A 72,089-nucleotide genomic window follows, 5' to 3' on the forward strand; every position below is an offset into this window, starting at 1 on the left:
AAGGCAGAATACAGGCACAATGATTAAATAGAAACGGACAAGTTTATTACTGCCAATTACAACAAGAAAAGTTACTTACAATAGCACGTAGTATTCATTTACAATAACAATATGAATCAGCTGCTCTTTGGCGGCAACGACTCCGGCGAAGTTGAGTGGGCGCGTGGCACAATTTTAACTTTGTAACGAGGTTTATGAAATCCTCATTATCGCACCATGATAATAGGCCGTTACCTAGGGTAGTTACCACGTTTACCTGGTTTACCCGCTGAACTGTATTCAATTATTATTATTATTTAATAATCCCTCTCCATTTGAATTTTAAATGGAAGGGATGCGCATCACGTCGACGCATGAGCATCGACGTGAATCTATAAGAAGGCCTGCGCGCCTCTAATTACTCAGCTTTATCTAATTTCTCAACTTTACTACTACTATGTCTTTATAATAAATAAGTTTATTCTTTTAACCTTTTCTTTTTACTTTAACTTACCTGTCTACGACTAAGTATTCAGTAATATTTAAGTATGTTTTCTAATTACTCAAATAATCATTAACTTAAATGATTATTCTCGTGTATACCTGCTACACTTCCTAGCCTACATACCTTCCTGTAGAAGACGGTAACCCCGTAAGATGTATACCTGCTGCATCCTTTCCCTACGATACCTGCTCGTAGAAGCGTGTACCTGCCACGTCCTTTTCCCGCAATACCTGCTTGTGGAAGCGCGTACCTGCCGCGACATTTTCCTACAATACCTGCTTGTAGAGGTGCATACCTGCTGCACTCCTTTCCTACGATACCTGCTCGTAGAAGCGTGTACCTGCCACGATCTCATCCCACAATACCTGCTTGTGGAAGCGCGTACCTGCCGCGATTTACCCTGTAATACCTGCTTACAGAAGCGCGTACCTGCCGCGATTATCATCTACAATACCTGCTTGTAGCTATACCAGACAATTGTGATACAGAGCTCACAATTGTCCTAATTATTTATTGCTCTCAATCACCAACACCAGTGAATCAACACCTCACAGGTAAGTATAATAACATTATTATTATACTTCTATAATTTCTTATGCTTCTCACTAGTTTGGCTCATTTGCAACTACCTGTAGTCTATCTCTCTTTCTGGTATATTAATACCCTATAAAGGCCCCATGACTCCCGATCCTTTATATGCCTTTTGCATATATAAATTTATAGCCAACCGGTCGTCTGGTCCTTACGAACCGGGTAACACCAGAATCAGTTACCAAATTATTAGCTCACTAGCTAAAAGGGACACGGGCCCATTTAATTTAAATGGGTAACGGACGGTTGATTCATCCCTACTAGAGGGGTGGACCTCAACATCGTTTCAACTTACACTTAATATTATTATTTATAATAGTACGGAATATTTTATATAAACTTTAATAAAAGAGAGGATTACTCAATTAAATCTTAACTATACTTTTAATTACAAGAAATGAAATAGCAAGTAAATCGCTTATGAACTATTAATTAATTGTAGCAAGTAGTCGCTTATGAGATAATTGGGAATTGATTTAGCACGTGCGCGCGTTAGAATCCAAGATCGAAGTGATTAACCGATAATTTTAGGCGTAGGACTAGTCTCGGGACTCTGTCCCACTGCGCCCTTACGGACATGCGTCGACGTGATAATTAGTCATGTGACTACGGCACTATGACGTGTAGTTTCAGACGGCAACTAGACGGGGAAAAATGAGAACCGCAAGGCTGAGGACGAAGATGACAATTCACATTGTCTCAGTATTTATAGGATTGGTTCCTATTTGCTTATGAGAACTATTCCGATGAGCATGGTAATCATTACCATGATTCTATTACCATGCAATACGGGAACTATTACCATACAAATGGGAAATGTTCCCATACTTATGGGAACTCTTCCCGGGAAAGTATCGGTCTATATCCCATAATTCCAAGTAATTATTATCATAACGGTATAAGATGATATCTCATAAACGTACTAGAAACGGTTACCATGAACTTCTCTCCTTGTTCGCGAAAGAAAGTAAGTGAGGTTATTTTTTGGTCAGCAGTCGGTCAATATCCTTGGCCGAGACAAAATTACTAGGATGAGCCGATCCTGGGCAGCTACAATAGGATAATCCTTGTATTCTATTCTCGGCCGATATTCGGTTACTATCCTCGGCCGATGATCAATCGGCAGCCTCGCGCTGATGTTAACACCCGATGCCCAGCGAGTCTTGCTCCTATCCCAGCTGGAAATTGCAGTGATTTCGGTACTCGAAGGCTGCCGAATCGATAGGATACGAGAACCAAGGGCTTCTGTGCACTATTGTGATTGTTTTTTTATGGGCATAAACGTCAGGCACAATTTTTTATTCAATCGATACTATTTTTCATATTATGTATATCTATAGATATTGGCGTTCATTTGACACTGATCAACAAAAACACTTTTTTTCTGTGTAACAAGACAAACTTTGGCTGATTCTGTTAGGAATAAGGTCAAGTAGAGTAAAATTAGTAGTCTAAAATTTTAGACACGAATAATTTTATTGTAATATGATTTTATTAATTTTTTTTAAATCACAAATCATTTTAACAAAAACTAAATTATTTTCAATGTTCTTCAATATTAATATGAGTACATTTTTATGATTTTTTTCTGTATTTTGCGTCAGGAACGTCCCTCTAATCCCCAGCAATAATCTGCCAGCATAGTTGGACTCCATTCTCCCTGGTATCGTTTTTCTGTGGTAAAAATGTCTCGGTGGAATCTTTCCCCGTCTTCATCACTAACGGCACCCAAGTTTGGAGAAAAAAAGTCTAAATGTGAATGTAAAAAATGTATTTTTAAGGACATATTGCAGCCTAATACTCTATAATTCTCTAGAAGTTCCTTGACAATAGTCTTATTAACCCTCGTACATCCACCCACTTTGAGAATGCATCCACAATAGGGTGACCCCAAAAAAACCGACTATTTTCTATTTTCGAGCCTCTTATGAAAATTTGTTGGTTTACGATGTTTTAAGAAGCCTCTCTAAAAATCAGCTCGATAAAAAATTTTCAACAGGTCGCTCACGAATTTTGAAAATATCAAAAATGATCGAAATTCAGATTTTTTGTTTAAAATTTCTTCTTTCTCGTGGCAGCATGGTTTATATTTAAGCCCAGAATTTGAATATTAAAACCTCGCTCAAGAATTTTGAATGCTTCCGAGTGCTGTCTTTTGGACGGTTTCGAGCGACCCTTGAATATTAATAATAAAGCTTCTCGATTTTTTCAACATCAATGTACATCACAATGAATGAAAATATAACCCGAGAAATAGAAATAATAAGTTATTTAGATACTTTTTTATTTTTTAATTCCATTTTTAGGTTTTTTCGCTCATTCAAAACTTACCAAATTTTATTGTTTGAGACTGTCCTGTATAATTTTGGTTATGTAAAAGTTATATTGTAGTGAAATAACAATAATTAAGTTTTAAAAAATACAAAAACTAATTCAAAGTATTAATTACAAATTATCAGTTAATATTCAAAATTCTTGAGCACCGTTTAAATATTCAAATTTTTGGCTGAAGTTTTCAGCATAGTCATGATTTTACCAGTATAAACTATTGCTGCCACGAGAAAGAAAAAATTTAGAAATAAAAAATCCGAATTTCAATTATTTTTGATATTTTCAAAATTCATGAGCGACCTCTTGAAAATTATTTATCGAGCTGATTTTTGGAGAGGCTTCTTAAAACATTGTAAGCCACCAAATTTCATAAGGGACTCGAAAAAAAAATAGTCGGTTTTTTTGGGTCACCCTAATCCACAATAACCATAAAAATTTTACCCTCAATCGGACCGAAAAAATCAGCATGAATACGGTCATTAGGACCTTCAGGATACTTCCATACGTGTAGCATTGACCATGCTGGATCACTTGTGAATTCCTGACACCACTCACAAGCTTTACTCAGGTTCTCGATGTCTGTATCTATTTTCGGCCACCACACACATGATCTTGCTAACTCTTTCATTTTGACAATACCCAAATGGACTCCATGTATCTCAGACAACACTTCTTTCCGTAATGATTCTGGTATTACCACTCTATGGCCCCACATTAAACACCCTGATTCCACTGTCAATTCCCTCTCTCTATGCTTAAATATAAACCTCTGGACTCTACTTGCTGACATAATAGGTAATTCATTTTTTTCTCCAAAAAACAAAAATTAAAGGTTTATAGTCCGTTTCTAAAATAAATTTTTTACCAAATATGTACTGGTGAAACGCTTTTACCCCGAAAACTAAGGCTAACGCTTCTTTATCTAACTGAGAGTAATTATTTTCTGCTTTGGATAACGTGCGAGACGCAAATGCAATCGGCCTGCTTTGTTTATTATCACAAACTTGCAATAATACAGCTCCAATTCCCACTGGCGACGCATCACACATTATTTTTACTTGAAGCTTTGGATCATAGTGTGCCAAAATATCATGGGCCACTAATTTTTCTTTCACGAGCGTAAACGATCTCTTAGCTTCTTTAGACCACACCCACTTTCTATTATTCTTAAGCAATTCATATAAAGGTTTAACCACCGTCGAAAAATTATAAACAAATTTACTATAATAATTAATTAATCCCGAAAATGAACGCAATTCACTTACATTTGTTGGCTCTGGTATGTCGACAATCGCATTTATACGCTCTTTTCGAATTGACATCCCTTTATCACTCACCACATAGCCCCAAAATTCTACACTTTTTACTCCGAAAACACATTTATTAATTTTAGCGGTTAACCCACACGCTATTAATATTTCTAGAACTCTTTTTAATCTTAAATCATGTTCCTTCAATGTCCTCCCTAAAACAACTATATCGTCATAAAACACCACTACTCCTTCAATACTACCTAACAATTCTTCCATTTCTTTCATCGTAGCCGATGCTACCCCACACATAAACCTCTTTGGTACAAACAAACCTTTATGAGTATTAATTACTACGATTTTTCTTGATTTTTCTCCCAACTGCAGTTGTTAATAAGCTTGACGTAAATGCACTTTTGAATATACTTCGCCTTCTAGTTTAACAAACAAATCCTGCACCTGAGGAATTGGATGCTTTTTCACCTCCAATTGAGAATTTACTATAACTTTGTAGTCACCACAAATACGAATCTTTCCATCACTTTTCAAAATTAGAACAATTGGAGTAGCCCACTCCGAACTCTCAACCGCTTCCAACACTCCATCTGCTACTAAATTATCAATTTCTTCTCCTATTTTATCCTTTATTGCATACGGTAACGGCCTTGGCTGGCAATACACTGGTTTTGCCTTATCTTTCAACGTCAGTTCAAAAACCTTCCTTTCATACATCCCCAATTTATCACTTACAACATCCTTGAATTCTTTTACCAATTCTCCTATTGACGGATACTTTTTATTCATATAGTTGAAATTATGAGTTTTTGCCTTTCCTTCGAACAGTGATAAAGCATCAATCCAATCTATACCTAATATCGGATTGCTGATTCCTGGAAAAACAAAAAGTTCTAATTCACGTATGATGGTTCCCTTACTCACGTTCACTTTAATTACTCCTACTGGACACATCACATCCCCTTGGTATGACTTAAATCTTCTATCAGTTGGTATTATCTCTCCCAATTCCTTATTTTCTTCATAAAACTTCTGCGAAAAACTGATACCAACGATACTGTATCTACTTCAAATTTAATCATTTTTCCTTTTACACAAATATCCGTCGTAAACGACTCCGTACTAAGTATCAAATCCTCAACACAAAATAAATTCTCTAATTCCTTGTCTTTATCTTCAACATCATTCACATAATTATTTTGATCCCTCTGATCCTTTATAATTTTCTTATTCTTTCTCATACTTGTCATAGCCTTCTTATCCTCATTTTCCCAATTTTTCTTACGACATACCACTTCCAAATGTCCCACTGTGTTACACCCATTACATTTATAATTCTTAAATCTGTATGACTCTTAATATGATTATTCTTTCCACAACAATAACACTGTATATTATCCCTTATCGTTTTACTTCTACGATCTTGTATGTAATTAACATTGGTCAAATTTTTTTTAATTCCATTTATCTTCTTGACGTCTTTTGCCGCCGACTCCACTGCTGTTGCTATCTCAGCCGTTTTCTTAAATGTTGAATCTGCTTCACTCAATAACTTCTTTTTAATCGCATCACTCTTTAAACCCCACACAAACCGATCTCTTGACGTACTATCCAAATTATTACCAAAGTCACAATTTACGGCTAACCTCTTCAGGGACACCATCTACTCTTTGATACTTTCTTCCTCCAATTGTCTCTTCTCCTTAAAGTTGTACCTCTCTGTTATTATACTTGCTTTTGGTTCCAAATGCTCCTTCATGACCTCACTTAATTGCTCATACGTTTTATCTTTCACCTTTTCTGGGTCACATAAATTGCTTAACAAAGCATATGTTTCTGCTCCAATCATCGTCAAAAACAGAGGAACGATTTTATTTCGTTCAATGTCGTTCACCACGCAGAATAAATCAAATCTTTCTTTCCAATGAGACCAATTATCTTTACACGTAAATTCACTCAATGACCCTGCACTTCTCATTGAACCCTGTTGCTTTTGTTGTTCCTTGTCCTTACTTCTATTCAACTCTTCTGCTTCTCTTTCCCACCTGGCTACTTCCTCCTTTTGTTTTGCCAATTCTTGACTTTCTCGTGTAATTTGCTCACGTTGAATTTTTAACTGTTTCTCCTATTCTAACACTGCCAATTCTCTTTGCTTCAATTGTTCCGCCATCTTTTCTACTCGTTTTTTTTTTATTTTATTTTTCTAAATTTTTACCATTTACCTCGTCACCAATTGTTATAAACTATAATACAAGGAGGAAAAATGGCAATAATAATTAGAAAAGGGATAATTATTATCAATGTTATATAAACAACTTTATTCTCACAATCTTTTAATATTTAACTTTAGTTATTACTATTATTGGCGAATTACGAAAAAAAAAATATTTTTTTTTAGTTTTGTATTGATTTCTCGGAAACGACTTATACGATCAACTTCAAAATCTAATCAGGTCTATAACTTGATAAAACACGTCGATTGTAGCCCCAACCATCAAAATCTGCCAATTCGTTTGTGCGATATCGTGGGAGAAAGAAATTCTAAATAACAGTTTTCTGCAAATATCTTTAGAACAGCTGAACTAAACAATTCCAAAATCTGATCAGCTTTAGAATTTATTAAAACGCGTCGATTGCCACCTCCAACATCGAAATCGAGTCATTTGTCTAAGAGATATCGCGGGAGAAAGAAACAATGAAAAACAGTTTTTTGCGAATATCTTTGAAACAACTGAACTAAACAATTCCAAAATCTGATCAGTTTCAGAATTTATTGTGTCTAAGAAATGTCGTAGGAGAAAAAAATGCAAAAAAACGGTTTTTTCCAAATATCTTTGAAACGACTGAACCAATCGATTTTAAATTTAAATCAGCTCTAGATTTTAACAAAACGCCACGATCGCAACATTAAACGTTAGGATCGGTTGATTTGTTCAAAAGACATCGGCATCAAAATGTTGAAAACATCACATTTTACAATATTTTTTCTGGATAAATCATAATATAATGCACTAAAATATGTCTAAACTTACACTAACTCTTTGTCTTTATGGTATTTTTCGATCGTCATGTAATTTCATGCAACTCATTTTTTAGTTTGATTCATATTATTAACAAAAAATTTAAAAAACACAGTTTTTAATATTTTTCTCGAATATTTTATATATTATATTGCTCTGATCTGAGTCAAAACTTATTTAATTCTTTATTTTCATAACTGACATTGATTTCAACCTCAATTTATTTATTTTATTGAAAATAATCAGGACTAAAAATTTAAAAACCTCGTGCCCGGGATAAAATGATCAGACCTGACCATGCCTGTTCATGTATGATCAGGCCTGATCATACTTCTCCAGGTCTGTTCATGTCTGAAGCGTTGAATACTGTTACGGCGTAAAATGGCTGAAAAATATTTTACACGTCAAGTAATATTCATTTGGTTGAATAAAAAAGAGCTAGGTTTTCTTTGATCATCAAGACTACCAGTTGTTTCTCTCGCCAGAGCTCATAATGGGAGATTGATAAAAAAAAAGGGAATTAATATCTAATTAGGTCATGTAGATGATGCCACAATATGAGGCAATCGCCGGTACTCCGACCATTATTTCAGCAATAAAAAAAATATGAGCATCGGTTGGCCCTGCGGCCAGCCCCTAAACTTCCCGCTGTTTTCGAGCTCTTTGAGCTCGAAAATACCTTTGTTTCTCTATTCTTCTGAGCTTTTCAAGCTCAAAAGGGTTACGGTTTATGTTAAAGTTTAAAAATTTAGAATCCAAAATAACGAATGAATAAGCGTTTTTTATATATTTATTTACAATTATGTTCAATAATTAGCTCAAAAATAAGTATTTACGTGATACGTTGTATCTACATCGTGTAAGTATATCGTGATACCAGCGAACATGACGATTTTTGAACAATCACTTTCAATGACTTATATAAAGAAGAACATATTAGTTTTGAGTAATTATGTTTAGTAATAATGATGTTTTTCAATGGAAAAAGCAGACGTAGATTTTACATTTATTATTTCGTCAACAATATCTCTCATGTCTGTTAAGCCAGCATTGTCATTTGAGCAGAATCGCACAATTCTTATTTATTAATTTAGTGCTAATTTAGTGCCAATTTAATGCCGGTGTACGGAATTTAGTGCTATATTTGGATCTGAGAAAATTAGTACAATTCTAGCTTCTCTGCAAGCTAGCATTGTACCATGGAAAAGTACAAATTAACGCTGCATAGAAAATTGGCTCATAGCTGCGTAATTAGTGCTCATTAAGTGCTGTCGATCCAGCTTAAGATAATGCTTAAAAAAATTTTTTAAACATACTTAACATACCTAACAATGCTAGCTCGACGATAACCAAGCATAGAGTGGTCAGTATCGAAAGTTTTGAATCGCTGCGCACATTTTTGTCACAAAGAGAATTAAGTGCTCATTAAGTGCTGTCGATCCAGCTCAAGAGTATGCATTAAAAAAATTTTTAAACGTTTTTAAAGTGCATACGACGTTAGATTGACGATCACCGAGCATGGAGCGGGCGGAATCAAGAGATATAAATCGCTGCGCACATTTTTGTCGTAAAGAGAATTAAGTGCTCATAAGGTGCTGTCTATCCAGCTCGAGAGTATGCATTTGTTATATCCGGTTTGCCGTATGTTTAAAGGGGCCTCTTTGCCGCGCTCGCTGCAAAGTGCAGCGTTTACAATTTTAGGGATAGCAACTTCGGCCAACACTTTGTTGCACGTTGTCAACGATTCCTCCAATCAGGGAATTACACTTGACTGTATTCTAAATTCATCCAATTATATATTCTAAATTATTCCCTACAGAACCGCGAACCGAGGTGATAAAAACAACGAACACCAAGGTGTGGCAGCCTATGACGCTTGAGAAGTTAATGTATCTTCCTTGCTGGCCCGCGTGAGTTCTAAACCGTGTTACGTTTAGGCAACCCTCTTTTCTATTTTCTATTTCTTTTAAACCGATTAGTTCATATTCGTTAAATAAATATAAACAGTCAAGTTACTACAAAATCCCACGGGAAGATCGTCTCGATATTGCACTCGAGGAGGCGGGGCAAGTTGTTTGTTACCGAAAATTTCAATTCAAAATTGTCTTTCCAAAATTAAAATTTCTTTTCCAAAAATCACCACACGCACCGTGGGTGATTTTTATAATAATTGTTAAGTGATCAACAGCGATTCTCGTCCGAGTGAATTGCTGGAGTCGGGGATTCATACCGAACTCATATGAGCTAAAGACTCAACAAATTCAAAGTGTAAAACCTGTAAGTTTAAGTTCTAATAGTTAAGTGCAATCTTTAGAGATTTAAGTGAAAGAAAAGAACCTTAGTGTTAAGAACAATTTAACATCTGGTGAACTGAGTACGGCGAGCCCATAGGGAAATATTGCATAAACATTCATCATTGGGAAAAACCTGCATATTAGATTATTTCTAATATTAAGAACCGCATCCCTTCTTCTTAAACCAATGCATCTTTCGACCAGGGACCAACAGAAGCCGTACCCAGGAGTTTGCAGTTCAAAGGCTACAAAGACCAACTTACAAGTAAGCAGAAACAACGAAAGGTAGGTGAAGTTACCAAATTCTTTAATACATTGCAACCAAATTCTGCATCGAATACACAGAGAGGCCCCCACGGGGTTTATCGTTCGAGTTCTCACAATAAAAATGAAACCTAGAGCTAATCCTCTAGGAAAATCACCCTGTTTGCCCGGTGCCTCTCACTTGAGGTCCACGCGACCATGTCCAATAATTACTTATTATTAAATAATTAAATCCGGACATAAGACATTAAACAAATTTTTATACATATTTAACATACCTAACAATGCCAGCTCGACGATCACCAAGCATAGACTGGTCAGAATCAAAAGATTTGAATCGCTGCGCACATTTTTGTCGCAGAGAAAATTAAGTGCTCATTAAGTGCTGTCAATCCAGCTCACGAGCATGCATTACAAAAATTTTTAAACGTTTTTAATGTGCTTCCAATGCTAGATTGACGATCACCGAGCATGGAGCGGGCGGAATCAAGAGATTTAAATCGCTGTGCACATTGTTATCTTAAAGAGGATTAAGTGATCATTAAGTGCTGTCTATCCAGCTCGAGAGTATGCAGTAAAAAAATTTTTAAACGTTTTAAATGTAGATACAATGCTAGCTCGACGACCACCGAGCATGGAGTGGCCGGAATCAAGAGATTTAAATCGCTGCGCACATTTTTGTCGCAACAGAATCAAGTGCTGTCGATTCAGCTCAAGAGTATGCATTACAAAAATTGTCAATCATATTTGACATACCTAACAATGCTAGCTCGACGACATGGCATAGAGTGGTCAGTATCGAAAGTTTTGAATCGCTGCTGGTCGGTACAGCTGAATAGTCTTAATTAGAGAAAAAAATTTTATAGATTTACTATATCTTACAATGCTTGCTTGACGATTACTAAGCAGAAAACAGTTGGAATCGAGGGATTTGATTCACTGCCTACGTTTTGGTCAAAAATAGGATTAAGTTCTCATTTAGTGCTGTCGATACAGTTGAAGAGTGTACATTAAATAAGGTTTTAAAGACTTATTATACCTTACAATGCTAACTGGAGGACTACCAAGCACAAAGCAACTAGATTCGAGGGATTTGAGTCGCTGCGCAATTTGTCGCTGGAAGGGGAGTTAAGTGCTCATTACGTGCTGTCGATACAGCCGAAAAGTTTTCGTTGAATTATATTCTCATGTATTTAATATGCTTTTCAATTTTATTATAGTCACCAAGTGTTGCTGACTACAATGTTCCGCACTATTTTGTTCAAAAAGTGTTAAGTACTAATTACGTATTTCGTCGATCCAGCTAGAGGTTGATCACTAAATAAATTTTTTCCTTAAATCTTTTATACTCTTCAATGCTACCTTAATACTGAACCGTTAGATTACAGAGGTTTCAGTTATTAGGTACTCATATATCCCACTCAATATTTAATGCGTAACGTTATTGCTGACATAGCTGACGAACGTTTTAAAATAGTATATTGTCTAGTTAGAATATTAAGATAGCCTTTATGTGACAAAAACCTCATCATAATGCTTACCCAATCCTCATCCTTCTCTCGAGAAATCAATTGTTAATGCAATCCAGCAAGTTAATTCCTTTAACTCCATACTTGGATGATACAGGAATATTAAGGGTTGGTGGTCGACTTTAGCGATCTTCTTTGCCCTTAAATCAGTGTCATCCCATCCTTTTACCTGCACACCATCACATAACTCATCTTATTATACGCGATGAGCATACACGCCTCATGCACGCTGGTGCCCAAGCGACTTGATATTCCATTCGCCAAACTTATTGGCCGTTAGACGCACGAAACGCTATAAGAAAAATTATTCATAAGTGCTTGCCCTGTTTTCGTGCAAAACCTCGTTTAGCTGATCACGATCCCGGTCTCTTGCCTGAATATCGCGTCATAGCTGCGCGGCCTTTCCTTAAAGCCGGAGTAGATTATTGCGGTCCGTTAAATATAAAAGAAAGACGACTTCGTAACCGCAGAAAACTCAAGGTCTATGTGGCCATCTATATATGCATGTCAACCCAGGCTGTACACCTGAAACTGGTTTCCGATCTAACCACGGAAGCCTTTCTCGCAGCGCCAGTCTCAAGCGCCTGTTTTCTCGAAGGGGAAAGTCTCTTGAAATTTTTTCTGATAACGCAACGAATTTTGTAGGTGCTGACAGAGAATTACAATCATTATTCGAGTCAGCTGAGCACCAAACTCTCCTTAAGCAATATCTTGGTACTGAAGGGATTGCTTGGCATTTTATCCCTCCCAGATCTCCTCATTTTGGAGGGCTCTGGGAAGCCGCGGTCAAATCCTTTAAAAGACATTTAATTAGAACTGTTGGAGACCTTTTATTGACAAACGAGCAGTTAGAACCATATAGGACATTTCATGCCAAATCACCGAGGTTTCGGCCCGACCCCCTTCGATTTCGCTGAAAATTTTTTATCATTTTTTACCCTACCAAAGACATTTTCCTGAATTTTTTCAGATTTTTTTACCCAAACCAAAAAAAAGTTACGAATTTTTGAAAAAAAAAACGCTCTTTTTTCTTCAAATTGCTGTAACTTTGACACAAATTGACCTTTTGGCAATTTTTTTTTTGTAAAATTTTCTTTTTAATTGTAGTTTTCAGAAAAAAATACAAAAAATTTTTCGGAAGTCACGATATATAAAATATTTCAGTTTTTTCAATAAAACCGTAATTTTTTCGAAGTCGGAAACCATCGATTGTCAATTTTTTTGCCTCAAAAAAAACTTCAACCAAGACAGTATTCAACCCCGCCATTCCCATTTTGTGCCGACTTTCTTTTATATTTTTTCTTTTTGATTGAAATTAAAAAATTTCTAAATTTAGCTTATTTTTTATGACTTTGCGCTGAAGTTTCTTTGGATTGTTTTTAAAAGCTCAGAAGTTGAATAAAATTGGACAATAACAGCCGTAAAGTGTATTAGGGGCAAGAATTGATTTTTTCGGAAAAAAGTTCCCAATTTTTAAATACAGTGAAACCTAAACCTACAATTAACCTTCTCACTAAGACAATTCATAGATAAATTCAGAAAAATATCGATAGCCCGAACTGAGAATCGAACCTAGACCATGTCGGTATCGCGCCGAGTGCTCTACCAGTTGAGATATCCGGTACTATACTATATTCCGTTCAATTTGATCTAAAATTGTCTATAAGGCTATCGATATTTTTCTCAGTTTATCTATAAATTGTCTTATTGAGAAGGTTAATTGTAGGTTTAGGTTTCACTGTATTTAAAAATTGGGAATTTTCTTCCGAAAAAATCAATCCTTGCCTCTGATACACTTTACAGTTGTTTTGGTCCAATTTTATTCAACTTCTGAGCTTTTAAAAACAATCCAAAGAAACTTCAGCGCAAAGTCATAAAAAATAAGCTAAATTTAGAAATTTTTTAATTTCAATCAAAAATAAAAAAATATAAAAGAAAGTCGGCACAAAATGGGAATGGCGGGGTTGAATACTGTCTTGGTTGAAGTTTTTTTTGAGGCAAAAAAATTGACAATCGATGGTTTCCGACTTCGAAAAAATTACGGTTTTATTGGGTTCGGGTAAAAAGATCTGAAAAAATTCAGAAAAATGTCTTTGGTAGGGTAGAAAATGATAAAAAATTTTCAGCGAAATCGAAGGGGGTCGGGCCGAAACCTCGGTGATTTGGCATGGAATGCCCCATATATAATCGAAATAGAAGCGATATTAAACACTCGTCCTTTGTAACTATGTCCTCTGATCCTAATGACCGTTGACCCCTGACCGCTGGTCACTTCCTAACTGGTGGTCCATTGACTAGCTATCCGGGATCGACTTCTCCAGTACTCCATCCAATCGCCTGTCTGCCTGGCAGCAAGCACAAAAGTTGAAGCAGCATTTTTGGGAACGTTGGCATAAAGAGTATCTGAACAACGTAATCAGTTTACATCACCGATCTGGGAACAACATTCGACTGCAGGTGGGAATGTTGGTGATGATCCTCGAGGACAACCTACCACCCCTGGCCTGGTCCATAGGCAGAATCACTGCTGTTTATCCAGGAGAAGATGGCATAGTACGCGTGGTAACTCTGAAGACTAAGAATGGCGAGTACAAGCGTTGTACTAAAAAACTATGCCCTTTGCCTCTGGAGTAAAATGTCCACCCTATCTTATTGAACTAGGATCGTTCAAGGGCGGTGGCATGTTTAGTTGTCTGCATTTTTTAAATCAAAATTTAAATAATAAAATTTTTAATATTTAATTATCAAATAGTTCTATACAAAATAATTGTAATTTTAGTATGAATCATGTCTTGTAAAAATACTTAATTCTATTGTTTGCCTATTCTATATTTTTATGAAATAAGCCTGGTAGCTGCACATTTTTTCTTATTCATTTTTTTTAAGCTCGTAGTCTTATAATGTTTTCCCAATACTTTATTTTATAAATGTTTTTAAGATGACCCCTGGAACAATAACTTGGTTTTCCCAATCTTTTCAAAGTAAGCTACCATGTACACCTAAAATTTATTTTCAAACATTTCTTTACTGCTTTCATAGAAATATTTTTATATATTTGTCAAACATGCCATTGTCCATTAAGTTAAATATTTTTTGCCTAGTTTTAATCTTTTAAAAGTAAAAATTGTAATCCTTCATGTTTATGACTTTGCGACTTTTCTCAGGTACCTCTATCTCCCGGTCCCAAAATCTCACTCCTACGTCACGTCTAACTGAGTCCTGCCCTTCTTGGGAGGTCACTAGTCCCTACTTCCCTAATTATTCTCCAATTACTTTCCTCCATTTCCTTCAATTTAGTCTACTACTAAAATTTCCATCCCCTCCCGGCTTGTTTGTCCAACTAAGTAATTTTTTGCAGTCTATCTCATAAGTTAGTGTTAAGTACAATAATGTTGAAGCAACCACGCTTCAGTCTCTTGTTCATCTCTTTAAATAAATACTTGTCTTAGCATTCAATACAGCGTCTTGCTACAATTACTTAGTGCATGAACACTATACGTTATATATTATTATAGTTATAAATAATATATAATTTTTTTTCAATATCTCTCGTAACAAAATAGTTACGGGGCTAAACCTTAAAGGTCCTTCGAGCTGGATTAGTTAAAATTGATTAACTTTCCAGTGGCATCTTCTATTTTTTGTGTTATAATTACGTTGCAATTGCGCAACTTTATTAATATCGAGTCAGTGCGTGTTCAAGAAGATTTAAGTGCAATCAGAGTTTACAGTATCAAGCATCGACCGGTGAACCTATCTCCATCGTCTGTTCCTGTTCAACAACTGTTATCCAGTGGAAACGACGTCGGCTGTTCCTGTTCAACTTCTAGTATTTAGAGTCTGCAGTGCTTTTTCATCAAGTTTTGTAATCATCATCCAGTTGATAAAGTAAGTTAATTGACTTCCTATTTCCTTACACTTCTTAATTATATTATTCCATTCCTTGAATATTTTTGGTTATTGCCTTTATTTTGATTTTTCCGCGTTTTATTATCATTATTATATTAAATTCACTATCTCACTATGACGGAAGCTCTTATTAAATCATTGGCCAACAAACGGACTGATGCCAAGAGATCTTTAACTGCTTATTCTAATTTTTTGGCTAAATTTGGACCAGAAAGTGATGTCTCGGTTCTCGAAAAAAGGTTTCGCGAAATAGAGGAAGTGTGCAATAAATTCCTCGGGTTTCAAGAAGATCTTGAAGGCTTGCAGGATGAATCTGATGAGTTTTTTGCACATCGTATTGAATTTGATGAAATGTATTTTAATGAATATGGTATCGCTACTAAACTTTTGGTGCAGTATTCAAAAAATTTCGCCACGCCTGCAGCTCCTTCACAAGATTCGTCTCAAAATATCGCGCCACAGCAAGAAAATCTCAATGCTCACGATACGGAAGCAATACCAGTAACTTAACGCTTCCAATTAATAATGAGGTGCTCGACCCGCCTGCAGCGATCTCAACAAGCCAGGAGCAAGTTTTTCCTAGGCAACCCGACCCTGGTCAGCAAATTGGAGTTTCTCATGATTTGAGTCCTCGCAATCAACCGCAGTTAATGCCTCAAGCTGCGCAAAGCTTCTCGTATGATCCTTATGCTAATACTGCATCCGGATTGCCGACTATTTCGTTGCCAACTTTCAAGAGGACTTATGACACTTGGTTGGGTTTCCATGATTTGTTTAATTCTCTTGTTCATAAGGATTTAAATATCCCACCTGTTCGTAAGCTGTTTTATTCAAAAGGTTGTTTGAAAGGTGAAGCAGCTGAGATAATTGAGGCCATTGAGGCTTCTGATGAAAATTACGAAGTGGCTTGGGAACTTTTAAAAGGAAGATATGATGATCGTAATTACATACGGGATTGTCATATTATAGCCATTAGAGATATGCCTTCTTTATCTAAGGAATTATCAGTGCGATCTTTCCTGGATAGCTTACAGAAGCACTTACGTGCTCTCAAGGCTTTGAAGGAGCCCATAGCTTCATGGGACTCCATCTTAATCGTTATTCTTCGTGAAAAACTTAACTTTTCCGCCCGTGAACGGAGAGAGGATGTCAGTACTGGTGCAGGTCGCTCTACTATTAAAAATTTTATAGAGTTTCTTAAGCGACGCGCTCAATTAGAAGGTGTTAGAGCGCAGACTTCAGCTTCAAAACCTGTAAAAGAAAAGCAGAGTTCTCGTAGGGCAAATATCATTAAAAAACCACTCTGAGGCGGTATTGCAAAAAGTACAATTGGGTTGGACTGTTGCCGGTGAGCTCAATCAATTTCCTCAGGTTACAAGTGTATCTTGTCATATGGCTGTTCAGTCAGGCCCTCCAGACGTAAATTTAACTCGTTTTTGGGAGCTTGAGGAACTTTCCGCCGCCAAAAAGTATAATCTTATTGAAAGATATAGCTCATTCAGCAAGCTACAGAGAGTTGTTGCATACATAATGCGTTTGATTTACAACGCCATATCTAATAAGCAGCGCAAATTGGGTCCATTAAGCACCGATGAACTTTCGCAATCTCATAATTTAATTATTAAAATGGTCCAATTATCATCATTTAAAAAAGATATCGAATTAATAAGTAGAGGTGAACAGCTTCCTGCTACTAGTAAATTAATTCCATTGAACCCAATTTTGGATGACTGTGGTATCCTGCGTGTTGGATGCAGGATCGCACATGCTTCTATAGCCTCGGACCAGCGCCATCCTATTTTATTGCCGAGCCAGCATCATATTACAAGGATAATTATACGAGCAGAACACATAAGGCTTAAGCATGCGGGAATACAGTCGACCCTATATTCTGTACGCCAGGTATATTGGCCTTTGAACGGCCGGAGTACCACGAGGAGCGTAATTCACAAATCTGTGCCCTGTTATCGTGCTAAGCCACGTCTTTTAGATCATCGTATGGGAATTCTACCTGCTCAACGTAAGACCTCTTCGAGGCCCTTCCTTCGCGTTGGTGTGGACTATTGTGGTCCCTTTTATATTAAAGAGAAACGTCATCGAAACCGCGGTCTCATAAAGGTTTATGTAGCGGTATATATATGCATGTGCACAAAAGCTGTGCACTTAGAACTCGTCAGCGACCTCACAACGGAGGCTTTTATTGCAAGCTTGAAGCGCCTTTTTGCGAGAAGAGGAAAATCCGTAGGAATTCACTCCGACGTTGCCAATAATTTTGTTGGAGCTAAAAACGAGCTAACAGAGCTCTATAATATGTTCAATTCTGAAGCACATTGGAACGCTATATTCAATTTCTGTAATGAAGAGAAAATCTCTTGGCATTTTATTCCTCCCAGGTCTCCTCATTTTAGAGGGATTTGGGAGGCTGCAGTCAAATCATTTAAACATCACCTCGTCCGTACCGTAGGTGATGTCTTGCTTACTTTTCAGCAATTAGAGACATATATTATTGAAATAGAGGCAATACTTAATTCTCGACCCATATCTCCTATGTCCTCTGATCCCAACGATCTTCTCCCATTGTCTCCTACCCATTTCCTTATTGGTAGCCCATTGACTTCTTTTCCAGAGATTGACCTTTCGGAAACACCAGCTAATCGTTTGTCAGCCTGGCAGCATGCTCAGCAGCTTGAGCAGCACGTCTGGACACGCTGGCATAAGGAGTATCTGCAGCAACTTATCAAATTCAGCGGATCTCGTTCACAACCTCCTAATCTCAAGGTCGGATCATTAGTTCTCATTTTTGAGGAGAATTTGCCTCCTTCAAAATGGGCTCTAGGACGCATCGTCACCGTACATCCGGGCCAGGATGCAATTGTAAGAGTAGTAACACTCAAAACCAAAACCGGCGAATACCAGCGATGTGTCAAGAAGCTCTGCCCTCTTCCCATAGATGGAGAAGATGATGACTTCACCCCATTTGATTGAACCAGACCGTTTAAGGGGGGCGGCATGTTCAGTCGCGCAATTATAATTTTATATTTTTTAATTTAAATATTTTTTATTATATTTAAAAATAATTATTTTGTCTAGACTTTAGATTTTGAATTGATCTGTTTCTAATGCATTTTTTAAATGAACACTTAAATTTCATTTTTTACTTGAGTTTAAAGCTGCTTATTTGTTCATTGCAGTCTTAGGCTTAAAAATTATAGTAAGTTGTCGCCAAAAAACTGGATTTTCCCAGTCATCAAAGTATTATATTTTAGAAAACATTCAAATATTTATAGCAGAACAGATGGGTATTCCCGGTCATCCTCTTATAGTCATAAAGTGTACATTTAGACATTTTTGTAATCTCTTAGCAATATTCTGGGTTTATTTCCTTTGTTGTAGTCTGCAAATTATTATAAAATTCAGTAGACGTACTTATAAGTTTGGTAAACATTGCTATTAGGGTCCAGACATGCCGTTACCTCAATTATCCTCAGGTATGCTCTTGGACCCAATGACGTCAAACCTTGCACCTGGCCTCTCTCGCCGCCTACACCTTCCCAAAAACTGTCCCTTGTTAATTACTCCTCCTTCTGGTCACCTGACCTACTTGCCATTCGTTGACAACTTTTCCTACTTCCTATTTCCCCATTCCCACTACTAAATGTTGTAATGACCCACGCCCTGGGTCAAGTTATCTCAAAATATTGTAAACTATTGCAAGTTCAGTTACTCTTGGAAGTATCACAGCGCACAGTCGCATAAATAAAAATACTAGTTCATTTATATCTTGAATATATTTTTTGGTGCAAAACTTATCCCAAGTCTTGCACGTAACAACAATCACTTACAGTAAACCAACCGCGAGTCTAAACATTGGTCTTTCGAGCCGGATTAGTTAAAATTATTTAACTTTCTAGTGCCATTTTCTATTTTTTGTGTTATAATTACCAATGTTTTGCCCCGTAACTATTTTGATACGAGAGATATTGAAAAAGAATTATATATTATTTATAACTATAATAATATATAACGTATAGTGTTCATGCACTAAGTAATTGTAGCAAGACGCTGTATTGAATGCTAAGACAAGTATTTATTTAAAGAGATGAACAAGAGACTGAAGCGTGGTTGCTTCAACATTATTGTACTTAACACTAACTTATGAGATAGATTGCAAAAAATTACTTAGTTGGACAAACAAGCCGGGAGGGGATGGAAATTTTAGTAGTAGACTAAATTGAAGGAAATGGAGGAAAGTAATTGGAGAATAATTAGGGAAGTAGGGACTAGTGACCTCCCAAGAAGGGCAGGACTCAGTTAGACGTGACGTAGGAGTGAGATTTTAGGACCGGGAGATAGAGGTACCTGAGAAAAGTCGCAAAGTCATAAACATGAAGGATTACAATTTTTACTTTTAAAAGATTAAAACTAGGCAAAAAATATTTAACTTAATGGACAATGGCATGTTTGACAAATATATAAAAATATTTCTATGAAAGCAGTAAAGAAATGTTTGAAAATAAATTTTAGGTGTACATGGTAGCTTACTTTGAAAAGATTGGGAAAACCAAGTTATTGTTCCAGGGGTCATCTTAAAAACATTTATAAAATAAAGTATTGGGAAAACATTATAAGACTAAGAGCTTAAAAAAAATGAATAAGAAAAAATGTGCAGCTACCAGGCTTATTTCATAAAAATATAGAATAGGCAAACAATAGAATTAAGTATTTTTACAAGACATGATTCATACTAAAATTACAATCATTTTGTATAGAACTATTTGATAATCAAATATTAAAAATTTTATTATTTAAATTTTGATTTAAAAAATGCAGACAACTAACCATGCCGCCGTCCTTGAACGATCCTAGTTCAATGAGATAGGGTGGACATTTTACTCCAGAGGCAAAGGGCATAGTTTTTTAGTACAACGCTAGTACTCGCCATTCTTAGTCTTCAGAGTTACCACGCGTACTATGCCATCTTCTCCTAGATGAACAGCAGTGATTCTGCCTATGGACCAGGCCAGGGGTGGTAGGTTGTCCTCGAGGATCATCACCAACATTCCCACCTGCAGTTGAATGTTGTTTCCAGATCGGTGATGTGAACTGTTGAGGGGCAAGGTTTACAGTGCTAGTATGTTCCAGAAGTTACCAGAATGTATTAGCTATACTAATGACCATTGCCAATCTATGTATAGTGGTTTGTTCTTACTAGTACACCATCCTAAACGGACGTGTATCTTGTATCTATATATATTGTTATATACCTGTAATATACTTAACGTAATAACCACGAATACTAATATCTTATTTATTAATAACCTGCCCGTCCTTATCATCAGGTTATGGGTCCAGATAACGTGGGTATCCCATCGTTAAGATTAAAGTGGTTGTTAATTAAATAAAGTAATTAATTAGTAGCACGTGAAAAACGCGCGAAAAGCATCAAGAAGTTTTGATAGCGTGCAGCGGCGTGGAGTTCGTCATTGTGAGACACTAGGCATAAGAGCTCGAACAATTTCGGCGGGAAAACCGTTGTGTGCTGTGACTAGCGTAAAAGTTGATAGTGTCGATTTGTGGTTCTTTAGTGATCAGTAAAAAATGGCTTTTTCAATTAAAATAGATCCCCTTACTAGAGAGAATTACCAGTCGTGGAAAACACAGATGAAGGGTATTCTAATGAGTCATGAAACGTGGGAATATGTTGTTGGTGAAAAAACCAAACCCAGACCAGGAACAGAAGATATCGCAGCGTGGGTCAAAAAGGACAGAAAGGCGATGGCGGATCTTTTGATAGCATTGGGGACAGACAAGGCAGCAGCATACGATGACTTGGAGACGTCGAAGGAAATCTGGGATAAGATCAAGGCGACGTACGAATCTGGGGGACCGGCGCGAAAAGCTTACCTTCTGAAAAAGCTAACTTTGTTAAAGATGACAGAGGAAGATGATGTGAGGAAACACATCACCGAGTTCACAGAGACAGTGAAAAGACTGCGAGAGGTCAAGCTGGAGATAGCCAATGAGATGTTGGTGATCCTGTTGTTAAACAGCTTACCAGAAAGTTACACAGTGTTCCAGACATCGATAGAAACACAGAAGGAGTTACCATCACTGGACGAACTCTGGGTCAAAATTCTTGAATACCAGGAGGGACATGCAGAACAACATGTCGAGCCAGCACAAAGAGCAATGTATTCGAGGTAAAATCAGAGGAGACAACGTGGACAAAATGGCGGAAAGCCAAAGGTGTCGAGTTCTCGGGACGAGAATTTTCGGCGGGAAGTCGAATGTTTCAAGTGTCATAAGAGAGGGCACATCGCAAAGAACTGCCCAGAAAGAAACAGAAGAGAATACAGTAGTGCGAGAAATGTAAATGAGTCATCGTTAAGTACCAGTGAACAAGCTATGGACAGTAGTAGTGGTAATGCGTGTTGGTGTATAGACAGTGGGTGCGACCAGTCATTTGTGTAACAGTAGGAATAAGTTTAGTGAGTTTAAGCCTAAACATGCAGCGTTGAGCCTGGCAACTGATAAAAACACTAAAATATTGGGAACGGGAAACGTTTCGGTGAAAGTGTCGACGGGTAAAAGACAATTGGACATCGGGTTTAAGAACATATCATATGTATCAGATTTGAGAACCAATCTATTCTCGGTGGCACGGGCTATAGACTTTGGACATACAGTGACCTTCAGGAAAACTGAAGTGGTAGTGGTAAATAAAAATAATGATGTGATTATGCGCGCGCAGAGACACGGGAACCTGTACTTTATAAAAGACATCAAAGACAGTGTTAACAGTGCCGTAACTAGTGAAAAACTAGGGATAGATAAGCGGCATGAAAAGTTGGGGCATGTAAATGAGCGAGACCTGAAGCTCATTGCCAAAAATAAATTGGTGTATGGCTTGGAAATAAGCGATAGTGAAAAATTATCAGAGTGCAAGTATGCATACAAGGAAAACAGACCAGATTACCTTTTCCCAAGACCAGTGAACAAAGAACTCAGAAGTTATTAGAAATAGTGCATTCAGATGTATTTGGACCAATGCGACACACATCTAACTCAGGGAAAAGATATTTCGTCACCTTCATTGATGGCAAGTCAAGATGGTGTCAGATATACTTAATGAAAAATAAATCTGAAGTCGTGGAGAAGTTCAAAGAATACAAGAGCGAGGTGGAAAACCAGACCGGGGAAAGGATAAAGGCTCTACAATCAGACGACGGAACGGAATATTGTAACGGGGAATTCAACGAATATCTACGGAAAAATTGAATTCGGAAAAGATTGACGGTACCTCACACGCCCCAACAGAACGGCATTGCGGAGAGAAAAAACAAAACACTGATAGAGATGGTACGATGTATGATGCGGCAGGCAGGGGCACCCCCTCACCTGTGGGCCGAGGCGTTAAGCAACGCAAACTATACCAGAAATAGATGTCCGACCAGTGCGTTAAACGGAGAAATACCGTATTGTGTGTGGTGGGGAAAACCCCTTCCAGTAAAACACATGCAAGTGTTTGGAACAAAGGCTTTCGTCTTGGATAAGACGCAAAAACGCGGGAAACTAGACTCCAGATCAGTACCAGGGGTATTTATAGGATATGAACTTGCCTCGAAGGCATATCGTGTCTATTTTCCACAAGATAGATCAGTGAAAACTACACGGGATGTGAAGTTTGTCGATCAGATTAGTTTTGAGGGCGAATATAAGGAAATATTTAAAAACGAGAGAAACACTGAGGTAATAGAGGAGCATTGCGAAGAGGAGTGTGATGAGCAGTGTGAAGAACTCGAGATGCCGAGCGAAGAGCCAGAGAAGCCCGAACCAGAAACGAAACTAGAGAGACCCCAGAGAAAGAGAGGTGCTACAAAGTCTTGGGAAGGCGTAGAGTTACCCAGCAAGAGAGGCCGGGGACGACCGATGTACATTCGGACAGGATCGGTAGGAAGACCGAAGAAAGTATACGTCACAGTACCAGACGAACAGAGTGGAGATGACCACGAAGCTGCTACCGAAGGAGAGAATGAAGGAATAGAAGATGATGCGATGGAAGAAGATGTTTTCGCATATCTGACAGTGACGGAAAATCTGACTACATGGAAACAAGCGAGCAAGACAGAAAATGCGGACTCGTGGAAGATAGCATTAGAAGAAGAGATGCTAGCTCAAATAAAGAACAAGACATGGGAAATCGAAAGGAGAGCCAGAAACAGAAAGGTAATCGGAAGTCACTACGTAGTTTGCACTAAATCTGATGGCAAAAGAAAGGTCAGATTATTAGCAAAAGGGTGTTCTCAGAGGCCAGGAGAAGATTTCACCGAGACATTTTCACCAGTAGTGAAGTCAACGTCAGTGAGGATCATGGCAGTGATAGCAGCGGAATTCAACTTGAAAATTCACCAGATGGATATAGTTACCGCGTATTTAAACGGTGAATTGCGCGAAAGTGTATACATGGAAGTGCCCGAGTGTATGCATGAGATTATCGAAAAAATAAGTGCGGGTGAGCCCATCGGTTTAGGCGGAAAGATAATACGCGACGGGAAAATAATAGAAACCGTAAAGCGCTGGAGAGAGGGCTTGAAAGCGGGGAGTGACAGTGTATGTGCTCTGAAAAAGTCGTTGTATGGGTTGCGCCAAGCCGGGGTTGAGTGGCATCGAAAATTAGTAGATATAATTAATGTATTAGGTTTTAATGCAGTGCCACACGACAAATATCTGTTTGTGAACCGGAAAGGTGACAGTATGATGTATATAGCAATATACGTAGACGATATCTTATTAGCTAGTGACGACGAGGCCTGGATAGGTGAAATAAAGAAAGCGTTGTCAAAGTCATTCGAAACTAAAGATCTCGGACTAGTTAAAAGTTGTATAGGTATCGAGTTTGAGCGGGACGAAAAGTCACGTGTGTTCTTGAGACAGAGACAGTATGCCAGGGCCATACTTAAACGTTTTGGGATGGATTAGTGTAAGCCGATAGACACACCCGTCGAGGCTAAAAGTAATTTAGTAAAACCAGAACGTGTGAGTGAATCGGAAATGAATAAGTATCCGTACCAGAGTTTAATCGGAGCGTTGTTGTATCTTGCGATAACTACAGGCCAGATATAATGTACGCGGTGAATTATTTAAGTCAATTCAATACCAACTACAATGTCGAGCATTGGAAAGCCGCGAAAAGGGTTTTGAGGTATTTGAAGGGTACGTTAGATTACGGGTTGAGATTTGAGCAAACCGGGCTAGCTCTATTTGCCGTTGTAGATGCTAACTGGGGAGGGGACTCAACGGACCGTAAGTCGTATACGGGGTATGGATTCATTCTGGCGGGATCTGTAATTAGTTGTGAAGCGCGTAAACAAAAAACGGTGGCACTCTCAAGTACAGAGGCAGAGTATATGGCGGTAGCGGAGGCTACTAAAGAGGCCCTATACTTGAAAGGCCTGTTAGTAAGTTTAGGTATACAGGAAGAATCAGAGACTGTCACGATACTGAATGATAATCAGAGCGCAATCAGTATGATCAAGAACGATGTATATCACCAGCGTACTAAACATATCGATGTAAGACATCATTTTGTAAGAAATAAGTATGCGTGCGGTGTGATAGATGTAAAATATCTGTGTACAGAAAGAATGCCAGCAGATATGTTTACAAAAGGTTTGAGTGGTATTAAACACAGAAAATGTGTGAGCAATATAGGTATTGTAAATTAGTGTGTGTGAGCTTGGATTAGTATGCACGTACTATATAACTTAAGAGAGGGTGTTGAGGGGCAAGGTTCATAGTGTTAGTATGTTCCAGAAGTTACCAGAATGTATTAGCTATACTAATGACCATTGCCAATCTATGTATAGTGGTTTGTTCTTACCAGTACACCATCCTAAACGGACGTGTATCTTGTATCTATATATATTATTATATACCTGTAATATACTTAACGTAATAACCACGAATACCAATATCTTATTTATAAATAACCTGCCCGTCCTTATCATCATGAACTGATTACGTTGTTCAGATAGTCTTTATGCCAACGTTTCCAAAAATGCTGCTTCAACTTTTGTGCTTACTGCCAGGCAGACAGGCGATTGGATGGAGTGCTGGAGAAGTCGATCTCCGGATAGCTAGTCAATGGACTACCAGTTAGGAAGTGACCAGCGGTCAGGGGTAAAAAGTCATTAGTATCAGAGGACATAGGTGACAAAGGACGAGAGTTTAATATCGCTTTTATTTCGATTATATATGTTTCTAACTGCTCGTTTGTCAATAAAGTGTCTCCAACAGTTCTAATTAAATGTCTTTTAAAGGATTTGACCGCGGCTTCCCAGAGCCCTCCAAAATGAGGAGATCTGGGAGGGATAAAATGCCAAGCAATCCCTTCAGTACCAAGATATTGCTTAAGGAGAGTTTGGTGCTCAGCTGACTCGAATAATGATTGTAATTCTCTGTCAGCACCTACAAAATTCGTTGCGTTATCAGAAAAAATTTCAAGAGACTTTCCCCTTCGAGAAAACAGGCGCTTGAGACTGGCGCTGCGAGAAAGGCTTCCGTGGTTAGATCGGAAACCAGTTTCAGGTGTACAGCCTGGGTTGACATGCATATATAGATGGCCACATAGACCTTGAGTTTTCTGCGGTTACGAAGTCGTCTTTCTTTTATATTTAACGGACCGCAATAATCTACTCCGGCTTTAAGGAAAGGCCGCGCAGCTATGACGCGATATTCAGGCAAGAGACCGGGATCGTGATCAGCTAAACGAGGTTTTGCACGAAAACAGGGCAAGCACTTATGAATAATTTTTCTTATAGCGTTTCGTGCGTCTAACGGCCAATAAGTTTGGCGAATGGAATATCAAGTCGCTTGGGCACCAGCGTGCATGAGGCGTGTATGCTCATCGCGTATAATAAGATGAGTTATGTGATGGTGTGCAGGTAAAAGGATGGGATGACACTGATCTAAGGGCAAAGAAGATCGCTAAAGTCGACCACCAACCCTTAATATTCCTGTATCATCCAAGTATGGAGTTAAAGGAATTAACTTGCTGGATTCGGGCAAAGATTCATTTCTTTTCAAACAATTGATTTCTCGAGAGAAGGATGAGGATTGGGTAAGCATTATGATGAGGTTGTGGGCAGTAGAAATCTCCGAAGAACTCAAAGGGCCTGAACGGCTCCGATTATTGTGCCTTGTGTTGAACGTGAATCGCAATAAGTAAGACACCACCCTCTGCAATTTACGAAGGGAGCTATAACGTTTCAGCAATGGGAATCCTTGTATTTTGAGACTTAAGCGATTACTCAAATTGTTTAGCTCAGGTTTGAGTTCAGGTATCGTAATTTCCTGAGTGAATTTTAAATCAATCAAATATAAATTTTAAATTTTAAAGCCGATGGTTTGTTGTCATTTGCTGGGTGCACCGTGTCCCTAAGCAGCCGCAGACATCGCTTCGCAGATTGTCATTAATCGCGTTAATCAGGCAATTGTTGAATAAAATGTAGTGCATAGTACGACACTCAGACAGTCTTTATCCGGCAAGCGCAATGATTTCAGCACACGTCTCCGGGAAACGTATACGGGCCTTCGGACCGTGTATGTAACCTTACGACTCGTGCTGAAAACATTGCCTTTGTCACATGAAGGCTACCTTAGTTTCCTCACTAGACAATATACTATTTTAAAACGTTTTTCAGCTATGTCAGCAATAACGTTACGCATTGAATATTGAGTGGGATTTATGAGTACCTAATAACTGAAACCTTGGTAATCTAACGATTCAGTATTAAGGTAGCATTGAAGAGTATAAAAGATATAAGGAAAAAATTCATTTAATAATCTACCTCTTGCTGCATCGACGAAATACGTAATTAGTACTTAACACATTTTGAAAAAAATAGTGCGGAACATTGTAGTCAGCAACACTTGGTAACTGTATAATAGAATTGAAAAGCATATTAAATACATGAGAATATAATTCAACGAAAACTTTTCGGCTGTATCGACAGCACGTAATGAGCATTTAACTCCCCTTACAGCGACAAATTGCGCAGCGACTCAAATCCCTCGAATCTAGTTGCTTTGCGCTTGGTAGTCCTCCAGTTAGCGTTGTAAAGAATAATAAGTCTATAAAACTTTATTTGATGTACACGCTTTAGCTGTATCGACAGTACTTGATGAGCGCTTAGTTCTATTTGCGACCAAAAAGTACACAGCGATTTTCATCCCTTGATTCTATCTACTTTTTACTTAGAAATCGTGGAGCTAGCATTGTAAGGTATAATAAGTCTTTAAAACTTTATTTAATGTACACTCTTCAACTGTATCGACAGCAGTAAATGAGAACTTAATCCTATTTTCGACCAAAACGTAGGCAGTGAATCAAATCCTTCGATTTCAACTGTTTTCAGCTTAGTAATCGTCAAGCAAGCATTGTAAGATATAATAAATCTATAAATTGTTTTTTCTTTAATTTAGACTATTCATCTGTACCGACAGCACTTCATGAGTACTTAATTCTCTTTGCGACAAAAATGTGCACGGTGATTCGAATTTTTTGAATCTGGCCACTCTATGCTTGGTGATCGCCGAGCTAGCATTGTTAGGTATGTTAAGTACGTTTAAAAATTTTTTTAATGCATACTCTCGAGCTAAATCAACAGCACTCAATGAGCACTTGATTCTTGTTGCGACAAAAATGTGCGCAGTGATTCCAATCTCTTGATTTCGCCCGCTCCATGCTCGGTGATCGTCAATCTAGCATTGTATGTGCATTAAAAACGTTTAAAAATTTTTTTAATGCATACTCTCGAGCTCAATCAACAGCACTTAATGAGCACTTAATTCTCTTTGTAACAAAAATGTGCGCAGCGATTCAAAACTTTCGATACTGACCACTCTATGCTTGGTGATTGTCGAACTAGCATTGTTAGGTATGTTAAATATGTTTAAAAATTTTTTTAAGCATTCTCTTAAGCTGGATCGACAGCACCTATTGAGCACTAATTATGCAGCTATGAGCCAATTTTCTATGCAGCGTTAATTTGTATTTTTCCATGGTACAATGCTAGCTTGCAGAGAAGCTAGCATTGTACCAATTTTCTCAGATCAAAAAATAGCACCAAATTCCGTACACCGGCATTAAATTGGCACTAAATTAGCACTAAATTAATACATAAAAATTGTGCGATTCTGCTCAAATCACAATGCTGGCTTTCCAGACGTATAACTTTAACGTTTTGAAAGAGCTAAAAAAACTAAATGAATAGATAATATAAAGCTCAGAGAGTTTTCTCATTGAAGAAAATAAAATATGACCGCTCAGTGACGGCGAAGAAATCATTTATGAACTAAAATTTTATTTTAATTTATATTACAACTTGCTGTAACGCAGATTTATTTTTTTCAGGACATAGCGTTACAAAACAACAGCTTTCATTTCGGAGTATTCATTTGCTTCTACGTCAACCAACTATGTAAGTCAGAGACACTCAATATGAGCAGCAAGAATATGAATAGTTTTCGTGCTGAAATAATGTATGACATACTATCAAGCTACATACCTATTCCCGCATATTCACAAGAACGCCGACAAAGACATGAAAATGTACCAGAAAACGTAGTAAGTAGTAACATATATTACCAATTTTTTCACTTTAATTTTCATTATATGTATTGGAATTATTTGAAGCTTTATTCAAAAGGAAATTTTTCGATATTTCTAACGGCTTTAAAATGCAGTTTTTATTTAGAATTATAGAAAAGCTCTATACGCAACTATGCATTGGTCCTTTACACAATACTCTCTTCATCGCTTTAGTTACATCTGCTGCTGTCCTGTATGTAATGTCCCATTTCGACAAAATCAATTGATTGCTTTACGAAACTAGAAATTTTGTTAAAGTAAGTTAATATATATACATAGATAATTCCAGAATTTGAGGGTCCAATCAGTCGGAACACCAACAAACATCGCAGATGTTTATTTACATCAGACTGTGAGTTTCCACCAGGGTGACAAAAATGTATTCCCTCATTCACGAGCTGGATCGCAATGTACTGCCATGTCAGCGGTGGCATGCATAATGCTGCCAAGTACTGTCGACCCCATTAGCAAGCAGTACTTGGACAAGATTATGTTGGAAGGAGATACATATTGTCGCCAGTGTATCGAAAGAAGTGTAGGATCGTCGTTGCTAAATACCGATGAATTATTGAAAAGTGTGCACATCGACGACTACATTGCAATTATAAGCATTGAAGACATAAGTTATGGCAAGTTCAATAAACAAAATTCATATACAGAACTCATTCAAACAATTATCCGATGTACGCAATCGAGTGAAGAACTAAAACAAAAAGGATTTATGTTTATTGGACAGAACAAAACAGTTGCCTTTAAGACAAGATCAAATGAGTCTTTCACGCTTTTCAATTCTCATTGTGTGGATAGCAACAATAAATATCCGCTGAACAACCCTTCGAGTGGAAAAGCGCGAGTATTTATGTGCAATAATCCACAAGCTCTAATAACACTATTGTTAGCAGATGTAAACTGGGCGATCACATCGTTTTGGACCATCTGCCGTTTAAGCTACGTAGAAATCGCTAAAGTTTGATATAGTGACGCAAAATTAAATTGACAATTGTTGAGGGCTGAGACCCTGAGCCAATTCAAAATTAATGGCCAAAATTAATAATACGTTGACGTTTAAAATTAATTGAAATCTACAAATTATCATTATTATTATTTAAGAGTAATTGTTAGTTATTATTATTATTTACCCGATGAAAAAAGTTTTTGTCTAATTACATATGATTATATATGATCATATATATAAATTATATATTATTATACATGATTATATAAAATTATAGATAAGCCTATGCATAATTAGATCTGATCATACCTGGCTGTTATAACCCCATACATAATCATATATAAGTCTATACATGATCAGGTCTGATCATGGTTACACGACAAAATAACCAATCCAAAATATTTAACGACAAGATATCCTAAACACAAACATCTAACGATAAATTATTCACCTCCATCGGCCACCATTTTGATGTTTACACCCTGCGCACACACAACACGTGCTCAAATTTCACTACACCTATTAATTAATTGATAAATTAATTAACAAATTAATCGCCAAATTTTGAGTTCACTATGCTGTTAATTCACCAATAACAATTTTTAACGAATAAATTCATTAGACTCCAACCAATGTTAGGTTTCATCCCACATGTGATGGTGGAATCGTCAGTGAGGCACCTCCATCACATCCTGCCTCAGACCTAATACTGAAGTTACCATAAAATTATAAATGGGTTAGACCTATCACGCCACCGCCCATTTTACGGTTTTAAATAAAATTAATTATTAAGTAAAGTTAATTTTATTGAGTTATTAATAATCGATAAACCAACAACACCATCTATGTGCACATATTCCCAATTAATCATTCAATTCGCCTCCATCGGCTACTTAGATGGAGATATTTTATACGTTGATATTCCTGGTATGGATATTTTAGTACATAATATTTTACCATAAGATATTATGGTACAAGATATTTTTGGATTAGATCTAATTTCTCAGATATTTTTGACGTTAAATATTTAGGGTCAAGTATTTAGTCGTGGAACCGGTACACCGTGTAACCACCGTGGAATCAGAGTGGTTACACGGTGTACCCACCCTGATTCCACGGTGATAAAATGAAAAAAGCCCACCGTGTAACCACCGTGGATCCACCGTGATTCCAGGGTGTTTCCAGGGTGATTCAAAACCGCCAGGGTTGGATTTGATCAGACATGACTGATATAAACCCATATACAATTAGATATAGGCCTATATATAATTAGATCTGATCAGAATATAAATTATTGTATAGTCGTGCATAAGTTTATATATGATTGGATCTGATCAGACTTTATTGATATGAAACCTATAAATATTTTATTATGTGTATAGTTCCAATGAATATATATATATATATATATATATATATATATATATATATATATATTAAATAATATAACAATTTTTTAATATCAAAGTTATTAAATTTTTATTCTGTCAACTATCAATCAAACTTAAATCCCCAATACTTAAAAAATGTTCAAAGGCTTCGGCAGCAATTTAAAAGTATAAAGTATCAATTTGATCATTTGAGTTAAGTAATGCCATAAACATTTGTTTATTGTAAGTGTAGAACAGACTAGAAGATCAGACTACAATCCATCGATGACCAAAGTTAAGCAGCATCGGCGTGGGACATTAATTGGACGGGTGACCTCGTAGTAAAATAGTAGTCAACGGATAATAATTTTTTTTTATTATTTAATTTCAATCGACATCTATATTGATGAAGACAATAAAACCTCATTAAATTACTTAATTAATAATTTACAGACATTCTATATGAGATTCTAAAATGACTATATTCGTTCATGCATGATTATATATAATCATATTTGATCATGTATAAACATATCTGATCATATATAATTAGACCTGGCTAATTTTTGGATCTAATCATATATAGATGATTATGCATAATTATATATGATTAGACAAAAACTTTTTTCATCGGGTACGTAGTCATATAGTGACGAAAAACTAAATTAAAAATTGTTAAGGGCTGAGACCCTGAGGCAATTCAAAATTAATGGCCAAAATCAATAATGCATTAAAGTTTAAAATTAATTGTATTTAAAAGATTATCACTATTATTATTTAAGACTAATCATTAATTATTATCATTTTTTTTATCGTCACATAGTTACGAAAACTCAATTGAAAATTGTTGAGAGCTGAGACTCTGAGCGAATTTTGAATTCTTGGCCACAAATAACCATATATTGAAGTTTAAAATTAATTGTTATCAAAAAATTATCATCTTTATAATTTACTAGTAATTATTTATTATTATTGTTTCGTATATAGTCATATAGTGACGCAAAACTAAATTAAAAATAGTTGAGGGTTGGGACTCTGAGCGAATTCAAAATTCATGGCCAAAATCAATAATGCATTGAAGTTTAAAATTAATTGTATTTAAAAGATTATCATTATTATTATTTAGGAGTAAATTATATTTTATTATTATAAGGTTTCTGTTTCAATGTTCTGTTATGGTCATCATCTGTTTATTTTGTAGTGAAATTCTGTTACGTTATACGTTATTCAATAAATGTTTTGTTTCTTTACTGATTGTTTTTAGTATTTCATAATAAAATCTATTTTTTGAGTATACGTAACAAAATTCCTTTTCATATTAACATATGGGTAGTATTAATTTCTCTAAAACTTAACATTTTCTGTATTCGTCTATTAATTTTTTGTGATAATTTTCCAATAATAAATTAATTCTTTTTTAAATTTTTCACCATTAATAATTTTGATTTATTAAATTATACAATGCAAATAAATTCTAGTTCACGGAGTGTAGACAAAACCATTAGTTATAATAACTTGCTCTCCGGAAAGACAAGAACTGCTGTACGTTTATTTGTGACGTACGAGAAACAAGCCTCGGACCTTTATCACACTTTGTACAGAGCTCACTTGTAAAATCCATAACTAGCTAATATAAAATAAAAAGTTTTTGTTTCATAACAAACATTTCATTACATATTTTTATAAGTTGTCATTCACCATTTTCAAAAGTTAGAAGCCGAGCCTCTTCCCATAGTATTTTTAAAGTTATCCGCTCAAATTGGATTATACACTTCTACGCCATCTTCATGCATAAATACGATAATTTAATTAGTTTTAAATTTACCGCCTGCGTAAGGATACAAGTTCTCTGGTATTACTGCTCACGCATGCGCCGTACAGAAATGCATGAAAGAAGGGGAACTTTCCTGAAGATGGCCGAGGTGCATTCTCTTGCTGGGACAACAATATATTTCATATTTTGTTCAACCACCCTTGACAATAAATCTTCTATCTAATCTAATCTCTTCGGCAATGTCACGTCACAAGGTATAGCCGGCATGGATAGGTTAGCACGCGGTCAACAAAAATGATTACAGAGTTTAGAAAGAAAATAAAGAGAAAATTGACAAGCGATGTATAATAAAAAATTCCTGATGAGTCGGCGAGTAGTAATTATGATAATTGATCGCTTGACGTTAATTAATTTGATTCGATGTAGATAGATTTTATAATGCTTACTGTATTGATAAATGATGTGGTGCACGTTAGATGAATACGGTTGATTCCAATAAAAATACTGAGTCTGTTGACGAAAACACCCAGAGTACTGACGAAATTATCAAGGTTACTAATAAAACTACTGATGACACGGGCAAAAATACCAACGATACTAATTTTAATAACAATGCTACTGATAAGAAGACCAAAAGTGCTGATAATATTACCGAAATCATCCTTCCAGTTTGGAATCCAAATATTTCTACAATTGAAGGTCTGAATATATCTCACGGCATTCACCTACAGGACGATAGTAACACTTCCGGCTTCCCAGAAATATCAATTAATACGGTCGATTTCAATGAAAATACAGAGTCTATTAATATAAACACTCGAAAATTACAAGTTTCTACAATACATTGTTCCGGAAACCGTCATTGAGTCTATTATCAGTAGAAACCACAAAGTAACGTGCAATGATTTAAAAATTCACAAATTATCAGGCGCAGTACCGTATGGTTTTCGTCAGATAGACAGTCTAAAAGATTATTTTGATGATAATGCTTATTGTGTATTACTTGATTGTATTGAAAAAAAAAAGCTATCGGCCAGCAATTTTCATGCAATTCGTGCCGGAAAAAAATGAATATACTTTAAAATAATTTTTTGTAGCCGCTGCTGGTTTCCTTGTGATTTTAAATGTGCGAAAATTACAAGTAAACCTACCGATGAGAAATGGGTCTGCCCAAAATGTAATGCCCGAAAATAACATATTAATGTTCAACACATTCAGCAAAAACATATTTTTACAAATAACTTTACTAAAGGCCGTGGGACGATAAGTATACCGAATCGGCCCCAGATAGGGATCAGGCTCATTTTTTCAGGGAATGTTTGTACCCATGAGATACTTCGAAGCTGCGAGTTTCAGGTCTTTATCTATAACCACTTCGGAGTAAATCGAAAAATTCTGAAAATTAGAAAAAATTGATGTTCTCAGAGCGTACTTATTCGATTGATCTGAAAATTGGATATGATTTGGGGGTTGATGGTAGCTATCTGAAAAAAAAAATAAGAGCTATTTCGGCTCACAAAAACTTAAAAAAAAACGAGTTTATATTTTTAATTTCGATTTTTAAGCATCTTACCATTACGACACAGTTATGAAAATATTTTTTTTGAATTCCTCATCCAATTTCCTATGAATCTATGGCCTTTCGAAATTTTGAAAAATGGTACTACATATTGAAAAAAAATAAAAACCATTTTTTGCTCAAAAATCGGGTTTTTCTAATAATTTTACTCTTGAACTGATAAAATACAAAACTTACTCGTTTACGAAGGTAGAGAAAACCATAAAAGAAATAAAATATCCTTACATTATTAAAATAATTTCATTCAATGTACTTAACTATTATTAAAAACGCTTTCAGTAACTGTAATGAGTAAATCAGTATTCATTACTATTGTTTATGTAAATCAACGTTGTTTCACAGAACTTAAACGTTCCCGCCCAATATTCAATGAATTTAACAACCTCAAGATTGCACTGTAATTCGAAATTGGTAACACTGTTTTTTTTTGTGAAAAGTCACTAGATCTGTAGATAACCTAAAAATTACTGAGTGTTGACATTCCAAAGGATTGGCTGCCCTCGCAGATTTGAATCACGGTGGAAACACGGTGGGTTTGTTCCATTCTACTACTGTGATTACGCGGTGTATCCACCGTGATTCCACGGTGGCTTGACCACTGTGTATACACGGTGTTTTCACTGTGATTACGCGGTGGATACACCGTGGAACCACGGTGGTGAAATAGCACAAAGCCACCGTGGAATCACGGTGGATACACCGCGTAATCACAGTGGAAACACCGTGTATACACAGTGGTCAAGCCACCGTGGAATCACGGTGTATACACCGCGTAATCACAGTGGATACACTGTGTTTACCCGGTGGTGAAATGGAACAAACCCACCGTGTAACCACGGTGGATCCACGGTGTTCACACTTCCACGGTGTTTCCACCGTGATTCAAATCTGCGAGGGTGTACTATTATCTATATTTAGTAATTATTTTTAATTGTTTAAATAACTATTCAAGTGAAAATATGTCGACCCCTGAAGCTAATAATCCAAAGTGTTGTATTTGTTCGAAGTACCTGAAAAAAATGCCGGGTATTCCAAAACATATAAAATCTGACGAAGAAGCTGAAGAGTTTTCAACTGTTTTTGAGTGTCCGATTGTAGTAGGTGATATTCTTTGTTCGAATTGTCGCGTAAAAAAATATAAAAAAACCAAACTTGAAGATGAGAATCAGGAATTATCGTTGGAAGATGAACTACCTTCAGATAGGAGTGATCTTTTAGAAAGAACAGAATCGAGTTTATCAACGATGACTTTATCTCAATCAAGTACTGATGATCCATCTATTCATTTAGATGTTGCCTGTGATGATAAAATAGAAGAATGTATAGAAGTTCAAATGAAGAGAACTGTTGCGACTCATAGATATTGTTGTGTATGCTCTGTCTCAAATCAAAATCTAGTCGTTGTTCCTCAAGATGCCCGTATGCAATGCTTTATAAAGAAAAGAATTTTTATTCCGAATGGGAATCGATGCTGCAGCGATCATCTCATAAAAAACCCTTTTATACGGAGAATTTGAACCACTTGAAAGTTTATTCTAATTGGAGTAACTTAAGATCTTCAGAATTGTCTAAAATGATGGAAAGTTTGGCTGTAGAATGTGATTCGACGCTTCTCGATAAAATGGATGATTTTCGAATAACTTTATTTAATAAAGATAATATTACTCCTGTGATTGATGAAGATAGCGACAAAGACTAGTCAAAAATTAGGAGAACAATTTTATTTATCATTTGTAGTAGATTGATATATTTAATTGCAGTTTTAATTGTTTATGGATGAAATATCAGCGTTGAAATTAATAAATAAAAAAAATTATTTTTATTAATGTAAGGATATTTTATTTCTTTTATGGTTTTCTCTACCTTCGTAAACGAGTAAGTTTTGTATTTTATCAGTTCAAGAGTAAAATTATTAGAAAAACCCGATTTTTGAGCAAAAAATGGTTTTTATTTTTTTTTCAATATGTAGTACCATTTTTCAAAATTTCGAAAGGCCATAGATTCATAGGAAATTGGATGAGGAATTCAAAAAAAATATTTTCATAACTGTGTCGTAATGGTAAGATGCTTAAAAATTGAAATTAAAAATATAAACTCGTTTTTTTTTAGATTTTTGTGAGCCGAAATAGCTCTTATATTTTTTCCAGATAGCTACCATCAATCCCCAAAACATATCCAATTTTCAGATCAATCGAATAAGTACGCTCTGAGAACATCAAGTTTTTCTAATTTTCAGTATTTTTCGATTTACTCCGAAGTGGTTATGGATAAAGACCTGAAACTCGCAGCATCGAAGTATCTCATGGGTACAAACATTCCGTAAAAAAATTCGCCCGATCCCTATCTGGGGCAGATTCGGTATACTTAGCGTCCCACGGCCTTTAAAAATGTTCAAATACAGATTTTTCTTGTATGTTTAAGCTGTTTATTGTGGGGTCCAATACTCGGTATTATCTCCAGCAAAACACGTGTTGTTTTTTTTTCCTTTGAACCAAAGTTATGAAATTTTGGGAATAATATATCTATAAAAAAAATTTGTCTATCGGTTGACCCTGCGGGCCAGCCCCGAAACTTCCCGCTGTTTTCGAGCTCCTTGAGCTCGAAAACATTGTTGTGAATACTTTTTCGAGCTCTTCGAGCCCGAAAATACTTTTGTATCCCATTGTTTTCGAAAATAACCGTTTTTAGCATTTCTTTCTCGCATGATCTATCACGAACTAATTCATCGATTCCGGTGGTTGAGGCGGCAATCAACGTTTTAAGTCGTTTCAAAGATATTCGCAAAAAACCGTTTTTTGGCATTTCTTTCTCCCGCGATATCTCACGAACGAATGAACCGATTTTAATGGTTGAGGCGGCAATCGGCGTGTTTTATTGAGTTCTAGAGCTAATTAGATTTTGAAGTCGATCGTCCAAGTCGTATCTAAGAAATCAATAAAAAACTAAAAAAGAAAAATTTTTTTCCATAATTCGCCAATGTTTTCGAGTCTACTTGATCAAATGATCTGAAATTTTCAGAAAAGTTGATAGCCAACAAGCTCTTTCGATTGCCGCCTTAACCATCCAATTCGGTTCATCAGTTAAAAAGTTATAGCCCGGTCACACACACACACACACACACACACACACACACACACACACACACACTCGGACATCATTCTGAAAATAGCTTTCTAGGACCTCAAAACGTCGACATCTGATGAAATTTCGATTTTCGCAAATCGGGGTGAAAACACTAACTTCCCAATTTTTCGAAAATTGTCGATTTTCTTAGCGGGAAGTTAAAAAGGATCCTTTGTACCGCTCAAGTACTCGAGGTCATAAAACTAAGCTTTTAATGGCTTTCATATTCTAGGTGAACGAATGTGTTTTAAATGTGTTTACCACGTTTCAGAAGTACTTAAAATACAATATTTAATTTTGTTTTCCTATACATTTTAAATAAATATTTCTAAGAACACAAATAAATAAATAGTAGAAGTAAAAGTTTTATAACTCAAATTTGCTTTGCTCCGAGAATTAGTCTAAAATGAAACTTAATCTGATTGCAAAAATAATTCTTTCTGTATATACTCTTTTGTTTTTGATATTCGTTAGATTATATTTTCAATGTTGAATTTCGATGCTTATCTACAATAACCAAGATGTTCTCACGATTTCAACTGTTGAGTTGGCGTAAATCTGAGATTATTTTATTTATTAAATAGCTGACGCGAGTAAGATGATATATATATATATATATATATATATATATATATATATATATATATGGGTTATTCCACCAAATAAAATTATTTTTACGGGGCGACCCTCGTCGATTTGGTTCAAACTTTGTGGAGTCGTTCTATATATTAAAAAAAAAATTCTCTGAAAATTTGAGCCTTTTATATGCAGCTGTTTCAAAGTTATGATGTTTTGAAGTTTTTAAAAATTTTTGTTTTCAACTTTTTCATTAAATTTTTTAAGGGAAAAAATTTTTTTTTAAAAATGAGCACATAACAGTTTTTCGTAGGAAAAATTCTCAGCTTTCCAATCAAAATATCTATTTTTCATTTTATGTTACAAAAGACCTTTTAAAATTCGATTCAAGACGAAAAAACGATTTTTATGACTGTGCGGCGCTTGATACATCTAATTTGATATTTTTTTCAGAAAGCTGAGACTTTTTCCCACACTATATGTGATTTTCACGATGTGCATATTTTTTTTTTGAACAAAATCAATAATTATTTAAATACAAATCATTGATGTTATAGTTTTAACAAACTGTAATAGTTCATTGTGTGGCAAGAGATGAAACAAAACAATGTCAGAAGAATGTAAAGTAGGCTGCCCGAGCCGTAGGCAAAAGCTGACAATAACTGCAATCTGAAGTCGTGTATTATCTAGTGTTACACACTATTTTTTTCATGATTACCTGCATTGAAAATTATTATCAGTGTCAGCAGCTACTTAGAATCAAGTTATATTAAGACCAATGGTGCGATCAACCATTAGTGTACGCCTAACTTATACTTTGCAATTTATAGTTAAACAGAAACCATAATTACTATTTATTATGCACACAAATTTTTATAAAACTTGATTACAAAGTCAGAACTGTCATTAACGCAGATGACATCAATAGTCTGAAATCACTATTGAACAAAACACAAGAATCAAAGTTCAAATTACTAATTCCTAGACTTGAACCATTGATGCTGGTATCATGAAAAATAGTTTTATAATTTTTGTTTTTAGAGCTTTACTGCAGATACATACCCGAAAACATATCCTCACACCGCAAAATTTATACATCCGGGCTATTCAAAATTTTGCCAGCGTTGATTTCACTGTCATAATCATCCCTTATTCAAAGAAACGACTTAAAACGATTGGAAAAAAAATTTTAAATACTTTTTGAGGCTTTTGAATACTTTGAATACTTTTGAATCACTTTTTTTATGGGCATTTAACATTACAAACCGTTTCGAATCGTTTGGTTTAATCAGGGAATGATGACTTTTTTTAGAAAATAAATGTTTCGGACGTACAATACTTTGAGTCATAAACGGTGAAAGAAACACAAGCAGTGCACCCTATCTCACTTATTGTTGATAGCTTAGGATATATATGTGGTAAAAATGTATTAACATTCTCAAAAAAAATAAGAATTAACGTTTTTTGATCATAGAGAGTTTATATTTTATTTAATTTTATTCAAACAAAAAATATGCACATCGTGAAAATCACATATTTTGTGGGAAAAAGTCTCAGCTTTCTGAAAAAAATATCAAATTAGATGTATCAAGCGCCGCACAGTCATAAAAATCGTTTTTTCGTCTTTAATCGAATTTTAAAAGGTCTTTTGTAACATAAAATGAAAAATAGATATTTTTATTGGAAAGCTGAGAATTTTCCCTACGGAAAACTGTTATGTGCTCATTTTTAAAAAAAAAATTTTTCCTTTAAAAAAATTAATGAAAAAGTTGAAAACAAAAATTTTTAAAAAATTCAAAAAATCATAACTTTGAAACAGCTGCATATAAAAGGCTCAAATTTCCAGAGAATTTTTTTTTTAATATATTGAATTACTCCACAAAGTTCAAACCAAATCGACGAGGGTCGCCCCGTGAAAATAATTTTATTTGGTGGAATGACCCATATATATATATATATATATATATATATATATATATATATATATATATATATATATATATATATATATATATATATAAATAGTTTATAGTTATTTTGTAATGGGTATGCTTATTATATTGGTTTAGATTGTGGTCCCAATATAATGTGTCCCACACATATGCAAAACTTGAGGCGATCTGCGAGCCTGTCTGACTGTCTCAGTATCTTCAGGTGAGGGTAAACCCCGACTGGACCACGCAGTGAAAAATAAAGTTTAAGAGAGAGAAAATTCGCTGAAGCTTATACTTGTAAAGGGAAATGTTCAGAAATAATTAATATGTAATTTATGCGATTAATGAGTCTGGCATTTATTTAAGACGGGTCGTCTTACAAAATTTTATGATGACAGATGAACAATAAATTAAAATGGATGATGAATTTGATTCGACAATTTACTTTGAAGAGCTTTTATACTGACTCTACTATTATAATATTATGAGTGACTCTATTTTAACAATATTTCTCAACGACTCTATTAACAATAATTCCCAATGGCTCTATTAACAAATTTTACAATGACTTTATTTTAACAATTTTATTTAAGAAAACTCCACTCACTTCAACACTCCTACTCCAACCACTATTCCGTGACCTCCGTCGATCTCTCCAACAAGACTCCAATAGATTCCAAAGGTCCTCCAGCCTCCTCGAACCCAATCCTCAGTCACCAGGTCCAAAGTCCACTTCCAAAACCCAATCCTCAATGGTCCACAGTAATTGATAACTAACCAAAATAAGCTTCCACTCACCAGTGGGCTTATAGGCTCTTCGCAATGCCGGGTGTATGAATAATTTATAACTGGATGTTGAATGTATAATTTTATAGTATATCTGCATCAGTGCGGGAAGTGCGTCCGTCTCTGATGAACGCCAAAAACCAAGAGACCGTCTCTCGAGAATTGTCGAGCCTCGTACCCCTCAATCGCAGGTTGGCCAACGTCTACAAAACAAAACTGCCATAAAACTCGACAGCAGTGATCCCAGCGATGAGTAGATTATTTGTTTATCGTCCGTTGTTGTAGGAGGAAGTCGCTCTTGTTTTGGCGCTAGTCAAATTTGAATTTAAATTTAAAAGATCTAAATTTCACCCCGTTATAATTTAATACTCTTTTTAGTATTTTATTCTATCGCTGGTTTCGTTTTAATAAATTTTCTCCTTAAGATTCATACACATTTTATTAAAGATTTTAGTCGGCGAAATCCGATTCTTCCTGCGATAAGATTTCCGTAGCAACTCGAATAATGATCTGATTACTCTAATGAATATATTTGTATTTATCTTTATTTATTTCAGCTTAAAAAGCTATTTATGAATTAGCTAATTTTTCAAAATTTTTAAACGTAATGCCGTTTTTTTTTTATTTCGTTCTTTCGTTGGGGAAATAAAAATGAAAAATTCTTTTTCTCTTTTTTTTTAACTTCCCGCTAAGAAAATTGTAAATTTTCAAAAATTCGGGAAGTTAGTGGTTTCGGTCCGATTTACGAAAATCGAATTTCCATCAGATGTCGACGTTTTGAGGTCCTAGGAAGCTATTCTGACTAATTTCAAGATGATGTCCGAGTGTATGTATGTATGTATGTACGTACGTACGTACGTACGTATGTAAATACCTGTATCTTTTGAACGGATGAACCGATTTTGAAATTTAAAATGTCATTCGACGCGGATTGTCAATATCTTGAAGCCGAGAGAAAATTGAGCTTGATCGGTAGGGCTCGTTCAGAGATATTCCAAAAATAAAGTTTTTTCAAAAATGTTTTTTTTGGATAACTTTTAATGTGCTCGATGGATTAATTCCAAAATGGACTAGGCTCTAGAGCTTTATAAGCCGCGTCGAATGCCACCTCAACCATCAAAATCGGTTCATTCGGTCGAGAGAAACCGTTGTCGAAAGAATTAAAAAAAAAAAAAATTTTATTTTTCCTGAAATGTCTCAAAAACGACTCAATAAATCGAATCCAAAATTTGATCAGCTTTAGAACTTGACAAAACGCGTCGATTGCCGCCTCAACCATCAAAATCGGTTAATTCGTTCGCGAGATATCGTAGGAGAAAGAAATGCTTAAAATGCTTAACTTGAATTTATTTCTAAGAGGAAAGAAGGATGCTATAAACAAAAATTTCTACGATACTCTATTTTTATAATTTTATATAAAATAAATGTTTGAAAATTAAAAAATCAAATTCCTTTTTGTTCCTTAAAGGAAATAGAGATAGTACTCTTTAAAGGATTAGATTCTTCATCTTGAACATTTTCAATAAAAATTCTTTTTTTTTTTTTTATATATTTTATAAAAATTTTTTTATATGTTATATTGTTTAAATGATTCTAAAATAAAAGAAAATACTCTAACGACCGAATCCCACCGCTGCCACCAGAAAATTCATTGTTATGTCCGACTATTAATTATTTAATATTTGGTTTGCGTGGATTAGGCGTTCGGACTAACCAATGCAATTTTCGGCTCAAATGTTTAGTTCAAGCCGTGTTTATTTGCTTAGGGATACGTTTCAATTTGGACTTTCTTTCAATTCTAGTTTATATTCAAACAGAGGTATCTTTCTAAATATATGAATGTACTATATATCTATTGTTAAATACAATTGTCAAATTATAGCTTCCTTTTTCCGCTTAAATTTGAGACTGATTGAAATTTTATTATTGAGTTGAGATAGATAAAATAGCCACTTCTGAATTTCTTACCTTTGCGCTGATATTTTCCTTTGATTACTTTTTACTGGGGTATTCCTTCGCGGCAAATCTCTGGACCCTTGAATGTGATCTCCAGCTGTTGACCCTTAAATTGGCTGCTGTCTCTCTCGTACAGTCCGGTATTCGTGTGAGGGTAGGATGTTAATACTTACTAACTTATTTTAATTAATCAAACACAAGAATTTGTTTTCACTTTGGTTTTTCTTTTTATTTTACTTTTCAATTTTAATCTTTAGTAAAGATAAAGTGCCTTTATGTTTCTTGGTAGAAAATAGAGATGATACTCTTTAAAGGCTCGTATCTTTATTTTAGAACATTTATTACACTTTTAATATACACTGAGATTTTTGGTTTTCTATGCTTTTAATTTTATGTTTTATGGAAATAATACTCCTTTAATGTTCCTTATTGGAATTAGTGTTGATACTCTTTTAAAGGAGTGGATTCTTATTTTCAATCATATATTCACTTTTTATTACAATAGTTATTATCTCAATACAACTACACTGAAAAACGCGATTAACTACTAAACCAATAACTCACAACCAATAACACTATTCTTTTGAAAACTTTTATTCTTTTCTTTGTATCATATATTTTTTTCGCGATACGATTTTATTAATTGCTTTCTTTGAGCTGGATATTTCAATATATTTCTTTTTCACTGCTATAACTTTTTCTTTACTTTGTATTACAATTTTTTCATTATTTTATTAGTTTTTTTTCTGAACTAACGACTCATTAACAGACCCTGGTTTATTTCGGTTTGACCGACGCGGAATCTTAAGATCATTAATGCTAAATGTCCCGATTAGTACATTATTTTTGTCGCACACATTAACCAAACTGTTAGAGTAAAAACTATGTATAAAATATGGACCTTTACGTGGAGGTGCAAGCTTACCTGCGAACCCATCAACCTTTTTACTTAACTGTTTGTTTTTAATATATACCTCAGCTCCAATGACAATATCTATATTTGGGTCAGGTAATAACTCGTCCTGACGATTCTGAGCTTTTATCATGAATGATTCGATGTAATGTCGAAGTTCATCGATCAATGATAGTATGGTATTGCGATTATCGGTCTTATTTAATTCGGTTAGAACTTTTCCACCCCGATGTAAATCTAGATATCTCGGGTCTCGGCCAAAATTTATATAGGCTGGGCTGACAGTCAGCAAGCTGTGAACAGATGTGTTATAAGCATATACAAGTTCTGGTAAATTTTGGTTCCATTTGGAATGCTTATCTGAAAGAAAAGTACGAATTAATGATTTAAAATTTCGGTTTACTCTTTCCATAGGATTGGCCTGCGGATGATATGTCGGAGTTAGTTCGTGGACAATCTGGTTGGTTTGCAAATATTCTGCAACAGTTTTATTCACAAATTCTGTACCGTTATCTGTGACAACAACTCTTGGGTAACCCCATCGGTTGAATACGGCTCGTAAAAAGAACACTATTTTGTTACCTGTAGGTTCTGAGATCGGCTGAACTTCCAGATATCTTGAGTACATGTCACACAAGACAATAAGATGTGTTTTCTGGTATCGAGATTTGAGTAATGGTCCCACAGTATCAACTGATACACTCTCCCACAGTTCAGTTTTCGGTCGATGTCCTGGTGCTACTTGCGGTGGATTAGTGTCTGGTTTGTGAATTTTGCAGACTTTGCAATTATTTACGTAATTTATAACATTGTGGTACATATTCGGCCAGTAATAATGGCTTGACACGTGATGGTATGTCTTGGTTATGCCTCCATGTCCAGATACTAGTTCGTCATGCGCATTCCGAATTATAGACATGCGTGTCTCTGGTTTTACGACGAGTTTCCAATGTTCTGGCGCATCTTCAAATATTTGTGTCGGGTGCCGTGGTCGATAGTAATATAGGTCGTCATCTATATATTTCCATTGAGGAAACCGGTCTGATGTAGCATTGACCTCCTTGACTTTCCTACTATACCACTGTTGTTGTATATCGGTGATTCGACTGAGCTTCTCTGTCTCGGGTTCAACACCCTCGTATGCTCGTGAGAGAGCATCAGCCGCTTCGTTGTTAATACCTGGTCGATGAACTATAATTATAGTCCATAGTGAGTACTCTGCTACCCATCTGGCTAGTCGTCCTCTCGGATTCTTGATGTTTTGTAGCCACCTTAAACTTGCATGATCGGTGACAACTGTCACTGGATACTCCTCGTAGTAACCTCTCAGTTTTTGATAAGACCAAATAACTGCTAGGCACTCTTTTTCCGTAGTTGTATAGTTGCGTTCATGTTTGTTTAACGATCTGCTGATAGCAGTAATATGGTACTCCCGGTCTTGAGCTTTACAGGCATCTGTATATAAAATAAATGGTAAGTTATAGTCTGGTACTCAGTAGTAGATCTTTCATTTGTTTGAACGCGTCTTGCTGTTCAGAACCCCAAGTCCAAGTTGACTTCTCACTGGTAATGGAGGTGAGTGGACTTTGAATCTTGACTACCATCTTCATATGTCTTCTATATCAATTTACCATTCCCAATAACCTTCTGAGTTGTTTCTTGTTATACGGTTCTGGGTAGTCTCGAATTGCTCTCAGCTTGTCTGGAACTGGGTATAATTCATTTCCTCTTACAATGAATCCCAAATACTTCATCTCGGCAACGCAGAAACAGCATTTTTCTCGCTTGATATGCAGTCCTACCTCCCTGAAGACTTGAAATAATATCCCCAGAGTCTGTAGATGTACGTCAAAAGTCGGCGTTGTGATGACCCAGTCATCCATATACGGATGGATATAATTAATCCAGTACGCTGGTAAATTAAGCTGGCGTAAAACTTTCTTCATTGTTTGTATTATCAGATCCATATTCCGCTGAAATGTTCCTGGTGCTGTGGACAGTCCAAACGGCATTCTGACGAATTCAAATGAGCCCATTCCTTCTACAGCAAACGCAGTATACTTGCGATGTTCTGGTTTAATCTGAATTTGATAATACGCATTTGGACAATCTATCACACTTCGGTATGCACCTTCTCTGATTACTTCCAATGATGGGTCAATTCTTCTCATCGGATAATTTACCATCTTCATGATTTTGTTGAGTGGTCTGTAATCTATGCACATCCTCCATGTTTTGATGTCGTCTGCATCTTGCCCTGGTAATAATTTCTTTTTAACCATTACCGGTTGGAAACTCCATTCGCTGGTGCTCGGCTCGATAATTTCCTGATCCAATAGTTGTTCTATGATTTTATGTAGAGCCTCAGTGAACTTGGGTGATCGTCGATAGGGTTTGACACGTATCGGTAGATAGTCATTTAATTCGATTTCATATTCAACTCTTAATTTCTTGACAAACCTTTGGTTGGTTGTCGTGTTTCCACATCCACATCATTTTATCAGCACATAAATTGATGCCGTGGTCCATCATAAATTTCATGCCAAAAATGATGTCGTCTGGCATTTTATGAAATACTTCGAACCATGTATTTATTTCGACACCGTCTATTTCGATATTGATGAATATTTTCTTGATGCTTTGTATAGCTGAGTTGTCTGCTAATAAAAATGAATTTTTAATTGAATCGAATTTAGTCATAATTATATTTTCCGGTATTTGATCTGCAACCTTTAATGTGATAAAATTCCTACTCGCGCCCGAGTCGAATAATGCCGTGCAACTGATTTTATTTATTTTTACTTGACAAATAAAATGTTTACTCACATTTATCTGCATTTTACAGCCTAGTGTTGCCCCTGCTGGTATATTAAGCGTATATCTCTGTAGTTCTTGACCACTAGCTAGTCCTCCCCTCTCTTTGATTGGACTCGGTACCATGTAATCGCCTCCGCAACACTTTGCTAAGCAGTTTCCCATGCTGGCACTCACTAACTGGTTACAACTACCGTAATTACTCTGGATAGATACGTCTGACTCGCTGGATAGCTCACCGTTATTTGTATCTGTTTCTCTCCCGTTTAGGTGTTGACTGCATGCCTCCCGTCCCCTCCAAAGTGTGGCGTGGGGTGATTGCTGTTGGGCGAGTACAACCCCCTTTACCTGTTGCACCCACGCTACTAGTTTTTTACACAGCAGCATGTCTTAACAGTCTCACCTACTTTTAAACAATTCACACAGATCTTTACTCGTCCATTTCTGCAGTCTCAGGATCTGTGTTCTCCTCTTTCCCCGCAGTTAAGGCAAATGTAAGTGCCTCCGACCGTCTTTGTTGATGATCTGGATGTGTTTGATCCTGACCTTTTGTTGCGATCGTTCGAGTTTGATCTGTCTCTGTATTTGATATTATTTCTTTTGTCGAATACGACATTAATTTTTTTATCATTGGATTTTCCGCTCTGTGATTCTTGATCTGGAGAATTTTTTATTGCTGGTTTCTTCGGGTATCTCTTTTTTCTGACAAGTCGTTGTATTCGTCGCTCGTCTCCTGATTGTGAATCAGTGTCAGTCTGTGATACTGAATCCCTGGTGTTTTGTACTCTCCTCACAGTCGACCTATTAACATCTCTAGCCTTTCTTTTGTCTGCTAGCCTTCTTTCTGCTGTTGCTATTGCTTCAGCTAGTTGAGTATACGATGAAATTACTGGCATAGTGTTCAGCTCAGTCTGCATCTCTACTGTTAATTTTGGTATTAATATATCTAGCTCTCCTCCAAGGCCTAGAGGTCTGTCTAATTCTTTAAATTTTGTTCTGATATTTCTGATGAACTCCTGGGTATCTTCGTTCTTTCTCTGGTATGTGTTAAATAGTTCTTGCAACACATCCGTATCTTTCATCGTCTTGCAGAACGTTCCTTTGAATGATCGTTCGACTTGTTCCCAATTTGACCATAAGTCGCAATTCTGGTTTATCCATTCTTCTTCATTGATAGCAATTTTTAACAATTCCAGCCTGTCTTCAAAATTGAATTTTTGTTCTATGCAAACGTCTGTTAACTTCTTAATCCATTGCTTAGGTTGTGATGATCTTGTGAATCGCAGTCCTTTTACCTTCACTAAAGTTTCCATCAGATGTATTTTATCGGTTATTCGTTTCATCGAATTTTCTCTGTAGCTCTGAGACATTGTGATTGGGCAAGTTGCTTGTCCTTGATATTGGCTTCAATAGTCTGGCCTATACCTTTGGTATTGGCTCTGGTATTCTGGTCTATGATATTGCTGACGCTGTTGGTACTCTGGTCTGTACTGCTGTTGTTGTGTTGGTTGATACTCTGTTCTGTCTTGCTGTTGTTGTGCTGGTTGATGTCCCGCGTGAGTACCGTAATTATCTACTCTCTCGTTTTCTTGTCCGCGTGACCTCATATCTTGTTGTTGCTTGTGGAATATTTTTGTAGAATTTTGTATTCCATCCAGCTCCGCTGTATCATCCCACAGCTGTACACCTCTTGCTATGTAATTTATAATTGAATTTTGCCAATGACCATTATCGTTTTTTCTCAATCCAAGTTCTTGTTCTAAATCTCTTATTAGTTTTTTGTCGGTTATTTGTGGTATTGACTCAATTAGTTCGATACGAGATGCTGCATCTTTCTCATATTGTATTCTTGAATATAAATAGATTGATGTTCAAAAGTTTATCCGGTGACCAAAATTTACTGTCCTTGCTGCTTGTTTACACCTGTTAACTTTAAATATGTTTCTATTAATATTCAACGTCACGTATCAAGGATCAACAAAAAATGTTATCAAAAAAACATTTTAAATTTTATTAAAAAATTAATTTAAAACTAAAATTTTCTTATTTTATTTTTTACCAGATATAATACTAACTTTATGTTATAAAATATTAAAATCAATACCTGTTTGCACGTGGTTAAATTTTATATAAAATTTTATCTTGAATATATTACAATTTATATCCTGAAGCGCTTTAATTTTCAATGTTAAAATACATTTTATTTCTTCTGACGTGTTTTATTTTATTTCAGCAACAAAACTATTTTATGTAATAAACTTTATTTACCGGTATTTATTTACTGTTGAATACGTGATGCGTAATAAATTTGGCTTGTCAACAACTTTATAGTTGCATCTTTATTCAGAAAAAGACATAAATACTTGTTAACAACTGTTTCCGGTAAGTGGCGTTAGTTATTATATATGACCTTTGAATTTCTTTATTACCGACCGTAAGATTGATAAATTCCTAGGTAGAACTCTGTAACAAATAAATTCAAATTTAAATATTTGCCGCCTTTGTGACTTATCGTCTATTCTGTTTTGGTCTGGTTTTCTTTATATTTAATAATGCTTAGTCGCGACAATGAGTCATCCCTGACTGTTTGGGTATATTTGTCGTATTTGTTTTTCTGTTACTAAGCAGATTATTATTATTATTTTATGTGAATAAAATTTAAGTCTTTATTTTTGGTCTGTTGCTAAGCAAATTTTAGTCTTACTCTCTCTAGTCTGTATTATAAGAGTTTTTGTTTACTTGACTAAATTTTATTTTGATGCTTATACAAACTCCAAGTCTTTTATTTTTCTTATTTTGTCACTCAATCGATTTTATTTATTTAGCAGAACTTATTTCCTGTTTGCTTTGAGATTTTAATCTTTACTGAAATTCTATTGTAACAAAATTTTACATCCAGAATATTCTGGTTTCTACTGGTTTTATTTAGACTTATTCTACTTACTTAAATTTTTTCCTTTGTTAAATCCGGTGATTTTATCTTTCGAGAAATATTTTTCAATAAAATATTTATAATTTTATATTGAATACTTAATTTTAATGCTCTTAATATCTATTTTTATAACATACTTATAACTAATTTTACAATAATTGTCACTGTTATCACAACACTTAACAACATTGTATCTTATAAACTATGGTTTTCACTGGTATTAAATAATGTGCGTTTTATAATTCCTTTGGAATTTTCCGCTTACTTTGGTTTACTTTCCCCAAGCAAGAAGAAATTCTTTAGAAAAATAATTCTCGGGTAATTTTTCTTCTATTATTTCCGTTGTGGAAATTAAGCTAAACTAAAAATTTTTAGTAAAAATAATAATTCAAGTGAAAAATTTTTTTTTCACTTTTCTCTGTTCGTTCCCGGGCAAAAAGAAATTCTTTAGAAAACTTACTCCCGGGTAGTTTTCTTTCAAACAAAAATGTAATTAATTTTTTCAAGAAAATCAAAAATAAACTAAAAATGAAAAAAAATGTTATATTTTTACAGCAAAAAATATAAAAACTAGCGGTGTGCGTTTTTTTTCTGATAAAACGCCTAAAATGTCAAGGCTTTAGGAATATTCTGGAACAATTTTATGTAATTGAACCCGCTTGCTATATGATAATTTTTTAGATTTTATTAAATTTTATTTCGCAGACTCGAAATTTTTGTTTTACGTCTATAAGATCTAATTATACAGTGATTGATTGAATTTATATAATTAAATGATGTACATTTATGGCTTAATCAATTAAAACCCGTTGGCGTTATTGCTTATGGCAATGTTATGCAGGCTTAATTAACTGACTAAAACCCGTTTGACGCCATTGTTAATAACAATGGACAATAGGCTTAATTAGTTTAGACTAACTAAAAACCGTTGGGCGCCATTGAAACGGTGGGTTGCCGTTCATAACTGTAAAAGATGTTGAAACAGCCTTTTCGTGGGTTTACCCTGGTAACTCAGACCCACTGAGACTCGATTTTATATTATTTTATAATAGATACCCGAACTGGCCTTACATATCTAGACTAACACTAGTACTTAGCCTAAATATCAGTTCGTGGAGATGATGATGTCCCTGTTGACCTTGGACTTGGCTGGACCCTTCTGGATACCCCTTCTGGATCGTTGACTGGATGAATGTGAGCTTAATATACCCTAACGATAAAGGCGGGCAGGATAACAGGTGAATTCACTCAAACACTTGTATATAATATTAATTAAGGCTTTATTAAAAGAAAGACTTAATTATGCCACTTTCACACACACTAGCCGGTCTTATTAATTTATAACCGTAATTAATAAACGGGAGCTTACGCAAATCAACTAAATGTGATCTGGTTCAACCTGAGGTAAATTAAACCAAGTGCTAATTTACTGCTGATTAACTGTGTAATGCAGCATTACTGGATTGAATGGTAAAAACTGAGTAGAGTATTACTAGGACTCTAGACTGCCAAACCGTTAAAGCTGTAATTTATTTGATTGCGCTCCGTTTTATAGACGTGCCGACGCACCGTCCCACGTGATATTACCTGGGATCGAGTGATGGCGGAGGCGCACGAATATACTTCGTAACAATGTATATATTTATTTTATTTGTTTGTTAATTTTATTTTCTTTAACAAACCGAAATGCAAGCCGGTGCTCGGTAGAGTGATTTTGCTCTTGAAGAATTTTAAGATGCAACCATGGGGTCCGAGTCTGGGGAGGGGGAATTTGCAGCGTCTTACAAAGTATGAGATGTCCCGTTGACGGAACTTAATTTAAGTCTGTGTTAATTGTGGGTGTTACCACGCTTCGGAAGACTATTGAAAAATTAAGTGGGGAGCCGGAAAGAATAAGGGAATGAGAGACATGAGAAAAAGAAAACTGGTACGATTTTTGTACCACTCAATTGAATCTATCCTGGTTTCTTTTAAAGAAATGGAATAGCTATTCCTCAGGATTGTTCAACGTGAATTTTGAAAAAGGCTTCGGAGTCGGACATAACATGACCATTCACTACTTTGTAGAAAAACGCTAGGTCAGCGACCTGACGTCGAACAGTTAGACCATTGGGCTTGAAACGAGAGCAAATGTCATCGGTGGAGAGTTTCTGCGACCTCGATGATGGGTGAAACGACAATGACTTGCAGAATTTATTTTGAACCCTCTCAACTCTGTTGATGAGAGTATCAGTGTATGGTGACCAGATAACAGTACCGTACTCGAGTATTGGTAGGACTAGAGAACGATACAGACTGATCAAGGAGTATGGGTTGCGAAAATCACTCCCAGTTCTTGTGATGAGTCCCAAAGCTTTGAAAGCTTGCAGGGTTATTTTATTGAAGTGCTTCACAAAGGTGAGTTTGTTGTCGATTAAGATCCCCAGGTCCTTGATATCCGAAGCTTCTTGTAAATTCTGGCCATTGAGTTTGTAGTTAGTGAGAGAATTACTGTAAGAGCACGAGTAGGATACAACGGCACACTTTTTGACATTGAGATCAAGTTTATTGTTGGTACACCAGGCAGACAGTATATCGATATCTTGTTGTAAAGCTGGATGTCGGAGTGATTGGAGATAGTTCTATAAATCTTCAGATCATCTGCGTAGAGTATACATTCAGATTGTATGTTGTTGGCGATGTCATTAACAAAAATATTGAAGAGAAGCGGTCCTAAATGAAATCCCTGCGGGACTCCAGATGTGACCTCGTACTCTTCTGATATATAGCCATCTACTCTGACTTGCAAGAATCTCTCAGCTAGGTATGAGTGGAGCCAATCCAATGCGATGTCTTCAAGACCGTAACTGTGAAGTTTGGAAATCAGAATCGCATGATCTACACGATCAAATGCTTTACTGAAATCCGTATAAATAGAATGTACCTTTAGTCCATCATTCAGTACGTTTAGTAGGTACTTGATGTATGAGTGAAGATTTTACGTAGTTGATCTTCCTTCCACAAATCCATGCTGTTGTGTTGTGATGATATTTTTAAAGGTTTGTGTGAGTTGAGTGAGAACCAGTTTTTCGAAAAGCTTAGCCAGCGCAGATTGAATACAGATAGGCCTGTAATTTGACACTTCAGATCTCTGACCACTTGTGTAGATTGGACTCACGTATGACAGCTTCCAGACACTAGGAAAGGTACCTGATGGGAGGGATTTGTTGAAAATATGGGCGAGAGGCTCACAGAGCTCTGTTGCGCAAATCTTCAAAAAGACATCCGGTATCCCGTCAGGTCCAGCGCCTTTATTTGGATTTAGTTTAAGTAGTTGTTTGAGAACATCATCATAACGAACCTCAAAGCTGTTCAGGTTGGTTTTCAATTTATCCTAGTTTACATTGATGGGCTGATTGCTATTTAAGTCCGGGGAGAATGTTGTCTTGAAATATGAGGCGAACAGATTGCTGATGTCTTGACCGGTATTAATTAATTGATTGACCAAAGACATTGAAGATGGGATGTTAATATTATTGTGTTTCTTATTCTTAATAAACTTCCAGAAGGCGTTTGTATCGGTCTAGACCATGTTCTCGATGTTGTCGACATAATTTATATAGCATTCAGCCCTTAGTCTTTTACAGTCCCGTCTCAGAGTACCGAAGCGGGTGTAATTTAGTTGAATTTTTATTTTCTTGTATTGAGAGTGTGCATAGTTCTTAAGTTTTATTTTGTTTATGAGTTCATAGGAAAACCAGCAGGGATAAGTACTAACAAACTTTCTATGTACAAGCACACACCAAGAAATGCCTTCCTCAAGCTTGCTATATAGCCATCTGACCGTCAGATTCTGACGTTGTTTTCTATGGTGTCAGCTTCATACAGTCCAATCCAGTTTACTTGATGGTAAAATACGTTGAGATTACGGTAGTCAGCTTTCTTGAAAGAATAAGTGGCTGGGCTCAGAGGTGTGAGATTAGGTTGAAATTCAAGATTCACGATGAAGGCAGGATGAAATTTATCCTCTTGAAAAAATGGTAAAACTTTATCTATATTGGATTCAACGTTGCTGAAACAGAGGTCCAGAAGATTATTATTGTAGTTGCATAAACTGTTTATTTGAATACATTCGAGTAGAGCTAGACCATCATGAACAGCTTTATCACAGTTGGCTCGGGGGATGCTACTTGGCAAGTTAAAATCACCTACAAGTAGTAGCTTGGCACTATTAAACTTATCATTAACGTATGTGAGAGTTGTGAGTAGACTATGATATGTCTCATATGATGCGAGAGGCGGTATATATACACAGCCCACAATGACATTAAATATAGTACCTTTGATTTTAACGAAGACTAGTTCCAGGTTGCATTCATCGACGGGTATTTAATCAGCATGAATGTGGCGTTCAATGGCAATAAAGACACCACCACCACGTTCGTGGCCTGAGAGTATAGGATCCCTATTGTTTCTATAAATAGCATTTGTGTTATCAATTACCTCGCCCTCGTGAATCGACGATTGTAACCACGACTCAATTACACAGATTAAATCGGAGTGGGCGAAAATTTTTGTTTACTATCTGCGGCACACCTTGGAAATGCTTTATAGTTTTGCTTGTGTCACCATTTTTCACTAGTGTACCGAGTTTGGATCTCAGATCACTAAGATGAGACTGTTGCGCAGGTGTCAAGTCAGGTTTGAAAGTTACTGTGGATCCTTCGCACTGATTGAGCTTGAAGATCTCCCTGGCATCGACCACTGACCGAGTCTCAATAAGTAGAGGACGTAAACGACCAGTTGTCGGGCAAACTAGTCTTCGAATTTTTAAATCAGGTATCTTGGCAGATAATTCAGCAGGTAGAACCGCTGAGAGAGAAGTTTTGTCATCTTTGAGTTGATCATTGCCAGCTGCCTTGTTCGATTCAGTAATACCTAGAGCAATGACATTACTCTTTCTCCTTTGACGATCTTTGATCTCCGTTATGATGTCCTCTGATGAGGATGAGCTCTTAAAAAGATTTAGATTGTTTTCTACAGATGAGATCCGATCGTCCAAGCTCGAGCATTTTTTCTCGGTGATTACGTTCTGTTTAGCAAGCTTATTTACCTCTTTCTTGAGTCCTGAAATGCTTTTCCCGATAGATAGCTTGAAATTTTCAAATTTGTCTTCAAATCTTCTAGAGAATTCATTAAATTGCTTTTTTAAGATTTTTTCAAATCTATCTATGTCGTAGTACTCACTTTCAGGATCGCTGTTTGATTCATTATCAGAGTTTCTGACAATAACCTTAAATTCATAAAATACCGTACACCTCCATTGTATCTTGTTGACATTGATGTTACTGGCAAGAATTTTAAATTCTTTATTACTTAATTTAAAACATGTTGAATGATACCATTTCTGACACAAGCAGCTACCGCAGTTAACTACGACTGGCTTCTTGGGAGGCATGTCGAGTATCAAAACAGAGCACAGGTATATGTAAATTGATAGAGAAAATAAGACACAGTAATTATGCTAAACACTAATTGATTAGTTAAGCGGAGAAAATTAATTAATTACTTAGGTTCACTATTATTTATTTAAAAAATAAAGTATGCGATGTAAACATACACGTCCGCTCGGTAGCCCTCTTGCGGCAGATATTGTAATATATATAATATTTTAAATAATAATATCACCTGCACTTGAGATTATTTTATTTTAATTTTATGGATCCAGCGATAACTCGCCACTCAGGAATGTTCGGCTGAGTCTCTGGCTTAATCCTCAAAGCTATTTCCGATGACGTAGCTACCGAAAAATTTAACGTGACACTGTACGAAATAAGTAATTGTATTGACAGCGCGCAAAAACTTTTATCACAACTCGATTCGCACTAAAGGTCCCTCGGATCAACACTGATGTGGCATAACGTCCATAAGATGCCCAGCAATGATAAAAGATAAAAACTGCACAATGAGAGAAAAAATCACTGCACTACTTAACTCCAATAAAAAAAATTTACACAGAAATAACTGTGGATAAAAAATCACGGTCTCGCCGATTAATCGGCAATGCGACAAAAATATTCACGGCAAATCGATCCGAGAACTCGCGGAATTTTTACACTGTGTAATGCACGTGTTCGACGCTTCTCTCAAAAAGAGATCACGTCAGGGTCACCAATATAGTGGTTGAAGTAATATTATAAATTATTAAAACCAACTAATTATGTTAAACAAATGTTTTATTTAACTAGCGAATGTAACACAGTAATAGTAAGTACACTAAAAAGAAAAATGCTTGGATGCGTGTGTGCAGTCCAGTGGTATATAACTTATTGTCTCTACGAATGAGGTAGAGACGGAAAAATGAAAAATCGATGTTCGACGTAAACTGCCGAAATTTATTGATCGCTTCACCTAGTAGCGACGCTGCATATATTTATTGTAACATGAGATAATTCATGAGACATCGACCTGTGGTTCAATATCATTTAAAAAAAAAATTATTTGAATATAATGGATCGTTATCCGGTGAGCCAATTCTAGTGACACTTATGATGAAAAATTTTGACTTCGACCAAGTAATTGATCCAACGCATGGATTGAAGAGAGATCCATTAGAGACTTCGAACTGAACGGCACAATTTGTGATAAATGCGTTTCGCGACTATAGAGAATAGTTTCAAGTTTCGGAAAGAACAATTAAATCGCGAGTTATATTTATTACGTGAATAATAATCCGATTATTTTGGTGAACAAGTATCCGAGTTTTGGTGGTCAAGTGAACAAGCCGAAGCATCGGCGCAAAACCTGACGAGTGTACAACTGTTTTATTTTGTTTATGGACAAATGACGTGTGTTTCCGAGTCATAATTAAAATTAATTAATCAATTACGAGTAATAGTTGTACGATAGTGCAATTTGACGCCTCATTGAAATCAAATATTATTTTATTTTATATCTTATTTATTTCATTCGGTATTTCTGAGAATTACGGATTATCTGTGTCACATTCGCAACAGCAGTCTTGTCGCTTTGCCGTGAAGGAATTCTCTGACGTCACTCGTCAAGTATTTCGTTAATACTTACGCTGTACGTGTGGCTCCGGACACTACAATAGCTGTTTTTTTTTAATTTCGTTGACCGACTGTTTTTTTGGAGTAACCAATTGACTTTGTATTTCGATCAAGGACGATTTATTTCTTTGTGTTTAAGTCGAGTCAGGCCGACAACGGCTAATTATATTTTGTTTATAACCGATAATTGTGTGATACCGATCAATTCTTTGGTGTGTTTAATATACGATTAATTATTTTGTTAATTGTGATCAATTATTTAATTGTAATCTTACGTGCCTGACCTTTCCCCGATCCCCCACCCTGAACCGATTTTCGATAATTGTTATTTGGTGATTATAAAATCACCTGGCGCCGAACTCTAAATAATTTTGAGCAAGGTTGTCAAATAGTACGTGTACTCGGACTTCACTCCGGTAGATCCCCGGTGGTGAAAAACCCGTTACAATATATATATATATATATATATATATATATATATATATATATATATATATATATATATATATATATATATATATATATGGTAACGTAACATTTCTTAAAACTCAATTAAACCCAAGAATTACTCAAAACTTTTTACTCAACAAATTTACTCTAAAACTCAAAACTCAAATTACTCAAAATCGGGCTACGTTACACTTTGCCCACCAATCACCCCTCTCATCTCCTCCAGATCCTGACGGGCGCCAGCCGACTTTTATTTCCCCGGTATCGGAAACCGGTCTAAACGTACACGTAAAATAAAACCTATAAACTATACCCTTTGGAGATGAAAGACATGACCGGTGGTAGCGGCATGTCCTGGTGCGCTCAGTATGCTAGGTTGTGGAGAGAGGGTCGCGGTTCTTTCAATGCGAAAGAAGCCGATTATTCACACAATAGAAAAGACGTAAAGTAACAAAACAAAACTTAATAAAATACCATAAAGATGACGCGAGAGCGACGCGGAGGGCCCAAAAGACCCGCGGTCCAATACTCTTGGTCCATCACGCAAATAAATACCTGGGCAAGACATCAGGAACCTCTAGACGACGACGAATCACAAACTTAATACACTACTAAAAGAAAGATAAACTAAAATAAAATATAAATAAATAATGCGGTAATTTGCGACAACTATCACGACGAACGGCTCCAAGAGCACCATACACCGGGCTACAGGCTCCAAAACGACGAAAAGTCTAGGGTGGCGGTCGAGGTCCACCATGGCGACTCTCCGACTCACTACCACTTACTCTAAGACTCCAAACTCGACTACTGGGTCGACTCGTACACGATCGACGCCAGGTCTCAACTTTTCTCCTCAACGGTACTCGCACAACTGTTTCACGATAATCTCCCACTCTAACTCGCTTACTCTACTCCATCTCTTTCAATCCTACATTTTCGCTTCTCCATCCATTCTTACCTTCACAAACATACAAACCGTGGACTCATGGGCCTTCCCGTAATGTCACTCCCCGTGATATCCGAAGTTAGCGAATTGTTGGCTTCCTCGAGCATCGCAAACGAGGCCTGCCATCCCCCCAATAACCGTACACGTACCCCAGCTAACTTCAGGTAACACCATGAAGGGGCGGCGACATCTCAGTCGCACCTCCGCATCCACCACATCAACCCCGAGGGCTAAGCCTAGGCCTAGTCGTCATCACTGGTCGGGAGGCACGTTATATTGGCCACTATCCGCGACACAGCTAGACCTCCCCCGTTAAATCCACGCTCCATCACACAGACACTCCAAAACATACTCCGTACCATACACGTACTCTATAACACACTTAACTAATCATACACATTTATACCCCATATCCTCAACTCATTCTCTACTACACTCAACTCAACACACATACTCACGTTATTTCTCTCTAGCACACAGACTTACACGTACTCCAACCTTAAACTCCACCCCCTCGGCAATGTAACGTCACAATATATATATATATATATATATATATATATATATATATATATATAATATTTAACAATTTTTTGAGAACTACAAAATCATAGTGATCACAGTGTTATTGATTGATATACTTGTGCATATTGGAAGTAACAATAATTCGGTTCTATATTCGGAAAAGTCTTCTTTCATGCGTTGGGCAAGCCTATTTCGTAATCCGACATATAACTTACTGGCTCAAAAGAAGGACACTTCTCTTTACGGAATTGGAATACTTTTTCATAATAAATCTCAGCTTTGTTAGTCATTAGTAATGACTCATTACAATCCTCAGACATAGAGTAGGCTGAAAGAAAACGAAATATTTCAGCATTTTGATTTTATTAGACATATGTTATTGGTAATTAATGTATATCAAAATTCATTAATTACAGCCAATACCTTTTGAATTCCAGCAGAAGAATTATCGATGCTACTCATTATCGTGAATAGTTGTACATTATTGTAATTATCGTACTTGGGACATGTACGATATGTCGCATCCAATAATATATTTCGACAAAAGGGTGCAACATATCTCATTAAATCGTCACGATAAATGTATAAATTATGAGCGGTCTCTACCTCAGTGCAAGCTTTAAACTGAAATGTTTCAAGATGTGTAGATAATTGGAAGTTATTGTGATTCCCATAACTTAAAAAAATTTGATTTTTTTTATCACATAAAGCTTCCCATAGATCTTCAAAGCTTCTCGACTGTAGATCAAGCTTGACTTTGTGAGGCTGCATTTCTTGCTAATAATAGTGTATTGTAGGATGTACTTGAGCGTATGATATATTCTCGGAGTTGTGATTATGCCTACAAGAAAAATTAAACATGAAGGAGCTATGACTATATTCCTTCCTTTGTATATTGATAACAATTATAGTAATCAGGGGTGTCACGACTGAATCTCACAGCCATAATATCACACGACATAATATCATGTGATATTTTGACGTAATGCTATGCCAATGTACAGGCTGGTGATATTATGACTGTGATATTTTGTCGTATGATATTATAAATGTGATATATAGTCATGTAACCGTAATCAGATACTCACTTTGACTGAGCCATGGCATAAACTTGATTCAGCTTCATATTTGAAACGGCTCTATAGATCTTCAGTGCTTCATAAAATTCACAATTATCTTGGAGGAAAGGGTTGGTTGGATGATTACGATCTTTAATTGGTGGGTAATATATACCAATTACAAAATTTCCAGAAGTATTACATTTTAATTCACCTTTACACTTATCTTCAATGCACGCCACAAATCTGAAATAGTAAAAAAACGATTAAAATAATTATAAGTATATTGTACTTAATTTTTTTTGAATATTGTTTCACGAATATATGATAGTGATTAATTTTCAATTCAGTGAAAAAGAAATGATATATTATATAATGATTAGAAATACAAAATTTCGAACTTTCAATTAAGAGAAGCAACAACAATTACAAAATTCTAATGGGAGTTTAACATTGCAAATCGTTTTGAATCGTTTTTTTTTAATCAGGGACAGAAAATATGTGATAATGTTCAGATAAAATAACAAATAATCACGTTTTCAAAATTCTGCCCTTATTTACGTTATCATATTTCTTGTGATAGGTAAAACCTTCCCAATTCCATTAAATCATGTGCCACTCCTTGTTTTTAGCTATTTTCATGATGTGTAATACAGGGTGATTCAGAATTACCTTCACAGCGGGGAAACTTAAATAGAGGAGACGGTTCTAAGCATATAGTTCAGTAGCCATTTTTCAAAATTCTCAATAGTTTTTGAGTTATTTAAAATCTAAATTGAATAATCAAAAACATGCTTTGAGATTTGAAAAAAATTAAAAAGAATAATAAATAAGTTTGGCAACGTCGCAACAGTAAACTTCAAGTTATACACTATTTATTTAATTTCAAAAGTTCCATTTGTTACAGAAAAGAAACAAAACACACAATTACAACATGGAATATATTCGTATATTTTGTTTTATCTTTTCTCTTATTATAGAAAGAATTATTAATGGAAAATAATGCTTTTATTAAAAATAAAACTTTTGGAAATTCGACAAAAAAAAAAATTACAAATTTTTAATTATATGATGAGCAACCCAGATTAAAAAAAGAAATTCGAAAACTAATTGAATTATGTTTTACCAGAATGAAAACAATTTCAAATAGACAAATATATAGATATACACATTATTTTAAAATCTTTTATTTCGCTTGCTCTGTCTCGCTCAAGACTTTGCTAAACGCTCATTGTACGTCATACTAAACATATTTGTAAAGATCTCGCGGATTGTCTTGTTAAACATCTTCCAAGAGATCTTTTTCTGCGAGTAGCTATCTGACTATCTCGCTAATGGTTTTGCTGATGATCTTTCTTAGAATTTTGCTGGTGATCTTGCTGACCATCTGGCTGATAGTCTTGCTGGTGGTCTTGCTGGTGGTCTCGCTGGTGATCTGGCTGATGGTCTCGCTGGTGGTCTTGCTGGGGGTCTTGCTGGTGGTCTTGCTGAAGTTCTTGCTGGGGGTCTTTCTGGTGGTCCTGCTAGTGATCTGCCAGATGGTCAGCAAGACCTTCGGCAAGACCTTTAAAAAGGCGTATCTCAAAATATACTCCTTTGGCTCTGCAGAACCAAAAGGACGTATAAAAAAATCTTTTATTTTCGTTGTTAGGTAGATTTTTTTAAAAATCTAACTATTGTATTTGTCCTCATGATGGAATTTTCGAAAAATTTTGCTACCTCTAAACTCAGCTCGATGAGCTGAGTCAGGAAATACATTCAGTTCAAAAGTTTATATATGTATTTATATATATTGTAACGTAATATTTCTTAAAACTCAATTAAACCCAATAATTACTCAAAACTTTTTACTCGATAAATTTACTCCAAAACTCAAAACTCAAATTACTCAAAATCGGGCTACGTTACACTTCGCCCACCAATCACCCCTCTCATCTCCTCCAGATCCTGACGGGCGCCAGCCGACTTTTATTTCCCCGGTATCGGCAACCGGTCTAAACGTACACGTAAATTAAAACCTAAAACTATACCCTTTGGAGATGAGAGACATGACCGGTGGTAGCGGCATGTCCTGGTGCGCTCAGTATGCTAGGTTGTGGAGAGAGGGTCGCGGTTCTTTCAATGCGAAAGAAGCCGATTAATTAACTAATAGAAAAGACGTAAAATAACAAAACAAAACTAAATAAAATATCATAAAGATGACGCGAGAGCGACGCGAAGGGCCCAAAAGACCCGCGGTCCAATACTCTCGGTCCATCACGTAAATAAATACCTGGGCAAGACATCGGGAACCTCTCGACGACGACGAATCACAAACTTTATACATTACTAGATAAGATATAAAATAAAATATAAATAATTAATGCGATAATTCACGATAATTAATTAATGCGACAGATGGCTCCAAGAGCACCATACACAGGGCTACAGGCTCCAAAACGACGAAAGTCTAGGGTGGTGGTCGAGGTCCACCATGGCGTCTCTCCGACTCACTACCGCTTACTCCAAGACTCCAAACTCGACTACTGGGTCGACTCGTACCCGAGCGACTCCAGGTCTCAACTTTTCTCCTCAACGGTACTCGCACAACTGTTTCACGATAATCTCCCACTCTAACTCGCTTACTCTACTCCATCTCTTTCAATCCTACATTCTCGCTTCTCCATCCATTCTTACCTTCACAAACATACAAGCCGTGGACTCACGGGCCTTCCCGTAATGTCACTCCCCGTGATATCCGAAGTTAGCGAATTGTTGGCTTCCTCGAGCATCGCAAACGAGGCCTGCCATCCCCCCAATAACCGTACACGTACCCCAACTAACTTCAGGTACCACCACGAAGGGGCGGCGACATCTCAGTCGCACCTCCGTGATCACCACGTCAACCCCGAGGGCTAAGCCTGGGCCTAGTCGTCATCACTGGTCGGGAGGCACGTTATATTGGCCACTATCCGCGACACAGCCAGACATCCCCCGTTAAATCCACGCTCCATCACACAGATACTCCAGAAACATACTCCGTACACTACACGTACTCTATCACACACTTTTATCTTACCATACCCATTTATACTCCATATACTCCGCTCATTCTCTACTACACTCGACTCAACACACATACTCACTTTTTTTCTCTCACTATCACACCGACTTACACGTATTCCAACCTTCAACTCCATCCCTTCGGCAATGTAACGTCACAAACTCCCCCCTCCTTAGAGACAGGCTCGCCTGGCAAACCTTCCGGGGTCTGCCGTACATTGCCGAAAACACGAAAACTTCGTGATCCATGACCACACGACACACAAAAAAAAGGTTTCGAAGAATTACGGTCTTCATGACCGTAACCCAAAATAAAAAAAAATAATTTTTGCCTTAAAGGCGCGGTACGGATCATCTAAACACACGGGATCGAATCCTGAGGTTCATGACACTTAACGATACTTATCGAGAAATAGCCCGTTGGACCTAAAGTTCCCCTGGAACAGGTCTCAACTCGGCTTTCAAAATTATCGGGAAGTTGGTGAGGTTTAAATAAACACTCGTTATATCAAAAATATAAAAGTTTTATTTAAACACTCGCCTTCACGGCACTCTCCAGTCGGCCTTACACCGACTTCACTGTGGCCGCTTCCACTCATCTTCCGGGACACAACGTCCCACCCTTCTGTCGTAGGGGCCTCGTCGAGTCCACCTCGTACGACACTCCGGGCAGTCAGCCATCGTCTTCTTGGCCCGTCCACAACCGTAGCAAAATTCGCCACGGGGTTTAGGGCACTCGGCATACTGGTGCCCTTCCTCCTTACAATTCCAACATAGTGGATGTAAGTGGGGTGGAAGAGGTGTCCTGCGCCTCGGGTTATCTCTTCCACGCGACGTGCTTGGTCGCGAGCGCTTCTCCGATGCCTTCTCTTTCCGCTTTTCCGCGGATGGTGCTCGAGGTCGTTTATTGCGACTCTCAGCGGTGGTAGTCTGGTCGGTACTGGGGGCGGTATAGTTTTTCTCGAGTCCATTACCTCCGTCTGCTCGGAGGACTGCTCTGCGGCAAAGCGAGCTGCCGCTCGTCGACGTCGGGCTCGGCGTGCCTGCGCTGGTGGCAATTTGGCACCCTTGGGCTTGGCCCTATCTTCTCTTTCCTCAACGGGACTCAGAGGAGGAGGTCGTTGTACTGGCTCGGCAACACTCCTCAGCTGGTCCATGTCGACCGAGTTGCCCACCTCCATGGGCGTAACGCGGGACGTTGATGGAGGGTTCGGTCCCTCAGACTCTTCAGTCTGAGTTCCGACACTCCTCATCGGCGGGATGTCTGTAATCTGTCCACGGGTCGCGTAGACAGCACGACGCACAGTGGACCGCTCGAGAGCACACCCATGCTCTCCTCGGTGACCCATGTTGACGGCGGTCACCATAATTGCCTGCATGAGGCCTGGGCGGTACTGTTCCAGCCACTCTAAATACGGTAGATGAGGCCGGACCGGATCCCATACGGGGTGGTCCTCCTCCGGCGGGATGTAAATCCCCGGTAAATATTCTGGAGGCTCCGGGAGGTCGATGAACTCCTCCACCTCCTCCGGTGTCGTGGGTCTCGAGTCGTCGATGGTGATGACCGAGACCGCGTCGGGTTCTGTCATCGCGTCCCCCTCGTCGGCCGCTAACATCACGCGAGCCAACTCCTCCTGTAACTCCTCGACACTTTTCGCCATCTGTAACAAGGAATGGATTAGTACGTGGTAGCGGCTGGACTGGCCAAGCTATCACCGAGATTTATAATTAGACCGTTGCCTTTCCTACGATTTACATGATAACGAAACAACAAAAAAAAAAAAGACAACAAAACAAAAAAAAACGATACTAAAGAAATCGGGACTAATTACTCGGGGGTGTGGTACGGTTTAAGATCCTGGACAGAGATCTTTCCGAGATTCTGACCGTCCAAGCTCTCTAACTCGTATACCGTATCAGAGATACGACGAGAAACAATAAATGGTCCATGAAACGGGGTCATCATCTTAGCCGTGAATCTCTTCGCGGCTGAGGATAACACGTGCTGACGTTTCAATACCAAGTCACCAACTTGATACTGTCGGTGTCGTCGGCGCAAGTTATAATAGTGTGCCTGACGTTGAAATGCAGTCTCCAACGCATGCACAATGGACTCTCTCCATTTATTTAGACGTGCCATGCGGTCGACCCATTCTTGGTGTGGACGCGGAATAATTTCGATAACCCCCTCCACCTCTCGCCGAAGCGAAATAGCCGCCTCGGGCTCTCTACCAAAATTGGCAAAGGCTGGAGTGGCCCCCACGGAACCGTAAAAAGAGTAATATACTCAGGGCCTATAAAGGTTTTACTGGCTCCTGAGTCGACAAGTGCTGGAACCTGAACTCCCTGAATGTCCAAATTAATATAAAACGCAGGGGGTGCTTCCAGTGAGCTATCCAGACCGAGGATAGTCTCTGATGGGATTGTCGGACTCGATATCTCGACGGGAGGGATATTTTCCGACAGCTCGGTAGTCGTGGATGCTGCTGTCGGGTCAACATTCACCGCCGGTTGTTTCCCGAGTTACAGTTGATACACTGGGCTCGGGTGACTCCTGGGGCGCGACAACGGTAGCAAAAGATTCGTCGCGGCTCCGTACACATACGATGCCGGTGACCACTTTTGCTACAATTCCAACAAACTAGGTCAGCCACGCGTCTAGTGTCTCCTGCTGGAGCACTCGGGGCTACTCTAGAAGCTGGTGTCGGTATTGGTCGAAGGGGCTCGGGGAGAGCTCCCTGCTGGACTTCAGATATTCCTGGGGGACCGTCTGGGGTCCTCCGCGGGTACGATACGTTCCGAGGAGTGGTGGATGACTGGGGTGGAGACTCAAAAGTCTTCCGGCGTGGTGGATAGCGCCGTCCAGTCATGAGGGCCTCCAGCAATTCCACTGGTGTCTCCTCATCGTACTCCTCTTCCTCCTCTGCATACAGATGATTCAATAGGGCCCGCCGGTGAGTTTTACTACGCGGGGTCCCGCATATGCGAAGCTTGGACACATGGAGTCCTCCGGTAATGGTGACGGCTTGTGTGCGATTGCACCCCGTAAAATTTGCTATTGCCGGCCCGCCATTACCTCCAGACTGTCCAGGGTCATCATCTCCTGGAGCGGAATCACTAGACGATAAGCAGGAAGTAAATTCCTGTGAACGTGGACTATCCGTTCCCACTCCGACCATGCCGGGTTGGTCCGGGCAAAGAGACCACACATGCACGCGATAAAGTCGCCCACAGGTTCATTCTCATCCGGTGTTCGATTTGTAATCTCCAGTCGCAGTGCGATCTGGTAGTCGGGGTCAGCGAAACGTTGATGAAGAGCAAGTTTCGTTGCCGCCCAGGTCGCGAAATATCCCACATGGGCCCGATACCAAATTAATGCAGGCCCAGTGAAAGCAAACGGAAGTGCTCGGAGGAGATCTGCATCCCGGATGGGTAACAGTCTCCGTCCTTCCTCGATACGAGTAATAAAATTGTCGACGTCCTCGCCCTTGGTTCCCCCAAACGTGAGGTTCCATCTTTTCAGGGCCGTGAGGACCTCGGAAGCTGATAGGTATCTTTCTCGGTATGCCACGGGCTCGTCGTCGGAGTCTATCAAGTAGTCCTCCGCACGGGGCCTCACTGGCCTCCTCGCACGTCCGCCGCCACCGTAGTGTCGCGGAGGTGGAGGTAGCTGATGCCTCCTCTCCTCTTCAGGATCCGGTAAATCATCACGTCCCGGTAAATTGTCCTGACCCTGAACACCGGTCCTCCTCTGGGCGTCTTCACGCGCCAAGGGTTCAAGATGTTCCTGCCTGTCTCCAGGTAGCACTGGGCCACCTTGTCCCATACCCTGGAGCAGTGGGTCATTCGCTAGACTCGGGGCCAGAGATTCTCGGTTCGAGCGAGTGCCGGTGGAACTCGGCGCCTCTACTCGAACGTCCGGTATATTATCTCGCCCCCTAACTCCATCACCACCTACGCGACTCATGATCTTAGTATCTGGTCACGTACAGAGGTATTAAATATTTACTACTAATTTTAAATAATAATACCCGCCGATAATAGAAAAAAAATAAATAAATAAATAAATAAATAAAAAAAAGATGATGAATTAAAATTCCAAAAAAAAAATAAACAATGGAAAACGACAAGATAAAGCCGACACGAATAACGACAATGGTATGTAATGGCGGTCAGACTCGCGAGTGCGGTCAGACGCGGACAATTACTCAGACACAAAGAAAGACAAAGAATAAAAATAAATAAATAAACAAATCCCGAAATTAATTTAGTTTAATTACCAAATACCCAACACACAATAATTACGTGGTCAGGACTGGTCAATTATGATACTCGGCAAATAGATGATAATAATTTAAATAAATTGGCAGGTACTTACAATTTTGCAGGTCTTTTCGGAACTGTAGATTCGGTATCAGCACGATAATTAGCCAAATAATCGCTGGTAATATCACGATTGAATCGTATGAGCACTAATTAATTGAAAACAATAGATAGATTGTAACAAGACAATAAAATGCGATACAAAGATACTGTATTTGGAACACGTCCGGTCACTCAGAATACTTTGTAACACTGTGGCGCGTCTCGGGCCGGTTCCAAAGTCTGGTGGTCGAAAATAGTGGGGCTAGCCAATAGGAGCGGGCCTAGAGGGCCACGTGACTCGCTGCTAGCCACCCGATAGTCGTATCGCACCTCGGTCCGGTCCCGCGGTCTTCCGGCTGTTGCCAACCGAAGCCGGGTCTGCCCGAGTACGTAGTCGCACAACGGAATACTTCTATCGTTACGTCATGATTCGCCGAAAAATTCTCCACAGGATTAAAATATTATTTTTAGGTTCCGATGCCGTACCCACAAAAGAAATTTCAAACTCGACAAATAAATCGCTACACAAAAAAAAAAAAAAAAAAAAAAACTTCCTCGAGCAAAATAAAATAAAATATTAAAATTAAAATAAATCGATAACGGAGAGAAAATAAAACTCGGAGGGAAAAAGTAAAATGAAATAAAATAAAATAAATTCCAAGAATCCAGTAATGCTACCAATCAACAAAATAACTTTGAACTAAATAAAAAAAACTAACTGGATCACTAATAAACAAAATGAATGTTAATAACAAAAAAAAAATCGGCTCCTTTTAACTGTGGGCCCCACGTCGGGCGCCAATTTGTAACGTAATATTTCTTAAAACTCAATTAAACCCAATAATTACTCAAAACTTTTTACTCGATAAATTTACTCCAAAACTCAAAACTCAAATTACTCAAAATCGGGCTACGTTACACTTCACCCACCAATCACCCCTCTCATCTCCTCCAGATCCTGACGGGCGCCAGCCGACTTTTATTTCCCCGGTATCGGCAACCGGTCTAAACGTACACGTAAATTAAAACCTAAAACTATACCCTTTGGAGATGAGAGACATGACCGGTGGTAGCGGCATGTCCTGGTGCGCTCAGTATGCTAGGTTGTGGAGAGAGGGTCGCGGTTCTTTCAATGCGAAAGAAGCCGATTAATTAACTAATAGAAAAGACGTAAAATAACAAAACAAAACTAAATAAAATATCATAAAGATGACGCGAGAGCGACGCGAAGGGCCCAAAAGACCCGCGGTCCAATACTCTCGGTCCATCACGTAAATAAATACCTGGGCAAGACATCGGGAACCTCTCGACGACGACGAATCACAAACTTTATACATTACTAGATAAGATATAAAATAAAATATAAATAATTAATGCGATAATTCACGATAATTAATTAATGCGACAGATGGCTCCAAGAGCACCATACACAGGGCTACAGGCTCCAAAACGACGAAAGTCTAGGGTGGTGGTCGAGGTCCACCATGGCGTCTCTCCGACTCACTACCGCTTACTCCAAGACTCCAAACTCGACTACTGGGTCGACTCGTACCCGAGCGACTCCAGGTCTCAACTTTTCTCCTCAACGGTACTCGCACAACTGTTTCACGATAATCTCCCACTCTAACTCGCTTACTCTACTCCATCTCTTTCAATCCTACATTCTCGCTTCTCCATCCATTCTTACCTTCACAAACATACAAGCCGTGGACTCACGGGCCTTCCCGTAATGTCACTCCCCGTGATATCCGAAGTTAGCGAATTGTTGGCTTCCTCGAGCATCGCAAACGAGGCCTGCCATCCCCCCAATAACCGTACACGTACCCCAACTAACTTCAGGTACCACCACGAAGGGGCGGCGACATCTCAGTCGCACCTCCGTGATCACCACGTCAACCCCGAGGGCTAAGCCTGGGCCTAGTCGTCATCACTGGTCGGGAGGCACGTTATATTGGCCACTATCCGCGACACAGCCAGACATCCCCCGTTAAATCCACGCTCCATCACACAGATACTCCAGAAACATACTCCGTACACTACACGTACTCTATCACACACTTTTATCTTACCATACCCATTTATACTCCATATACTCCGCTCATTCTCTACTACACTCGACTCAACACACATACTCACTTTTTTTCTCTCACTATCACACCGACTTACACGTATTCCAACCTTCAACTCCATCCCTTCGGCAATGTAACGTCACAATATATATATATATATGTCGGAAGACCAGTAACATGATAGGCATCACCCTGACCATCGGGTTTATTATTTTTGTCTGGCATTTTATTACAAATATAAACGAATAATAATTACACAGAACAGTAATTTATTATTAAAGTATTATTCACAAATAGTAGTAACTAAACAAACGGTATAACGAATATAATATCTCACAATTGTTAATACATACAGAATTACAACTAACACAATATTTGTTACACATGAAATGATAACAATAAATTAATAATAATAAATGATATTAATCGTAGTATACAATCGCCCGATAATATTAATAATAAACTATGATTAAATAACATACGAGTACTACGGTAAACTAGGCTCGAGGACACATCCACGGTCAACAGGAAAATTTGTACTCGCACAACGAATGCTCAATCAGAACTGACCGACTCAACTAGTCCAAAAACTCTGTACTCTTCATAAAAAACCTTTTAGTTAGAAATATTTAAAGAAGAACAACAATCTTATTATCTTACTATCTTGTCCTCTGTGTCTTACTACATCCATCCTGTGACCGTGGCTACGTTTGGTGAACAGATGTCACAGTGAGCCTAAGCCTCCCGTAATAAACATAATCTATTTAAGTTGTAAACAGTTAGAGCTTAAATTTTATTTAATTGTTACTGTAAAAACTAGTCTCGACTGTTAGGAATTTCCCGTCCCATTGGAAAACCCCATTTTATCCTTTCATCTCCGACATATATATATATATATATATATTTAAGTAATATAACGGACTTTTGAGGGCACGATTGCGTCTACAATTCTTATCCGATCTTAATGAAATTTTCGACACATATTTTTTGTGTAATTACCACGGTTAAATTCGAAGATGGGCTGAATTGGTCGATTAGTTTAGAGGTTATGGCTGTTTTAAATTTTAACGATTTTCCGAAAAAATCAGTTTTTAGTCCCTTTTAAAGTCCATATAACTTTCAAACTAAAATTCACAGAGATTTCCTGTAAAAAGTATTTTAAAGATTGACTAATAAGCTTTAATTTATGACCTTAAACTTTATGTTTTGACCATTTCTTCCAATAATTTGATAACCTTGAAAATTTTAATGGACTCAAAAAATGTTGAAAATATGGTTTTCATTCCAAATAACTTATGCTTGTCCCATTATAATCCAGTTTCGTCAGCTGTATTTTATTTTGCACAAAATAACCTGTGAATTTCACTGCTATTTTATCTTTAAAAAGTATTTCTTTTATTATTTATGATGTATCAAATGTACCTCTAATCCCTATGATTATCACTGGTCTTGTCATTACGATAGCACCCACAGTTCATACCTGATCTTAATGAAATTTTTCACACTTATTCTATAGGCGATTACCTTGATCAAGTTCAAAGATGGGCTGAATCGTTAAAATAGATTTGAAATTATGGCTGTTTGGAATTTTTTATGATTTTTCGTAAAAATCAGTTTTTATTCACTGTTAAAGTTCATATAATATCAAAACTAAAACTGATAGACAATTTCAGTAAAAAGTATCATGAAGCTTGTTTAGTAAGCTTTAATATTTGACCTTATACTTTATATTTTGACCATTTCTTCCAATAATTTGATGGCCTTGAAAATTCTAATGGAATCAATCAATGTTGCAAATATGGTGTTCATTCCACATAACCTATGTATTTCCCATTATAATACAATTTTGTCAGTTGTCTTTTATTGTGAACAAAATAACCTGTAAATTTCACAGCTATTTTATATTGTGAAAGTATTTTTTTTAATATTTATGATGTTTCAATCGTACCTGTAGTCCTATAATAATATCTGATCTTGCCATCGTAATAGCAATTACAATTATGGTCTCATACTAATTAAATTTTCTATACTTTGTTAACGTGGAGGTTAGTTTGATACGTTACCTACATAATGTTTTGTCGAATCAACTATCTGAAGTTCGCTATCGAAAATAGTCGTTGTCTTTTTTAACCTTCACTTTAAGAAAACGAGCCTTATAATTTCATGTCATGACTATACACTAACATGTATCACAAGATATGCATGTATGTATCTTTTTATACAGATTAATTGCAAAATTTACCTTCCATTTCGGCTGCCGAATGGCCTTTTTTTCTAGATATATTTTGTTCTATCAGTCCCAAGTTTATCAGAAAAAAAAAAAATTTTTCAATACGCCTTTTTGGTTCTACAGAGCCAAAAAAGAGTATATTTTGAGATACGCCCTTTGGCAATAGTAACGCGATATATTTTTAATTAAATAATTTGAAAAATTGTAGTGAATTCTTTTTTGAACAGTATAAATTTTTTGTTGTAGCTTTTTCGGTCTATAATCAATTAAATATGATATTTCCTATGTATTTTCTAAGGTAA

At 37.0% G+C, this 72,089-nt stretch overlaps 3 protein-coding genes across 3 annotated transcripts; 2 read left to right on the forward strand and 1 right to left on the reverse strand.

Moving 5' to 3' along the window:
• Window positions 1–3,818: 3,818 nt before the first annotated feature.
• Window positions 3,819–6,841, reverse strand: LOC130663178 (uncharacterized protein K02A2.6-like). Its single transcript, XM_057462296.1, has 8 exons — window positions 6,807–6,841; window positions 6,339–6,752; window positions 6,085–6,278; window positions 5,785–5,980; window positions 5,083–5,734; window positions 4,672–4,974; window positions 4,319–4,572; window positions 3,819–4,107 (listed from the first exon to the last, which is right to left on the reverse strand). The coding sequence occupies exons 1-8, from the start codon at window positions 6,839–6,841 to the stop codon at window positions 3,819–3,821; spliced, it is 2,337 nt and encodes a 778-aa protein (XP_057318279.1).
• A 10,238-nt stretch (window positions 6,842–17,079) lies between these two features.
• On the forward strand, window positions 17,080–18,672 carry LOC130663179 (uncharacterized). Its single transcript, XM_057462297.1, has one exon. The coding sequence runs from the start codon at window positions 17,080–17,082 to the stop codon at window positions 18,670–18,672; it is 1,593 nt and encodes a 530-aa protein (XP_057318280.1).
• Window positions 18,673–24,809: 6,137 nt separating this feature from the next.
• LOC130663182 (uncharacterized) lies at window positions 24,810–25,412 on the forward strand. The gene has a single exon (XM_057462298.1). It carries the CDS (start codon window positions 24,810–24,812, stop codon window positions 25,410–25,412), a length of 603 nt encoding a protein of 200 aa, XP_057318281.1.
• The last annotated feature ends 46,677 nt before the right edge of the window (window positions 25,413–72,089 follow it).

This window comes from Microplitis mediator, chromosome 2 (assembly GCF_029852145.1).
Source record: "Microplitis mediator isolate UGA2020A chromosome 2, iyMicMedi2.1, whole genome shotgun sequence".
NCBI classification, from domain to species: domain Eukaryota; kingdom Metazoa; phylum Arthropoda; class Insecta; order Hymenoptera; family Braconidae; genus Microplitis; species Microplitis mediator.

What these genes read in the sequence shown, in the direction of transcription:
- LOC130663178 (XM_057462296.1), bottom strand. Translation starts at nt 6,841, where the DNA reads ATGGCGGAACAATTGAAGCAAAGAGAATTGGCAGT. An exon ending in AAGCAAAGAGAATTGGCAGT is followed by an intron (nt 6,753 to 6,806) that starts GTTAGAATAGGA and finishes TACACGAGAAAG; the next exon opens with TCAAGAATTGGCAAAACAAA. An exon ending in GAGGAAGAAAGTATCAAAGA is followed by an intron (nt 6,279 to 6,338) that starts GTAGATGGTGTC and finishes TAATTTGGATAG; the next exon opens with TACGTCAAGAGATCGGTTTG.
- LOC130663182 (XM_057462298.1), top strand. Translation starts at nt 24,810, where the DNA reads ATGTACGCGGTGAATTATTTAAGTCAATTCAATACCAACTACAATGTC.
- LOC130663179 (XM_057462297.1), top strand. Translation starts at nt 17,080, where the DNA reads ATGGCTGTTCAGTCAGGCCCTCCAGACGTAAATTTAACTCGTTTTTGG.